Source organism: Rattus norvegicus, chromosome X (assembly GCF_021556685.1).
Source record: "Rattus norvegicus strain SHRSP/BbbUtx chromosome X, alternate assembly SHRSP_T2T, whole genome shotgun sequence".
NCBI lineage: Eukaryota > Metazoa > Chordata > Mammalia > Rodentia > Muridae > Rattus > Rattus norvegicus.
The window spans coordinates 57,620,972-57,693,060 of record NC_141554.1 but is presented as its reverse complement, the minus strand read 5'-3'; positions in this window follow the sequence as shown (position 1 = coordinate 57,693,060).

Sequence of the window (72,089 nt, the reverse complement as noted above, 5' to 3'; positions counted from 1 at the left end):
AATATTGGTTAAAATTGGAGGCAAGATTTATCATGAATAATATCTAGTACTATATATAGATGTACATGTACATAAATATATATACACACACATACCATATGTACATGTATACACACACACAAAGAAACACACACTATGATTCAGATATACATGTAAAACTCAAGGGACAATGCCAGGAAGAGTATCTAAAACTTCATGTGTACCATTTTTGATACTGTGTGACTTTCAGTGGTTCTCCACATGAGCCTGATGTTTCCTTAAAACATTAGAAAATACCTGTGAAGATTTCCCTATGGCTGAACTGGAATTTACTTGCTTTGTAGAATTTTTCAAGCTGAGCAGATGAGGAGGCTCTACCACTTTGGGGAGCCGGTCCCCTTGGAGAGACTGCTATACTTCTGAGTGCAGTCTGCTTCAACCCTCTGTGTATGTGCACATATGCGTGCATTGCACATACACATGATTAAGAACACTTCTGATTTTCTGAAGCATTTTAAACTTTTTATAATACTACTTTTTGTACACTATGTGTATGGTGCTTTGTTACTTGGGTTCTACTCAGAAGTGCAACCTGTGTCCTGCAGTATTTTCCATGTTTCCTTCAGTATTTCTAATGTTTCCCAATTTTAGTGGGTTTTAAGTTAATATATTTGCTGTGATTATAATTGATTTTTGTGCAGGGTGAGAGATGGGGATCTAATTTCATTCTCTGCAGGAGCATACTTAGTTTTTCCCACATCATTTGATCAAAAGGCTATTTTTGTCCGTGTTTTTGATGCCTTTTTTCAACCATGCTGTGTTCATAACTGTTTCGCTTCTCTCTGGGTCATCTATCAAATTCCTTTGGCAATGCCAGAAACATAAGCTACAAAAAGAAAGCATCTTCAAGAAATAATGCTGGAAAAACTGCAAGTCCATATGCAGAAGACTGAAATTAGACACACATCCTTGCACAGAAACTAATTCCAACTGGACCAATGATTGAAATGTGAAACCTGAAACACAAAACCCACTAGAAGAAAACAGGTAATACACATGACATACATGATACACATGTAGGAAAATGCCAGCAACTGACAAATTGACTTCATAAAACTGAAAGTCTTCCACACAACTAAAGTAACATCAACCCAATAAAGAAGAAATCTATAAAATGGGAGAGTCTTTTTTTCTTTTGCCAGCTGTATATCTGACATAGGAGTAATATCCAGAGTATAAAAAGAACTCAAAAAACAAAGAATAAATAAATGACCCATTTGAAAAAGTGGGTCAAGGAGCTGAATAGAGAGTTCGCAAAAGAATGGGGTCCCCAATGGAGGAGTTAGAGAAAGAACTGAAGGAGCTGAAGGGATTTGCAATATGGTAATAACAACAATACCAACCAACCAGACCCCTCCAGACCTCCCAGGGACTAAACCACCAACAAAAGGGTATACATGGAGGGATCCATGCCTCCAGCTGCATATGTAGCAGAGGATGACCTTGTCAGGCATCGGTGGGAGGAGACGTCCTTGGTCCTGTGAAGGCTCGATGCCCTAGTGTAAGGAAATGCCAGGGCAGGGAGGCAGGAGGGAATGGGTGTGTGGGTGGGGGAACACCCTCATAGAAGCAAGAGAAGGATGATGGGATAAGGGTTTCCAGAGGGGAAACTGGAAAAAGTTATAACATTTGAAATGCAAATAAGTAAAATATCCAATACAAAAGAAAAATGGCTAAGAAATATCTTTATAAATATTATATTTTGCTGTGCTGGCTAGATTTATATCTACTTGACAAAAACTATCATCATCTGAGATAAGGAAACCTCAATTGAGAAAATGCCTCCACAATATCAGACTGTGGAAAATTTTATTAATTAGTGGGCCTAGCCCCATTGTGGGTGATATAATCTCTAGGTTAGTAGTAGGGGCTTCTGTAAGAAAGCTGACTGAGCAAGCCAGTAAGCACACCTCTCCACAGTCTCTGCCTCAGCTCCTGTCTCCAGGTTCCTGCCCTGTTTGAGTTCCTGTCTTGGCTTCCTTCCATTAACAGTGAAGTGGATGTTTAAGCAAATAAACCTTTCCTCTGTAGTTAACTTTTTGGTTGTGGTATTTTGCTGCAGCATACGAGCTAAGACACTTACAATTAGGGAAATGCAAGTGAAATCAACTTTGAGAGTTGATATTATCCCAGTCATAATGACAAGGTCAACCAAACAACCTACAACAAATGATGGAGGGGATGTGGAGAAGGGAGAACCATCATTTACTGTTGATGGGGTTGCAAACTGGTCCATACAGTATGAAAATCAGTGTGGAGAATTCACATAAACTTAAAGTTAAATCTATCATGTGACCTAGCTGTTCTACTTCTTAGCATGTGCCCAAAGGACTGGAAAACCTACTATAGATACTGGCTCTGTTCACAATAGTTAGGGAATAGAAGCAACCTATATGTATTTCAACTGATGAATGGATAATGAAAAATGGTACATATACACCATGGAATGAAATCATGAACATTGAAGGTAAACAGATGGAACTAGAACAGATTGTACTGAGTAGGATAGCCAAGACACAGGAATACAGACATTGCACGTTCTCTGTTATAAGAAGCTCCTCACTACAAAATTATCAGGTAAATATATATTTCAGAGTAACTACAGAAAGCCAGGAAAGTAAAAGTGGTCATTGCAAAGGTAAAGGGTTGAGGATCAATAAAGAAGGGAATATGAGGGTACCGTGATCTGATTGGGAAAATAGGAAAAACTGGGGCTCTAATTAGGCAATAGGAGGGAGATACATATAGGAGGATAAGAATAACACGAAGGATGTCTGAATAAAGAATCACACTATTACCCATTTACTTAAAAATAGGTATAGTACATATAAGTCTGTGTACACATATTCGTACATAGTTTAAACAAAATTTTCTCATCTAAGGTGGCAGTATTCTTTCCAAGAGCCAATTACCACTTAACAAAAAACCCCAACAACAGGCATGAGAAACACTTTTTTTGTGTTATTGGTCTGGGTTAGAAGCAGAGACCCCAACCCCCCACACAAACATGCTTTTGCTAGTCTCGGCTCCCTCCCAGAGGAGGACATTAAGTCTTTATTTCTGAAGACATGGTACGCATCAGACCCAGGGGTCAGAGGCTCCTAAGCTGGAATGCCTTCTCTAGAGGAGCAGCTTTTGTGGCACCAGAAGGCACTATGCAAATGTCTAGTTATAATGCCCATGTACCACAATGACCAATATGGCAATATAATCATAAGAGTGCAGTAGTGGGACATATATCTTCATGGCAGACAACAGCTCTTTAGTTGAACATAAGACCTGCTCAACAAGGGGGAAATAATACCTAGTACTGGGAACCAAGTGAACTACCAAGGGTTAATAAAGTTATGGATCTTGGAGGATAACTACCACTTTACTAAACCAGCATAATCCCTAACTACATTCTTAAAACATATCCTTATACCCACAGACATATATAATGTTCCCTTATCAACAAAACTGCTCTTTGTAACAGTTGGAGACCACAGCGGAAAGCCACAACCACTCAAAATTGCAGAATTGTAGTGCCCACTCTCAATGGACACAACTATGAAACAACTCCTGCATCTAAGTTCAGGGAAGAGTGTGGAAGAGGGTGCAGAAGGATTGTATGAGCCAGAGGATCAGAAAGTTTGCTGGGAAACTGTGTCTCTTAGTAATGTCAATAGTTATGCCATAAGGTGTCACCAACATAACTGTCTAAACATGAGCTGAACAAGGACAAGAATAGACATTCCAAAACGGATGAGGGAAAGCCCACAAATGTTTAAACCTATATGAAGAACTACAAGCAATGGAGGAATGGTGAAAGTTCAAGAAACAGTATTTCCTGGGGAAGATTATCCAACCCCAAATGGCCAGCGCTGAAAAGATGCACACAAGTAACATTATAGAAACAAACAGAATGTATTTAGGAAGGGAAATGATGTAGTTATATTACTCTCAAAAATAAAAGAAAAATTAAAAACTGACACTATTGTTCTGTAAGTCTGTTTTGGTGCCAGTACTAAGCTTTGTTTATCACTGTGGTTCCATAGTCTAGTTTAATACCTCCAGTTGAACTCTCTCTGCTTAGGATTACTTTGGCTATCTGTCCTTTTCTGTTTCTATATTGTATCCATACTTTTAGTTCTGTGAACAATGTCATTGGGATTTTGAGGGAAACTATACAACAAAATTGAACAGAGAGCCTTCAAAATAGAAGAGAACCCCATTGTTATCTATGCTTCAGACAAGGGTTTATTTCGTGGTTATATAAAGAACTGGATAAAACCCCCCACAAACTCACAATCAAAAATGGGCAAATGGTCTGAATATAAAATTCTCAAAAGAAGAAATAAATATGGCCAATAAGTATATTTTAAATGAACACAGCACTGCTGCAATTGCCTTCGTGGCGAGAGAGTGTTGTGGGGGGTGGTGTGGGTATAAGAAGTACCAGTTAGAGGGGTTGGGGATTTAGCTCAGTGGTGGCGCGCTTGCCTAGCAAGTGCAAGGCCCTGGGTTCGGTCCCCAGCTCTGAAAAAACAAAAAGAAGTACCAGTTAGAGAGAAGGTGGTTGATGAAAGAGAAGGGGGTAGCAGGTGGACCACAATGGGTTGTATACAGCCATGATATTGTCAACTTTTTTAACTTAAAAGTTTAAGGCATGCTCAATATCTTTAGCCATGAGAAAAATGCAAATTCAAGCTTCTTTGAAAGTCCATTTTAACTTCAGTCAGAATGTTCACCCCATCAAGAGGACAAATGATGACAGAAGCTGGTGAGGATGTGGTGAAAGGGAAATTTTTATCCACTCTTGATGAGAATATAAAAGTAGCGCAGGTACTATAGAAATCAGTATAGAGACTTCTCATAAGACTGAAAATTAGGACTACCTTATGACCCAGCTATGCCACTCCAAGGCATATGCACGAAGGACTATACATCCTCCTACAGAGACACTTGCTGTCTTCGGTTCATTGCTTCTCTATTCACAAGACTTAGGAACTGAATTCAGCTATGGTGTCCATGAACAGATGATGACTTTTCTTTCACAGCTACCTGCTTAGCACCTCTCCACACTATAGAAGTATCAAGAAGGGAGGAAGCTTCCTGATCAATACAAACTTGATTTCTCTCTGTACCATGACAAAAGTATATGCTATCTTTGGCAATAGAAGCTTACATCAATTCTGGTGGTTAATGGAGAGAAATGGCACTAGCTCTCAGACCTTATGAGAGAAGTTCTTTGTGCATTGGATGATGATTAATGCAGGAATTCACAATACATGAATAAATGTCTGTGGAGTAGTGGTCAATCTCAAATGAGGCATCTAGATCAACTTCCTCCAAAAGGTTCAAGAAGCCATTGAGCAAAAGGAAGAAGAAAACTTGTAAAAGTAAGAGGTTAAAGAAGACCAGAGCAATCCCAGGGTGCCTTCTGGACATAACAGAAACTTTCAGCTCATTAACTCACAGTAGCTTGGTTTCTTCATTGAGACACAAAATCATGCCAGTCAATATTCTAGCATGGAGGGGAGGGACACATGATCTGCCACTGATAACTGAGAAGCGACTGACAGTTCATGGCTTCTGGGGAAGGGAAAGTCAATTTTCTTTAAGAATTTAGTGTAGCTCCTGGAAGGTTCACTGCTCTTGTGGGTGCCGCCAAAACCCATCGATATACATGCCAAAAATGATTGTACTCAGTGGGTTATAAAAGATAGAGGATAAAAAGTTTGGAGGAGTTGGGGAGTGAATAAGGTTCGAAACATTGTATGCATGTCTCAAGAATTAATAGGAATATTATATTAAAAATAATAGAAAGAACATTTCATAGGCCTAAGTGCCATGGAAAAATGTATGTATTTTGGATAATAGTCCCTGTAACTATTGTTGAGCTGTGTCATGACTGATACTGGTCCAAACATCAGAAGTTAAGGAGTCAGTCAACCTTCTCCACTTGAAAGTCTGTTCCTCTCCTCCAGCTAAATTCTGCCTCCTGTCAAGCTTACCTCCTTTTCGTCACTTTGCTCTATGCTTCCTGAGGCTTCTCTGTTAAGTAAGTGCTTTTTGAATGTAGTATCACATTGAGGTCAGGAATCCTAGAGGAGAATCTCCTGCCACCACATTTAACTGAGAATATATTCAGAAATTCAAGTTTCCTTTTCATCTAGTTCCTACATTCCATTTGAAACCTTTTCTGCTTCTTCTTCTCTCTCCCTCCTGATCTTAGAAGCACACAAACAGCTCATAGCTTCCTATATACCATGTGAGTCTGACTTTTTTGACAGCAGTAGCTATTTCATACACAGGACTAAATGTACACAACTGTGTAGTGGGCCAAAAACTTTGTTTTGGAAGAATTAACTGTGTTTTAACTGTGTGTTTGGATATCTGCACACATTTTCTTCCAATTCATATTAATTTTCAAGTTCTGTTGCATTCATCGTTGTATAGTGGCCATGACAAATCATGACATTTATAATTCTAATACAAATTCCTAGGAATTTGTATTATGTATATCTTATGAGACTTATAACACCTCAGATTGACATCAAAATCATCCTTGCTAGTTTTTATGGTCAGGTAATATCATAAGTGCATTTTAGTTCTTCCTACAGTATTGAATTACTATTTTGATTTACTTCACCTTCTGTTCAGTGTTCTGTCCACTCAGAAAACATTTTTGTCCACCTTCATCCTTCTCAAAGGTAACTATGGGAGTGAAGATAACAGTGAGAGAAAGGATGCCATCCTCAGAGCCTTCCTGTGGCCAGAAGTTATGTCTCTGAGGAGAAAAGAAAGGGTTCTGTCTAGAGTGCAGGACAGAGTTACCTGAGGCTTTGTGTCATGGTACACCTCTTAAGTCTTGTGATGTTTGCCTCAGCTCATAGGTTTGCAACCAACTTAGAGAGCCAGAGCCTCAGGTGACCTACAGTTTCAACCTGTAAGAGCTTTAAAGACTACTTGGTTAACCTCAAAACCTTACTTTAGATTCCTTTCTTAGTGTCTTCATAGCAAGTGGTCATTTGAATGCATTTCTCCACCTCGAAGATCTGTGACTCTACTTACTTGAGAACCTTAGGAGGAAATTTAATCATTCCCTTAACTATAGAGGATCAGCATGTACTTGAATGTCCCTTATAAACCACAGAGTAGGATTCCAATTTAGGCAAGAATTTTGTTTATCTGTCATAAAACTATAATCTCCTAGAGAATAACAACAATAGATAAGTATATTGTATCTTTAATAAGTTTTATGTGGTAAAAAAGGAAACACTTTACCAATTACTAAATGGAATTTTGCAAAACTATGTATGGGGGAGGAGTCACTGTGTCATGTAAAAAGGAGTACATTGAAGCTTTATAGAAGTCACAGAAGTCACAGAGGTTGCTAAGAGTCTTTCACAGCATGATTTCTATTATAATTTGTATTCTTTAAGAATTTCATATATATATATATACAATTTCATATATATTATATATATATATGATCCTATCAACCCTCTATTTCCTCCATCCAAATTTTATTGTAACCTCCTAACAAATCATCCTCTGAACATCATGCTTTTTTCCTTTTTAATAACATACTAATTTCAATGGGTGCTGCCTATATGTGCATGTGTGGCCTCATCCACTGGAAGACGGAAAACATGCCCGTGGTACATCCTCATAAAATAGTTATTCTTCTTTTCTGAACAACTATTCACTGCCCATATCTCCTCAGGAAGGGATGAGGCCTGGAGAACACTTCCCCTTTACACTGGAATTCTGGCAGGTTTGATGGACAAGTAAGCACAGCTCCTGTGCGTTCATGAGTTCAATAGCCATGACATGTCCAGAAGACACTTCTAGTTGAAAGCTATCTTCTGAATATTATCCCTATCACAGAAGCAAGGGTTTGGATCAAGGTTGACATTGTCTTTGTCATTTGTTTGGGACTAAAAATATTTCTTATGCATGTTTTGATAAAGAAACAGGCTATGTGATCAATATTTTGGAAGAACCTTTAAAATCATAAGACACTCAGCATAAAACATTCCCCTCTTTTAGTTTTATTAAGATCACAATCAAGGTAGAGCCTAGAACCAGGAGGTTCCCGCATTGCAACTAGAATCCAGCAGCCTCAGTTAACCATCTCAGATCTTAAATGTGCTTTTCAAACATTAGGTATTTTTTCCATCTTTATTAAATTGGGTATTTCTTATTTACATTTCAAATGTTATTCCCTTTCCCGGATTATAGGCCACCATCCCACTAACCCCTCAGGCTCCCCTTCTATATGCGTGTTCCCCTCCCCATCCTCCCCCCCCCATTTACTGCCCTTCCCCCAGGAATCCCGATCACTGGGGGTCCAGACTTGGCAGGACCAAGGGCTTCCCCTTCCACTGGTGCCCTTACTAGGCTATTCATTGCTACCTATGAGGGTGGAGCCCAGGGTCAGTCCATGTATAGTCTTAGGTAGTGGCTTAGTCCCTGGAAGCTCTGGTTGGCTAGCATTGTTGTTCATTGGGGTCTCAAGCCCCTTCAGCTCTTTCAGTCCTTTCTCTGATTCCTTCAACAGGGGTCCCCTTCTCAGTTCACTGGTTTGCTGCTGGCATTCGCCTATGTATTTGCCATATTGTGGCTGTGTCTCTCAGGAGAGATCTACATCCGGTTCCTATCAGCCTGCACTAATTTGCTTCATCCATCTTATCTAATTTGGTGGTTGTATATGTATGGGACACATGTGGGGAAGGCTCTGAATGGGTGTTCCTTTAGTCTCTATTCTACACTTTGCCTCCCTTATCCCCTCTTAAGGGTATTCTTGTTATCCTTTTTTTTTCTGTCTTCATTTTTTTTTATTAACTTGAGTATTTCTTATATACATTTCTTTTTTTTTTTATTAACTTGAGTATTTCTTATATACATTTCGAGTGTTATTCCCTTTCCCGGTTTCCGGGCAAACATCCCCCTCCCCCCTCCCCTTCCTTATGGGTGTTCCCCTCCCAACCCTTCCCCCATTGCCGCCTCCCCCCATAGTCTAGTTCACTGGGGGTTCAGTCTTAGCAGGACCCAGGGCTTCCCCTTCCACTGGTGCTCTTACTAGGATATTCATTGCTACCTATGGGGTCAGAGTCCAGGGTCAGTACATGTATAGTCTTTAGGTAGTGGCTTAGTCCCTGGAAGCTCTGGTTGCTTGACATTGTTGTACTTTTGGGGTCTTGAGCCCCTTCAAGCTCTTCCAGTTCTTTCTCTGATTCCTTCAACGGGGGACCTATTCTCAGTTCAGTGGTTTGCTGTTGGCATTCGCCTCTGTATTTGCTGTATTCTGGCTGTGTCTCTCAGGAGCGATCTACATCCGGCTCCTGTCGGTCTGCACTTCTTTGCTTCATCCATCTTGTCTAATTGGGTGGCTGTATATGTATGGGCCACATGTGGGGCAGGCTCTGAATGGGTGTTCCTTCAGTCTCTGTTTTAATCTTTGCCTCTCCCTTCCCTGCCAAGGGTATTCTTTTTCCTCATTTAAAGAAGGAGTGAAGCATTCACATTTTGATCATCCGTCTTGAGTTTCGTTTGTTCTAGGGATCTAGGGTAATTCAAGCATTTGGGCTAATAGCCACTTATCAATGAGTGCATACCATGTATGTTTTTCTGTGATTGGGTTACCTCACTCAGGATGATATTTTCCAGTTCCAACCATTTGCCTACGAATTTCATAAACTCGTTGTTTTTGATAGCTGAGTAATATTCCATTGTGTAGATGTACCACATTTTCTGTATCCATTCCTCTGTTGAAGGGCATCTGGGTTCTTTCCAGTTTCTGGCTATTATAAATACGGCTGCGATGAACATAGTGGAGCACGTGTCTCTTTTATATGTTGAGGCATCTTTTGGGTATATGCCCAAGAGAAGTATAGTTGGATCCTCAGGCAGTTCAATGTCCAATTTTCTGAGGAACCTCCAGACTGATTTCCAGAATGGTTTTACCAGTCTGCAATCCCACCAACAATGGAGGAGTGTTCCTCTTTCTCCACATCCTCGCCAGCATCTGCTGTCACCTGAGTTTTTGATCTTAGCCATTCTCACTGGTGTGAGGTGAAATCTCAGGGTTGTTTTGATTTGCATTTCCCTTATGACTAAAGATGTTGAACATTTCTTTAGGTGTTTCTCAGCCATTCGGCATTCCTCAGCTGTGAATTCTTTGTTTAGCTCTGAACCCCATTTTTTAATAGGGTTATTTGTTTCCCTGCGGCCTAACTTCTTGAGTTCTTTGTATATTTTGGATATAAGGCCTCTATCTGTTGTAGGATTGGTAAAGATCTTTTCCCAATCTGTTGGTTGCTGTTTTGTCCTAACCACAGTGTCCTTTGCCTTACAGAAGCTTTGCAGTTTTATGAGATCCCATTTGTCAATTCTTGATCTTAGAGCATAAGCCATTGGTGTTTTGTTCAGGAAATTTTCTCCAGTGCCCATGTGTTCGAGACGCTTCCCCACTTTTTCTTCTATTAGTTTGAGTGTATCTGGTTTAATGTGGAGGCCCTCGATCCACTTGGACTTAAGCTTTGTACATGGTGATAAGCATGGATCGGTCTGCATTCTTCTACATGCTGACCTCCAGTTGCACCAGCACCATTTCCTGAAAATGCTATCATTTTTTCCATTGGATGGTTTTGGCTCCTTTATCAAAAATCAAATGCCCATAGGTGTGTGGGTTCATTTCTGGGTCTTCAATTCAATTCCATTGGTCTATCTGTCTGTCTCTGTACCAATACCATGCAGTTTTTATCACTATTGCTCTGTAATACTGCTCGAGTTCAGGGATAGTGATTCCCCCTGAAGTCCTTTTATTGTTGAGGATAGCTTTAGCTATCCTGGGTTTTTTGTTATTCCAGATGAATTTGCAAATTGTTCTGTCTAACTCTCTGAAGAATTGGATTGGTATTTTGATGGGGATTGCATTGAATTTGTAGATCGCTTTTGGTAAAATGGCCATTTTTACTATATTAATCCTGCCAATCCATGAGCATGGGAGATCTTCCCATCTTGTGAGATCTTCAATTTCTTTCTTCAGAAACTTGAAGTTCTTATCATACAGATCTTTCACTTGCTTGGTTAAAGTCACACCAAGGTATTTTATATTATTTGGGACTATTATGAAGGGTGTCGTTTTCCTAATTTCTTTCTCGGCTTGTTTCTCTTTTGTGTAGAGGAAGGCTACTGATTTATTTGAGTTAATTTTGTACCCAGCCACTTTGTTGAAGGTGTTTATCAGGTTTAGTAGTTCTCTGGTCGAAGTTTTGGGATCACTTAAATATACTATCACATCATCTGTAAATAGTGATATTTTGACTTCTTCCTTTCCAATCTGTATCCCTTTGATCTCCTTTTCTTGTCTGATTTCTCTGGCTGGGACTTCAAGAACAATATTGAACAAGTAGGGAGTGAGTGGGCAGCCTTGTCTAGTCACAGATTTTAGTGGGATTGCTTCAAGTTTGTCTCCATTTAATTTAATATTAGCTACTGGTTTGCTGTATATTGCTTTTACTATGCTTAGGTAGGTGCGTAGAATTCCTGTTCTTTCCAGGACTTTTATCATGAAGGGGGGTTGAATTTTGTCAAATGCTTCCTCAGCATCTAATGAAATGACCATGTGGTTTTTAATCTTTCAGTTTGTTTATATAGTGGAGTACGTTGGTGGCTTTCCATATATTAAACCATCCCTGCATCCCTGAGATGAAGCCTACTTGATCATGATGGATGATTGTTTTGATGTGCTCTTGGATTCGGTTTGCCAGAATTTTATTGAGTATTTTTGTGTCAATATTCATAAGGGAAATTGGTCTGAAGTTCTCTTTCTTTGTTGGGTCTTCGTGTGGTTTAGGTATAAAAGTAATTGTGGCTTCATAGAAGGAATTCGGTAGCGCTTCATCTGTTTCAATTTTGTGGAATAGTTTGGATAGTGTTGTTGTGAGGTCTTCTCTGAAAGTCTGATAGAATTCTGCACTGAACCCATCTTGACCTGGGCTCTTTTTGGTTGGAGACCTTTAATGACTGCTTCTATTTCGTTAGGAGTTATGGGGTTGTTTAAATGGTTTATCTGTTCCTCATTTAACTTCGGTACCTAGTATCTGTCTAGGAAATTGTCCATTTCCTCCAGATTTTCAAGCTTTGTTTAATATAGGCTTTTGTAGTAGGATCTGTTGATTTTTTGAATTTCCTCTGAATCTGTAGTTATGTCTCCCTTTTCATTTCTGATTTTGTTAATTTGGACACACTCTCTGTGTCCTCTGGTTAGTCTGGCTAAGGGTTTATATATCTAGTTGTTTTTCTCAAAGAACCAGCTTTTGGTTCTGTTGATTCTTGTATACTCCTTATTGTTTCTACTTGGTTGATTTCAGCTATGAGTTTGATTATTTCCTGCCGTCTACTCCTCCTCGGTGTGTTTACTTCTTTTTGTTCTAGAGCTTTTAGGTGTCAAGCTGCTGACATATGCTCTCTCCTGTTTCTTTCTGCAGGCACTCAGAGCAATGAGTTTTCCTCTTATCACAGCTTTCATTGTGTCCCATAAGTTTGGGTATGTTGTCGCTTCATTTTCACTAAATTTTAGGAAATCTTTAATTTCTTTCTTTATTTCTTCCTTGACCAGGTTATCATTCAGTGTGGCATTGTTCAACTTCCATGTATATGTGAGCATACTTTCCTCATTGTCATTGAAGACCAGCCTTAGCCCGTGGTTGTCTGATAGGATACATGGGATTATTTCTATCTTTCTGTATCTGTTGAGGCCTGTTTTGTGCCCAATTATATGGTCAATTTTGGAGAAAGTACCTTGAGGTAGTGAGAAGAAGGTATATCCTTTTGTCGTAGGATAGAATGTTCTGTAAATATCTGTTATGGCCATTTGCTTCATAACTTCTCTTAGTCTTTCTATGTCTCTGTTCAATTTCAGTTTCCATGATCTGTCCATTGATGAGAGTGGGATCTTGAAATCTCCTACTATTATTGTGTGAGGTGAAATGTGTGCTTTGAGTTTTATAAAGGTTTTTTTTTTTATGTATGTAGGTGCCCTTGTATTTAGAGCATAGATATTTAGGATTCAGTGTTCATCTTGGTGGATTTTTCCTTTGATGAATATGAAGTGTCTTTTCTCATTTTTTTGATGACTTTTGGTCGAAAATAGATTTTATTTGATATTAGAATGGCTACTCCAGCTTGCTTCTGCAGACCATTTGCTTGGAAAGTTTTTTTCCAGCCTTTTAGTCTGAGGTAGTGTCTGCTTTGTCTCTGAGGTGTGTTTCCTGTAGGCAACAAAATGCTGGGTCCTCATTACGTATTCAGTTTGTTAATTTGTATCTTTTTATTGGGGAATTGAGTCCATTGATTTTGAGAGATATTAAGAAATAGTGATTGTTGCTTCCTGTTATATTCATATTTGGATGTGAGATTATGTTTGTGTGCTTGTCTTCTCTTTGTTTTGTTGCAAAAAGATTAGTTTCTTGTTTTTCTAGGGTCTAGCTTGTCTCCTTTTGTTGGGCTTTACCATTTATTATCCTTTGTAGGACTGGATTTGTAGAAAGATATTGTGTAAATTTGGTTTTGTCATGGAATATCTTGGTTTCTCCATCTATGTTAATTGAGAGTTTTGCTGGATATAGTAACCTGGGTTGGCATTTGTGTTTTCTTAGGGTCTGTATGACATCTGTCTAGGATCTTCTGGCTTTCATAGTCTCTGGTGAGAAGTCTGTTGTAATTCTGTTAGGTCTGCCTTTATATGTTACTTGACCATTTCCCCTTACTGCTTTTAATATTCTTTCTTTGTTTTGTGCATTTGGTGTTTTGACTATTATGCGATGGGAGGAGTTTATTTTCTGGTCCAATCTATTTGGAGTTTTGTAGGCTTCTTGTATGTTTATGGGCATCTCTTTCTTTAGGCTAGGGAAGTTTTCTTCTATGATTTTGTTGAAGATAATTACTGGTCCTTTGAGTTGGGAATCTTACTCTCTTCTATACCTATTATCCTTAGGTTTGACATTCTCATTGTGTCCTGGATTTCCTGTATATTTTGGGCAAGTAGTTTTTTCCATTTTACATTATCTTTGACAGTTGTGTTGATGATTTCTATGGAATCTTCTGCTCCTGAGATTCTCTCTTCTATCTCTTGTATTCTGTTGGTGATGCTTGTATCTATGGCTCCTTGTCTCTTCCTTTGGTTTTCTATATCCAGGGTTGTCTCCCTTTGTGCTTTCTTTATTTTTTCTGTTTCAATTTTCAATTCCTTCACCTGTTTGATTATGTTTTCCTTTAATTCTTTCAGGGATTTTTGTTTTTCCTCTCTAAGGGCTTCTACTTGTTTACTTTTGTTTTCCTGCATTTCTCTATGGCAGTTTTTTTTCTGTCATTCTTAAAGTCCTCCAACATCATGATCAAATGTGATTTTAAATCTAGATCTTGCTTTTCTGGTGTGTTTGGATATTCAGTGTTTGCTTTGGTGGGAGAATTGGGCTGTGATGATGCCATGTAGTCTTGGTTTCTGTTGCTTGGGTTCCTGAGCTTGCCTTTTGCCATCAGGTTGTCTCTGGTGTCACTGTGTTCTGCTATTTCTGACAGTAGCTTGACTGTCCTATAGGCCTGTGTGTCAGGAGTGTAGACCTGCTTTCTTGCTTTATTTCAGTCAGTTATGGGAACAGAGTGTTCTGCTTTCAGACATGTAGTCGTTCCTGTCCACTGGCTTTCAACTGTTCCTGTGGGCGTGTTTTCTGAGTCTACCAGGCAGGTCACTTGGAGTAATAAAGTTGGTCTTACCTCTCTGGTTTTGGGCCTGAAGTGTCTCCTTGGGGCTGTGTTTCAGCTCTCCGTGAGGGCACCAACCAGAAGGGCCTGCCCCTACTTCTGGGTCCCTGTGCACAGGGGACCCTGATGGCACTAGGTGTTTTGCTCTAGAGTCAGAAATTTGAGAAGAGAGTAGTATCCTCTGGTTTCCCAGGCATATCTGCCCCTCTCGAACATTGGGTGTCTTATCTAATAGATTCAATATCAGGAAACTAATCCTGGGATGTTTTCTGAATAGATACATGGTTCCACTCTGCACCATGAATATGACTTTGGTTGGGGGGGGCTTCCCCAAAATTTCTTACACAATTTAAAGAGGTAGACTGTTTATTTTGGTGATGTCTCATTACATCTTCAAAAATTACATGTTTCCTCTTCATTCTAACTATTTCCATTCCTGTTTGAAATAAATTAAATACAAGTCATTTCTCTGACATTTTCATTTCCCAGAAACAAGAATATCTACCCACTTCTTCATTTCTCTTGCAACCAAAAACTTAATCACCCTATTTTCTATTCCTTCCTATCCCTTCTTCCCACCCTTCTTTTATTTTTTAGTTTATTTTGGATAAGGTCTTATACAAGGCTGGCCTTAAGTTGCTTTGTAGCTGTAAATGCCTTGAGGTTTTGATCCTCCTGCATCCACCTTTATGGTGCTGGGATTACAGGTGTGTGCCACCATTCCCAGTTTATATAGTGTTAGGGATGGATCTCAAGGCTTTGTAAATTTTAAGGACTCTTCCAACTAAATCTCCTCTCCCTATATTTCTTTCTGTTCCCTAATTTTTAATTTCCTCCTATGCTTTACTTGTAAAAAGGACTAAAGGAAATTTATTGGGGCATGAAAAAAGGGGGAGAGAGTAAATACTACAGAGCTTTCCTAGAAGACCATGGTGCTACAAAGTTTTAGGGTCCTATGGTTAGTCAAAAAGCCCCCCTCCGTGCAGTGCTTGTCACTTTTCCAAAATTTATGCACAAGTATTTCAAAAACCAAGATAGGATATATTCAAGTATACACAAATAATTCACTAATATATTTGTATGTATGTATATATACATACATACATGTGGCATATACGTATATATATATTGTGTGTGTGTGTGTGTGTGTGTGTGTGTGTGTATGGAGAGAGAATAAGAGTATAATAAAGCATATTGGAATAAAATGTTAATCGCCAGAGGGGATTCTAGATAAAAAGATAAAATATCAGCTGTTCTATGTATTTTTTATATTCCTGAAATTCTTCATGCTTCAAACTACCTCTAAATAAAATGTTGAGGCTAATCTTTTTAGATGGAATTTTTAATGTGTAACAATACAACACACACAGCTTTGTCTTCTAGGAAGTGGGATTTTTAAAGGAAATGTGACTCACCTGAGCTGATTTTTAAAAGGCAGAAGGAAAGAAAGAAGAGCAAAAATCTTTTTTCAGGCACACCCCATCTCTCTGGACCACTTGTGTTTCCTCTCTTATTCATTTAGTTGTCTGCTTCACAGGAAATGTACTCCTTTCTGCTCGCCCTGTTCAGTCTCTGGGTAAGTATGGTCTACACAAAGCTTTCCCTGTCTCACGGTGTTCTCTATGTTTTTTTTTTCAGGTGCTTGTTTTATCAATCTACCAACATGGCAAACAATGACTCTAGCTAAAATAGAGAAAAGGCTCCATGATAGATAGTTGAAAGTATCTTCTTTTTCAGATGTTCATTTTTTTTCTGGCTTTGCCTTCTGGATGCTGGACTAAGGATAAATGAATGGCAAAAAAAGCAAGGTCTGTGTCATGCAGGCAGACAGGATGTGATGGTGTAAGGCAAGGTTTGTGATATTGCGGAAACAGCCACCATTTCCCCACTTCCCTCTTCAATGTGGCATTGCAAGTTCTCACATTCAGATAGGGCCTTCATTTCTGCACGTGATGAATCTAGGCCAGTCTTCTGATACAGGCAACAGAACCCAAGTAGATATTTGAAGTCCGTACACCAGAACTTCCTGTCATGCTGCATGTGGAACACTGAAACCAACCTCTGAATGTACTTGCAGTTTTCTGGCTGATAAGAAAGACATCTTTGCAAATGTCACCCTTGTTTATCCAACTATAATAGGACCAATTGCAATTCATATAAGTAGGGCCATCTTAGCCCACCCATGCCCTTACAAGCCATTAGCTTATCAAAGAGAGCAAGCTTAGTAGAGATCAGAGGAACATTGCAGACTAGATGATTTTCCCAGTTATATCAGGGAAAGTGGAAACAATCGATACTTGTTACTCTAAGCCATATCTTGCTTTAGGAAGCAAGAGACAACTGAAGCAGAACTCTAGAGTCAGGCAACGGTACTAAGTGGGAATGGGATCTCTAGAGCATTGCTGTAACATCACAATGCACAAGAGCATCCTTGTTTGCCTTACTGAGTGGCTTCTTTTACTTTCTCCTGTGGTTCCATTAATGGCCATTAACGGTAATTTAAAGAAGACAGTGATGTGTCATGGAATATTACAATGAATTTATTTCTAAAAATTTACTTAGTCTAAGCTAGTATTTTTCCTCTATGGCAATAAAATTATAGCCCTGAAATGAGCATATATATATATATATATATATATATATATATATATATATATATATGCTATTCACAATTGAAATATATGTGTGTGTACATGTAGCTTGCTTGTTTTCATGACATATTCAATCTAGATTGTAATACCTTCATCAAGAAGTAGTCAGATGTAGATGAGTAGCAGGATTGTTGAGAAAACACCTCGTGCTGTATAGTTCATAATATCAACGGCCCCATCTATCTCTAGAGAGGGCAGGAGGCAGCAGTGAGAGAGGATTTTGTCGTTTGGTGAATAAAGGTTTATTACTTTTTTCTACCTTCCATCAATCAGCTCAGTGTTAGGAGAACTAAAAAGGAAAAAGCAAACCTAATCTTTGTGTCTGCTCATAAAATCGAACAGGCTGAACTTCCCTCAGCTGTGACCTTGAAACTAAGTTTTTCAAAGTTGGAAGGAACTAGAATTTGATTAGAAGTCAGAACTGGAAGAAGGCATCTGTAGCTTTGAACCTTAGTGTCAACATTTGTCCAGCTATTACAGTTGAAATCTTCAAACATTTATAGACACCTGTTCTGTGCTAGGAGCAAAGAACGTGATGCAGGGGATAGAATCAAGCACAAAATGAAGTGCCTACTCTTTATAGAACAACAGGAGAAGAAAATTAGCAATATATATTGATGTTATCCCATAGAAGATAATAGGTGTTAGAGCCAGAGGAAAAGTAAATTTAAATTCAGGAAGGTGAAGGTTAGATTTCATTTTGGGAACAGTACAACTTGGCAAAAACCCCTTCACTTTGAAGAGGACTTTTCTTAATTAAAAGTGCGGAGAGTAAGCTTCCTGAGGCAGAAGTAGTTATCCTAGAGACAAAATCAGAAATCATATTTTTAGGAACTTCCAGACTGCTTAGTTTTGAATGACTTGGTGAAAGAGTAATAATTGCATATTTCATTAAACAATGGTCTTTTAAGATATGGAAAGGTAATTCTGGACAAAGAGGCAGGAAGAAGCTAACTGAAGGACTCATTAATCAGAGCAGAAACAATTAGACTCCAATGGAGACAGAAGGCAGTGAGTCTGAGGTATAGAGAATGCAAGGTCCAGCCATCACTGCTGGAAATCTCAGTTAAGAATAAAGAGGATCTGAGTAAAGTGAGGTGAAAGGGGAAATGGGAAAGAGGCTCTTTAGGAAGGGGAGGGAGGTAAACATAGGAAAACAGTAAAAAAGGATAAAATAACAATAAAGATGTCTGAAAAACTACAGATAACCATACTATTAACTTCTTACCTTAAAAACAACCTGCAATATGCACAATTCTCTGTATGAATATACATTATAGCTTTGATGAACTTTTCTTTTTTTTTTTTTTTTTGGTTCTTTTTTTTTTTCGGAGCTGGGGACCGAACCCAGGGCCTTGTGCTTCCTAGGTAAACGCTCTACCACTGAGCTAAATCCCCAGCCCCTGATGAACTTTTCTTATCTGAGCTCATGTTGCCCCTCCAAGAGCCAAAGATTACCTTTTAAAAACCCAATACAAGGCAAAAGAAGCCTTCTTTTGAGTTGTTATTCAGAGTTGTGCAAGAGGCTCCCCGAGTTGGAGGCAACCTGAATGTCCTGCTCCCTGAGGACTACCTTTCATGGCACAAGAAGGCACCATGCAAGCTTCCAGAGGAGAGAGTTGATGAAGAGTCCTACCTAGGTCTGATGCCTATGAAACAAATCAATGTCCAGCATGACATGGTAACACTAAGGGTGTGGTAGTGGCGCACATACCCTGACAGTAACCAATACTTGTCTAATTGGACTGAAGACATGCTAAACAAGAGTGAAAGCATGCTGGTACTGGAACTCTAGGAAACTACTCAGTGCTAGTGAAGTCAGAGTTATTGGAGGAGAATCTATAACCACTAATTTATAATCCCTAACAACAATCTATGAACATATTCCTTATACCCACAGATAAGTGGAGTCTTCATCCTTCACTAAGGAAGCATTTCTTTGCAAGAGATAGAGAGCATTACAGAAAATTACAATTGATAAAAATATATACTTGTGAAGCCTAGTCTCAGTCAATACATCTACAAACATTACTGTACCCAAGGCTTAGGAAACACTGCAGAAGTGGGACAGAAAGATTATGAGAGCTAGAGGATCAGAGAGTTTTCTGTGAGGCTGTGTCTCCTAGTAATGTCAATAGTTATATGCATAAAGTCTTACTAACGTATGACTGCCCAAAAGTGAGCTGAAGGACAATGGACATGTCAAACTGGCTTGGAGAAAACCCACAAAACCTCAACCCTACACAAAGAACTACAGGCACCTGAGGAAAGCTGAAAATGAGAGTAGTCTTCCCCAGGGAAAAGCACACCAATTAGTTGTTCAGTGCCAAGTGTGTCAGCCCTAAAAACATACATAGAAGTAATACTGTATGGACCGAGTAGGTTATATTTAGGATAATATAAATGTGTGTATAATAAACACACACACACAATGAAAAATGAGACCATAAATTAAATTTAAAGAAGAATAGGAAGAGTTCTATGGGAGGGTCTGAGGGGAGGAAAGAGAATAGAGAAATGAATATATTATAATCTCAATTATTTTCTTAAATTAGGACCTGAATATGTGCTGCACATTGTATGGGAAAGTAATGTTTTTGTTAATGTCGCAGATGCTAGCAGTTCAAGATCACTTAATCTGCTATTATTACATGATGCTTTCTGAGTCTTTTTGCTGGGCTGCAAGTTCATCATAGACATTTTTCTTGCCAACTACCAACACGTCTCTGTCAATCACATATTCCAGTTCACTTAAGCAAAAGTCCTTGAAAGGGTTTTTCTCTCTTATACTCTTGTTCCCAGATCCCAGGTCAGCTGTCTTCTCTAGAACTATCATTGCACTGAGTGGAACTAGTCAGGATTTTTTCTCTATGATCAAAATTCCTGAAAGGACAACTTAAAGGGGAAGAATTGTTTTAGTTCACTGTTTCAGAGTTTCTATCCATCATGGACAACATTTTTGTTTTCTTTCTAAGCCTATGATGGGACAGAGAATCATGGAAGCAAAAGAATATGAAGAAAGTGGCTACTTACTGCATATGGCCAGGGAGTAGATGAATAAAACAAGGAGCCAAGTAAGATATAGTGTGCAAGGACAAATCCATAGTCCCCCAGCTAGGGCCAGCCTCATACAATGAGAAGAATCTCCCAAATTGTGACACCATTTTATTTAATCTAAATGTCAGTTTTCCAACAACCTTTTAACATAGTTCACCTCTTTTTTAGAAAAATTTTATTTTAAAATACTTTTTTCAAACCTCACAAAAGTTGAAAGAACAAAACTATATCTCACAGCAAGTTTTTGCTAGTAGTCTTTTCAATTCTCCACATTTTAATGGTTACATACTTCATTGCCATACAGAGTTTATTACTTTAATATTCTCTCTCTCTCTCTCTCTCTCTCTCTCTCTCTCTCTCTCTCTCTGTGTTTCCTCTTTCCTTTACTTTCTTTTTTTTTTATTCAATGCAATCCCCATCAAAATTCCTACTCAATTCTTTTTCTTTATTAACTTGAGTATTTCTTATATACATTTCGAGTGTTATTCCCTTTCCCGGTATCCGGGCAAACATCCCCCTCCCCCCTCCCCTTCCTTATGGGTGTTCCCCTCCCAACCCTCCCCCCATTGCCGCCCTCCCCCCATAGTCTAGTTCACTGGGGGTTCAGTCTTAGCAGGACCCAGGGCTTCCCCTTCCACTGGTGCTCTTACTAGGATATTCATTGCTACCTATGAGGTCAGAGTCCTGGGGTCAGTCCATGTATAGTCTTTAGGTAGTGGCTTAGTCCCTGGAAGCTCTGGTTGCTTAGCATTGTTGTACATATGGGGTCTCGAGCCCCTTCAAGATCTTCCAGTTCTTTCTCTGATTCCTTCAACGGGGGTCCTATTCTCAGTTCAGTGGTTTGCTGCTGGCATTCGCCTCTGTATTTGCTGTATTCTGGCTGTGTCTCTCAGGAGCGATCTACATCCGGCTCCTGTCGGTCTGCACTTCTTTGCTTCATCCATCTTGTCTAATTGGGTGGCTGTATATGTATGGGCCACATGTGGGGCAGGCTCTGAATGGGTGTTCCTTCAGTCTCTGTTTTAATCTTTGCCTCTCTCTTCCCTGCCAAGGGTATTTTTGTTCCCCCTTTAAAGAAGGACTGAAGCATTCACATTTTGATCATCCGTCTTGAGTTTCATTTGTTCTAGGTATCTAGGGTAATTCAAGCATTTGGGCTAATAGCCACTTATCAATGAGTGCATACCATGTATGTCTTTCTGTGATTGGGTTAGCTCACTCAGGATGATATTTTCCAGTTCCAACCATTTGCCTACGAATTTCATAAAGTCGTTGTTTTTGATAGCTGAGTAATATTCCATTGTGTAGATGTACCACATTTTCTGTATCCATTCCTCTGTTGAAGGGCATCTGGGTTTTTTCCAGCTTCTGGCTATTATAAATAAGGCTGCAATGAACATAGTGGAGCACGTGTCTTTTTTATATGTTGGGGCATCTTTTGGGTATATGCCCAAGAGAAGTAGCTGGATCCTCAGGCAGTTCAATGTCCAATTTTCTCAGGAACCTCCAGACTGATTTCCAGAATGGTTGTACCAGTTTGCAATCCCACCAACAATGGAGGAGTGTTCCTCTTTCTCCACATCCTCGCCAGCATCTGCTGTCCCCTGAGTTTTTGATCTTAGCCATTCTCACTGGTGTGAGGTGAAATCTCAGGGTTGTTTTGATTTGCATTTCCCTTATGACTAAAGATGTTGAACATTTCTTTAGGTGTTTCACAGCCATTTGGCATTCCTCAGCTGTGAATTCTTTGTTTAGCTCTGAACCCCATTTTTTAATAGGGTTATTTGTTTCCCTGCGGTCTAACTTCTTGAGTTCTTTGTGTATTTTGGATATAAGGCCTCTATCTGTTGTAGGATTGGTAAAGATTTTTTCCCAATCTGTTGGTTGCCGTTTTGTCCTAACCACAGTGTACTTTTCCTTACAGAAGCTTTGCAGTTTTATGAGATCCCATTTGTCGATTCTTGATCTTAGAGCGTAAGCCATTAGTGTTTTGTTTAGGAAATTTTTTCCAGTGCCCATGTGTTCCAGATGCTTCCCTAGTTTTTCTTCTATTAGTTTGAGTGTGTCTGGTTTGATGTGGAGGTCCTTGATCCACTTGGACTTAAACTTTGTACAGGGTGATAAGCATGGATCGATCTTCATTCTTCTACATGTTGACCTCCAGTTGAACCAGCACCATTTGCTGAAAATGCTATCTTTTTTCCATTGGATGGTTTTGGCTCCTTTGTCAAAAACAAGTGACCATAGGTGTGTGGGTTCATTTCTGGGTCTTCAATTCTGTTCCATTGGTCTATCTGTCTGTCTCTGTACCAATACCATGCAGTTTTTATCACTATTGCTCTGTAATACTGCTTGAGTTCAGGGATAGTGATTCCCCCTGAAGTCCTTTTATTGTTGAGGATAGCTTTAGCTATCCTGGGTTTTTTGTTATTCCAGATGAATTTGCAAATTGTTCTGTCTAACTCTTTGAAGAATTGGATTGGTATTTTGATGGGGATTGCATTGAATCTGTAGATCGCTTTTGGTAAAATGGCCATTTTTACTATATTAATCCTGCCAATCCATGAGCATGGGAGATCTTTCCATCTTCTGAGGTCTTCTTCAATTTCTTTCTTCAGTGTCTTGAAGTTCTTATTGTACAGATCTTTTACTTGCTTGGTTAAAGTCACACCGAGGTACTTTATATTATTTGGGTCTATTATGAAGGGTGTCGTTTCCCTAATTTCTTTCTCGGCTTGTTTCTCTTTTGTATAGAGGAAGGCAACTGATTTATTTGAGTTAATTTTATACCCAGCCACTTTGCTGAAGTTGTTTATCAGCTTTAGTAGTTCTCTGGTGGAACGTTTGGGATCACTTAAATATACTATCATATCATCTGCAAATAGTGATATTTTGACTTCTTCTTTTCCGATCTGTATCCCCTTGACCTCCTTTTGTTGTCTGATTGCTCTGGCTAGAACTTCAAGAACTATATTGAATAAGTAGGGAGAGAGTGGGCAGCCTTGTCTAGTCCCTGATTTTAGTGGGATTGCTTCAAGTTTCTCTCCATTTAGTTTAATGTTAGCAACTGGTTTGCTGTATATGGCTTTTACTATGTTCAGGTATGGGCCTTGAATTCCTATTCTTTCCAGGACTTTTATCATGAAGGGGTGTTGAATTTTGTCAAATGCTTTCTCAGCGTCTAATGAAATGATCATGTGGTTTTGTTCTTTCAGTTTGTTTATATAATGGATCACGTTGATGGTTTTCCATATATTAAACCATCCCTGCATGCCTGGGATGAAGCCTACTTGATCATGTTGGATGATTGTTTTGATGTGCTCTTGAATTCGGTTTGCCAGAATTTTATTGAGTATTTTTGCGTCGATATTCATAAGGGAAATTGGTCTGAAGTTCTCTTTCTTTGTTGTGTCTTTGTGTCGTTTAGGTATAAGAGTAATTGTGGCTTCGTAGAAGGAATTCGGTAGTGCTCCATCTGTTTCAATTTTGTGGAATAGTTTGGATAATATTGGTATGAGGTCTTCTATGAAGGTCTGATAGAATTCTGCACTAAACCCGTCTGGACCTGGGCTCTTTTTGGTTGGGAGACCTTTAATGGCTGCTTCTATTTCCTTAGGAGTTATGGGGTTGTTTAACTGGTTTATCTGTTCCTGATTTAACTTTGGTACCTGGTATCTGTCTAGGAAATTGTCCATTTCCTGCAGATTTTCAAGTTTTGTTGAATATAGGCTTTTATAGTAAGATCTGATGATTTTTTGAATTTCCTCTGAATCTGTTGTTATGTCTCCCTTTTCATTTCTGATTTTGTTAATTTGGACACACTCTCTGTGTCCTCTCGTTAGTCTGGCTAAGGGTTTATCTATCTTGTTGATTTTCTCAAAGAACCAACTTTTGGTTCTGTTGATTCTTTCTATGGTCCTTTTTGTTTCTACTTGGTTGATTTCAGCTCTGAGTTTGATTATTTCCTGCCTTCTACTCCTCCTGGGTGTATTTGCTTCTGTTTGTTCTAGAGCTTTTAGGTGTGCTGTCAAGCTGCTGGCATATGCTCTTTCCTGTTTCTTTCTGCAGGCACACAGCGCTATGAGTTTTCCTCTTAGCACAGCTTTCATTGTGTCCCATAAGTTTGGGTATGTTGTACCTTCCTTTTCATTAAATTCTAAAAGGTTTTTAATTTCTTTCTTTATTTCTTCCTTGACCAGGTTATCATTGAGTAGAGCATTGTTCAATTTCCACGTATATATGGGCATTCTTCCCTTATTGTTATTGAAGACCAGTTTTAGGCCGTGGTGGTCCGATAGCACGCATGGGATTATTTCTATCTTTCTGTACCTGTTGAGGCCCGTTTTTTGACGAATTATATGGTCAATTTTGGAGAAAATACCATGAGGAGCTGAGAAGAAGGTATATCCTTTTGCTTTAGTATAGAATGTTCTATAAATATCTGTTAAGTCCATTTGGTTCATGACTTCTCTTAGTCTGTCTACATCTTTGTTTAACTTGTGTTTCCATGATCTGTCCATTGATGAGAGTGGGGTGTTGAAATCTCCTACTATTGTTGTGTGAGGTGCAATGTGTGTTTTGTGCTTTAGTAAGGTTTCTTTTACGTATGTAGGTGCCCTTGTATTTGGGGCATAGATATTTAGGATTGAGAGTTCATCTTGGTGGATTTTTCCTTTCATGAATATGAAGTGTCCTTCCTTATCTTTTTTGATGACTTTTAGTTGAAAATTGATTTTATTTGATATTAGAAATGCTACTCCAGCTTGCTTCTTCTGACCATTTGCTTGGAAAGTTGTTTTCCAGCCTTTCACTCTGCGGTAGTGTCTGTCTTTGTCTCTGAGGTGTGTTTCCTGTAGGCAGCAGAATGCAGGGTCCTCGTTGCATATCCAGTTTGTTAATCTATGTCTTTTTATTGGCGAGTTGAGGCCAGTGATGTTGAGAGATATTAAGGAATAGTGATTATTGCTTCCTGTTATATTCATATTTGGATGTGAGGTTATGTTTGTGTGCTTTTCTTCTCTTTGTTTTGTTGCCAAGACGATTAGTTTCTTGCTTCTACTAGGGTAGCTTGCCTCCTTATGTTGGGCTTTACCATTTATTATCCTTTGTAGTGCTGGATTTGTAGAAAGATATTGTTTAAATTTGGTTTTGTCATGGAATATCTTGGTTTCTCCATCTATGTTAATTGAGAGTTTTGCAGGATACAGTAACCTGGGCTGGCATTTGTGTTCTCTTAGGGTCTGTATGACATCAGTCCAGGATCTTCTGGCCTTCATAGTTTCTGGCGAGAAGTCTGGTGTGATTCTGATAGGTCTGCCTTTATATGTTACTTGACCTTTTTCCCTTACTGCTTTTAATATTCTTTCTTTATTTTGTGTGTTTGGTGTTTTGACTATTATGTGACGGGAGGTGTTTCTTTTCTGGTCCAATCTATTTGGAGTTCTGTAGGCTTTTTGTATGCCTATGGGTATCTCCTTTTTTTGGGGGGGGGTTTAGGGAAGTTTTCTTCTATGATTTTGTTGAAGATATTTACTGGTCCTTTGAGCTGGGAGTATTCACTCTCTTCTATACCTATTATCCTTAGGTTTGATCTTCTCATTGAGTCCTGGATTTCCTGTATGTTTTGGACCAGTAGCTTTTTCCGCTTTACATTATCTTTGACAGTTGAGTCAATGATTTCTATGGAATCTTCTGCTCCTGAGATTCTCTCTTCCATCTCTTGTATTCTGTTGGTGAAACTTGTATCTACAGCTCTTTGTCTCTTCTTTTGGTTTTCTATATCCAGGGTTGTTTCCATGTGTTTTTTCTTGATTGCTTCTATTTCCATTTTTAATTCCTTCAACTGTTGATTGTGTTTTCCTGGAATTCTTTCAGGGATTTTTGTGACTCCTCTCTATGGGCTTCTACTTGTTTATTTATGATTTCCTGGAATTCTTTCAGGGATTTTTGTGACTCCTCTCTATGGGCTTCTACTTGTTTAATTATGTTTTCCTGGAATTCTTTCAGGCATTTTTGCGATTCCTCTCTGTAGGCTTCTACTTGTTCTCTAAGGGAGTTCTTCACGTCTTTCTTGAAGTCCTCCAGCATCATGATCAAAAACGATTTTGAAACTAGATCTTGCTTTTCTGGTGTGTTTGGATATTCCATGTTTGTTTTGATGGGAGAATTGGGCTCCGATGGTGCCATGTAGCCTTGGTTTCTGTTGCTTGGGTTCCTGCGCTTGCCTCTCGCCATCAGATTATCTCTAGTGTTACTTTGTTCTGCTATTTCTGACAGTGGCTAGACTGTCCTATAAGCCTGTGTGTCAGGAGTGCTGTAGACCTGTTCTCCTGTTTTCTTTCAGCCAGTTATGGGGACAGAGTGTTCTGCTTTCGGGCGTGTAGTTTTTCCTCTCTACAGGTCTTCAGCTGTTCCTGTGGGCCTGTGTCTTGAGTTCACCAGGCAGGTCACTTGCAGCAGAAAAGTTGAACTTACCTGTGGTCCCGAGGCTCAAGTTTGCTCGCAGGGTGCTGCCCACGAGCTCTCTGCAGCGGCAGCAACCAGGAAGATCTGTGCCCCTGTTTCCGGGAGCTACAGTGCACCAGGTTTCCAGATGGCGTTTGGTGTTTTCCTCTGGCGTCTGAGATGTGTGTGCAGAGAGCAGTCTCTTCTGGTTTCCCAGGCGTGTCTGCCTCTCTGAAGGTTTAGCTCTCCCTCCCACGGGATTTGGGTGCAGAGAACTGTTTATCCGGTCTGTTCCTTCAGGTTCCGGTGGTGTCTCAGGCGCAGGGGTCCTGCCGCTCCTGGGCCCTCCCCCACGGGAACCCAGAGGCCTTATACAGTTTCCTCTTGGGCCAGGGATGTGGGCAGGGGTGGGCGGTGTTGGTGGTCTCTTCCGCTCTGCAGCCTCAGGAGGGCCCACCTGACCAGGCGGTGAGGTCTCTCTCCCACGGGGTCTGGGAACAGAGAGCTGCTGCGGGCCGGGATCCGCGGGTCCGGGACTCCTGGTAAACACAGGAAGTGCCCGGTCCTAGAGGAATTCTGCCTCTGTGTGTCCCGAGTTCACCAGGCAGGTCTCTTGCAGCAGAAAAGTTGGTCTTACCTGTGGTCCCGAGGCTCAAGTTTGCTCGCGGGGTGCTGCCCACGAGCTCTCTGTGGCGGCAGCAACCAGGAAGATCTGCGCCGCCGTTTCCGGGAGCTTCAGTGCACCAGGGTTCCAGATGGCGTTTGGTGTTTTCCTCTGGCGTCCGAGATGTGTGTGCAGAGTGCAGTCTCTTCTGGTTTCCCAGGCGTGTCTGCCTCTCTGAAGGTTTAGCTCTCCCTCCCACGTGATTTGGGTGCAGAGAGCCATATTCATGCTCTTAATATTTTTTATTCCTTCACAATTTCATATAACTATAACCATTACAATATAATGCAATTTATCTCCTCTTGGGCTGGATGTGGGCTTTCCTTTACTTTCAATATACATATTAAGCCAAAGAAAATGGTCCCAGTAAAGATTCAGAGACCTTGTTTTTCTATTGTCCTAGATCTAGTCTAGGACACACACGTGCACGTGCACGCGGGCATGCGCGCGCGGGCGCGCGCGCGCACACACATACACACACACACACACACACACCCACACACACACACACACACAGAGAGAGAGAGTGAGAGAGAGTTTTCTTTAATATGTGTCTAATTAATGCTTCATTATAATTAGATTCAGCTTAAACATTTTGACAGGAATATTGGACAAGTAATACTAATTCCTTGGCACATAGTAAGAAAGAAAACCAGGTGTCCTATTCTTTCGGTCGTTAACTTTGTTTATTTAAGATAACCCATGAAAATTTTATCTACCGTGATATTATTTTTCCTCTACTTCTATCAGTCAATGTGACTGCTCAAAATTCTACCAGATTTCCTCATATTTCAAAAAATATATATAATTATCTTCTCATGGCATGTAAGACAGGATATTATCTAGGCCCACCCTACTCCCATGATATCTTTATCTCCTACTGTTTCACCCTCATTACTCCTCTACAAAGCAAACAAATAAGCAATTTTGATATTTTTCCGATATACTAAATTCACTTCTTCCCATGGGACTCTGCATTTGCTATAACTTGTACCTGAACCATCCCATTTATGTTAAAGAGTAGAAAAGGAACTTTATACAGTTTTATTCCTGACTACATTTAGGACTCTGTGCAAATGTCACATCCCTTGAGAAACATTCCCAGAAAATCTTATCTAAATGTCCATCACTTATTCCTGTCATTTCCAAAGCCCTTTGCCTGCCAGATTTTTTTCAGACATCTATCATCATCTTATTACCATCCCCCGAATGTCTACATTAATTATTTTCATGTTCACCTCATATTCCCAGTAGCTTAAACAGTACCTGGCACATGACATTTAATAAATATTTGTTGAATAATTGAACAAGTGAACAAATGAATTATAAATTTTTGACTTCTAATCTTCTTTGGACCCTTACATTGCTGAGAAATCATTTTTGTCGATACCCATTCATCTTCCTAATGGCTACTTCAGGCATTTACTGTTCTTTTAAACTCTGTCTCTGTTAGCTCCTTAGATAGTCACAAAGAACATTTGTTGGACTTTATTAGCTCCAGAAACTTTAGACTACTCTGTTTTTGTGCCCATTTCACTAAAGGACAAGGCAGAAATGAGGCTTCCAGCTGCCTGTAAAGCTACGGGTTTGGCGACACCAGTGCTGGCCTGTATTACATTTTTAGAAAAGAATAGTGTCTGCTTCTGTGTGGATTCAGTCTAGGAGACTATAGCTGAGGAGAGATGTCGTCCTTCCATAGAGACTATCAGAGAAATTCCCAAGAAAGTGCCTTAAGTGATGTAGTGAAATAGTTCCTTAGATTACTAAGAAAATAATATTCTTTGGGTGATTCTAATATACTGTCAACATTTTTCTTCACACCCCCCTTTCTTTGAAATACTCTCTCTAATAGATTCAGTCACTACTGACATTTATATGGGTGTTCCTCACCCATTGCAACTGGTATCGTCATGTTCTCTGGAATCTTGCTTTACTCCAACTTGCTCTTTCCTCTGAATACAGACAGGTTGAGACTGCTACCATCTGAAGGAAACCTCCTGTCATTGCCATATTCTGTATCAGTGACAAAGTACCTGACAGACACAACTGAATGAAGGAAGGGTTCATGGGCTTCCAGCTAAGAAGGGTATGCATTTCTTTTTAAAAGAATGAATAAAGATTTATTTCATACAGTATATTCTGAGCATAGTTCCTACTCCCTCATCTCCTCTCAGGTCCTGCCCACTTCATTACCCATCCAATTCCATGACTTCTTTATCTCATTCTCTTTAGAAAACAAGCAGAAAAACACACAAACCAACCATAAAAAAATTGAGGTAGAAAAAAAGAAAGAAAATAACAAAGAAAAAACAAAGGAAGCGTGTGTGTGTGTGTGTGTGTGTGTGTGTGTGTGTGTGTGTGTGTGTATGCACGCAGGCGCACGTGTATGCACACATGTACACATGTAGGTAGAAAAATCCATAGAAACATAAAATTTGAAGCCATAATATATAAGCAAAAGACCAAAAAAAGTGGGAGAAAGCCCCAGACAAAATATAACGAGACAAAAAAATTTGAAAGTATGCACTTCTGTAAGGAGTAAAGGTCATCACACTAGGGAAGCCATGGGAGCAGAGGCGGGAAGCAGGTAGACACATAGCTTCACAGAGAGTGGACGGGAAATGAGGCTAGGCAACAAAGTTCTAAATAATTCGCTCTAATGTCCTACATCCTCCCAAGAAAATCTGCCTCCTAAAGACTCCACAATCTTCCAAAACAGTGTCACCAACTAGGGACCAAGTGCTCAAACCCATGCGTCTATGAGGACATTTCATAGTCAGATCACCACACCATCCCTCCTAAGGCTAAAAAATGAGAGGCCTTATTTATTTTTGGCAAGGTTTTGAGGGTAGGCATCAATTCATGGACATTTCTATTATCCTTCTAATTCTAGAACTTGGCATTGGTAGCCTTTTAATCTTCTCCCTCAGCTCCTGTTTGGAAGAGTGACCTTTGCTATCAATTCATTCCTCATTATTTGTCACTTGCTTGGTTTTTTTCTCTCCCCTCTTCCAGATCTTCAAATAGTGAAAATTCCCATGGTTCTGCTTTTACACATTTCCCATTTATTTTTATTTACATAAAATGCATTTGTTCATATTTTTTTTACATTTTTTGCAATTGTAAAATCTGCTAAATGTTTTCTGTATGGCTGTGGTCTTCATATATCCTGTAGCTCAACCAAACAGAAGAGGAAATTAGAAAAGGAATATGATTATAAAAATAGAATAAAGACAAATACAAACCCATGAGAAAGGACAAGAACCTGTATCATTCTCTCACAGTGTAAAATTTGATGACACTGATTTCATTTAACTGTCCCAGAACTTTTAGAGAATGGCAATGCTCCATCAGCTCTGCTTTGAGTTTGCTGTCTGAATCTTGCACAAAATGTTTATTGTGATGAACCCTAATTAGAAATATTTAGGGAAAGGCATTTTGGGAAATAACAGTTTAGGCAAGTTATATATTTCAAAGCCACGTTATTGTTCAAAATTGCATTTGCTATCTTCATATGAAGACCTTACTCCATAGGAAAGCAAACTTTTTATAACTCAACTTAAAAATATAGCATTATTATCCATCCAGTTGTTTCACTTGGAACCTTTAGACCATCCCTATTTTTTTACGTTAAGTGGCCCTTTCTCCCCATTACAATTCTTGACACATCCATTAAGTTACCAAGTCTTTCTAATTCCAATGCAACATTTTTTTTCACATTTATCTTCAACATGAAGCCTTATTCCTAACTACATTATTTCTGGTGTATATACTAGAAACACTGATCACATTTTTCTCTATTCCATTTGAAATTAGGATGAATTTACATCTGTTGTTTACTCAATAACTTTTAATGGATCTTTTCATTTATAGAATGCATCAAATCTCCCAAACATACAGATTGGGTTATTCTTAATTCTCCACTCTCCCTAGCAACTTCTGTACCCTTTGTTATTTGACTTTGCAATTTCAACCATAATTGGAATACACCATAATTTCCCACTGTATGTGACTTACATCAGTCGGCAAACAATAGAATGTTGGTTATTGTGATGTAAGATTTTAAATACATTTAGATGAATTGGATCCTCCTCTTTGGATTTAGGCATTGCCAGGAGAAATGCATGACTGTAAATGATTGCTACAAATTGATAGAATCAATCATGTGCCATCTGGAATTAAGCCCAGCTGAATCCAAACAGGCTTACCAAAAATCAACTTGAATAAGCTAAACCTTAGATAACCCACTTAGGAATTAGAAAATATGTGCGTTTTGTTAGAAGCTACTAAAATTTTAGAGGCTGCTACATAGCATTATTTTAGCAATAATTGAATAATACACAATGCCCACCAATGGTTTGCAATCGAAACACAGTCAGACTTTTGTGCTAGTCTCAAACTATTTCTTCTCATGTACCTTAGTACTCATTGTCAGATATTGAACATGACCTCCTTCCATGCCAGCCTAACTCATGTAAGCAAGCAGGTCTGAGATTAGCAAACCTGAGATGCATACGTGTCAATGTCCAGAGCAGCCAGTGTTGTTTTCACATATCCACTCTGCTCTGTTCTTCAGCTAGAAAGTTGCTTGGGACCTTCCCAGAACACCTATAATAGGAACCCTGTACTTCTTTGATTTTGGAGCTGAAGGCTCTGAGTCCATTTTACGCATGGTCTTATATAAGCAATCAGCATTTCTTTGCTGATAGGTTTGAGACACTGTTTACTTTTCCCAGTGATCCTACTGGAGTAAGTAGCCCTATCCTTTTCATTGCTTTACAGGAGGAAAAGCTGAGGCACTGATAGGTAAAGTAGCCTGAAAGGCCAGGCAGTGAATCACAGATGTGGGATTCAAATCCAAGCAATTTGACCTTATAACAACCATTAATCACAGTCCTCACTTCTTAGTCAGTGATGTTGGATCATTTTATACCTGTGCCCCTAAACATACCTTGATTAAAACTCTGCACATTTGGTGAAGGTTATTGATTTATACTAGTCGCCCCCCCCCACATCACCAAGAGTTTTAAGGAGTCAAGGACTCATTTTCAGGTGTCCTTATATATCCAATATCTTGTAAGGTGGTGTGTCTGTAGCCAGTTCGTACTAAATGTTTGTGAATGCAATTCACTATTGAACTGCTTTGTCATCAGTCAAATTTTCATCACAAATTGCTAGAGAACTGGTCCAAATTGCCTTGCTCTGAAACATGAAAATGACACAATATATTTGGAGAATGATTTATAGAAAATCATGTATTTCATACAGTTGGAAAGGGTACAATGATAAGAAAAAATTTTCAAATTTTCCCTCAGGCACTTGCTTTTTAAACATCAATCAAACAATGAACCAATCATGACTTAGTGCTCTGTATCCATCAAAACCAGGCTTAGCACTTGTACTAGAGGTAGCCCACAAATCACTTTGTGCTGTGGTGACTGTCATTTATGGATTTTTTTTCCTGATCTAGTTTTGTCTTTTCTATCTTTGAACTAGTGCGATCAATGAGTATGGAAATAAGTTAAGATAAAATAAACATTTTATTCAACAGTTTTTCTGAAAGGTTCAATGGCTTTAAGTTTACTGATTCCTAAAGAAGAATTCCCATTCTCTTTTTAAAAATGGTGAAATAAAGGGGGATTTTGTGAATAAAAAGTATCAGAACAGTTAGCATAGCCCTTTAAATCTGGGATTACTTCCATTGATTAGATTGGTTTTTAATTGTTGGAGGTGATGGGCATGGCAGACTTGAACTAGATAGGAGTTTGTTCTGTGAACTACAAACCACTTTGTTTTGAAGAACAAAGTTCAGAATTGAGAGAATTGAATCAGCAAAGTGAAGTAAACGTGTCTGAAGCTTTCAAAGTACAGTAGGGAGAAATAAGGTTTTCCCCCTTTAGAGAGATTATACCCAATGATTGGCAAGTGCTAAGATTTTGGAGATGAAGTGCAAGGTGCCTGGCTGAAACACAAGCAAAATAAAAACAAAAGCCAGAGACAATATTTGTTTTGAGTTGCCGTACCCCTAAGAATGAGTAGAGGGCTTAGCAAACAATAATTGGGGTCTCAGGCATTTCAAAGTCTAGTTTGTTAGTAGACTATTTTCTTTCACTAAATGTGATGTATATTTTTTCTTTCAGTTGTGGATCATTTTAGGAAGTTTCGTTGCTCCAATCAAATTTAAAGAAAAAATACATCCAACGAAATTAAAAATTTAGCATATATTCATCAAGGGAAAATACTTGAGATACATTTTCTTCCTTACTATTGACTTCTTACAAGTTCTGTATGAATATATGCAATGAATAAAAGAGACTTTTGAATGCCCAGTGATTTGTTTGGCCAAATCTTACCCAAATTTTAGAGAGTTTAAGCAGATGTACATTTTCTTTATCAAATGCATTTGCTGTATCAACAGAATGGCTTGTGTCCCAGATGTGAGGAATGCAATTTAAGAAGAGTAGATTTCAAGGTTAGAGAAGGAATATAATGAACATAATTGAGGAATAAAAGCACAGAGCTCGGTCTTTTGTTAGTTTGAGTAATTTAGAAGATCAATTACATGTGAAGAGGAAATTAGAGGACAGTGTTTTGGTGGAACTTGGGTAGACTGACAGCAGAGTGTTAAGCGAGAGCAGTCAGAGTCCTGTGGAGGCTGCCAGGTCCTTCTCTGCTTACTGTTAAACTGTAAGCAATGGACAAAGGAAGAACTGGTATTGAACCTCTGCCTGCATTCACATGTATGTCAGTTACCATTCCATTAAAACACATGCTCTCATCCAGTCCACTGCAAGACAACTTGTTTTCTGGATGTGCATTTATATATGTATGGTACCCTTGACTTAAGAAATGAGACATTTTCACCCCAAACCTGTTACTTCTATCATCTTTCTTTTTGGATTAGAAGGCAACATCTGTCCTGATTTCAGATTTGGGCAATGGCTTATGGAGACTATTGCTATAGTTTTGGGGGGATGGGTGGGTGAGTTAGGGTTGCTTTCTACCTGTTTTGAGTTTCTTTTCTGAGACAGCATCTTCTTACGTAGCCTTTGCTGGTTTGAAGCTCTCACTTCTCATGTTTGAATTTGTAATTCTTTATTGTGATTATAGATATGAATCTTTTTTAAAAATCTTTTTTTGTTTTTTTTTTATTTTATTTTTTTTATTAATTTGAGTATTTATTTATATTTCGAGTGTTATTCCCTTTCCCGGTTTCCGGGCAAACATCCCCCTAATCCCTCCCCCTCCCCTTCTTTATGGGTGTTCCCCTCCCCATCCTCCCCCCATTGCCGCCCTCCCCCCAACAATCACGTTCACTGGGGGTTCAGTCGTAGCAGGAGGACCAAGGGCTTCCCCTTCCACTGGTGCTCTTACTAGGATATTCATTGCTACCTATGAGGTCAGAGTCCAGGGTCAGTCCATGTATAGTCTTTAGGTAGTGGCTTAGTCCCTGGAAGCTCTTGGTTGCTTGGCATTGTTGTTCATAAGGGGTCTCCAGCTCCTTCAAGCTCTTCCAGTTCTTTCTCTGATTCCTTCAACGGGGGTCCCGTTCTCAGTTCAGTGGTTTGCTGCTGGCATTCGCCTCTGTATTTGCTGTATTCTGGCTGTGTCTCTCAGGAGCGATCTACATCCGGTTCCTGTCGGCCTGCACTTCTTTGCTTCATCCATCTTGTCTAATTGGGCCACATGTTGGGCAGGCTCTGAATGGGTGTTCCTTCTGTGTCTGGTTTTTTTTTTTTTTTTTTTTTGGTTCTTTTTTTCGGAGCTGGGGATCGAACCCAGGGCCTTGCACTTCCTAGGTAAGCGCTCTACCACTGAGCTAAATCTCCAGCCCCCTTCTGTGTCTGTTTTAATCTTTAAGGCAAAACCTTTTTTTCATGCAACATATTTCAATTATATTCTTTTTCCCTTGTCTAGTTCCTCCAGGATCCTCATTCCCTCTCTATCTCTACCCAAGTTTATACCCTTTTTCATGAAGTTTTCTCTTTCTTTCTCTCTCTCTCTCTCTCTCTCTCTCTCTCTCTCTCTCTCTCTCTCTCTCTCTGTCTCATCCATCAAAATTACCCAGAAGAGAGATAATAACAAAATCAAAACTGTCAAACTAAAAAAAAATGACAAAAATACCAAAACAAAACAAAAAATTCCACAAAACAACCCATCAAGTCCATTTTGTGTTGGGCAATTACTCCTGGCTATGGTGCTTGCTCTAGAGTGTTATTGATATACGCAGTGACACTCCATAGGAGAAAATGGATTTTCCCTTTCTTAGCAGGTAACAGTTGTAAATAGCTTCTTGTTAGGGGTGAGAATTTGTGTTCACTCCTCTCTTTCAGTGTTCTGATTTTGTCTGCTTTTTAACTGTGCAGTTCTTGTATGTATTGGCACAGTCTCTGTGAGTTCACATGTACATCAGGCCTGCTGTACCTCAAAGTGGCAGGCCAATAGCACAAGGGATAAAGTGCCTTACCATGGATCAAACAGTTCATGAATCCTCTTTTGATCACAGTCTTCCTAAGGAAACAAGTCATCCATGGGAACCAAGCAAATTGCCCACTGGGGACTTTCATCCAGTGAAAGATTTTATCCACTGACAGCCAAGTTCCCTAAACTTTAGACTTCATAGACCTCACAGGTATTGGGCTCAATCTACAGTACTAGACATGGGTTAATAACATTCTAGTAACAGATGTGAGATAATTCCTTATGAGTTGTTGGTCAGGGAAGATCCAGAGCTATTCCTTAAACAGTACAATCTGTTACCACTGCTCTTGGTTAACTATCATAACTAAAAGATAGAGAAATCAAACTGAAGCTGATCTGGAAGCTTTCTTCATACTGGCAAGCTTTCATAGTGATGGAAGGTGCTAGATAGGCTGGTACAAGGAAAAGGTCATGAGCAGTCTTATCTGGGTGAATCCTGTGATCTATAATACAGACTTACTATATGATATGAATGCATGAATGCTCCAAGGTATGGTAGAAGAGAAGGTTCTTGCTGTAGATATAAGGGTGAGCACAGGCAGAGGTACATGGAAGAGTTCAGATCAGGGAAGGAAAGTAGTAGACTGAACATGGTCAGCAGAATGGACCAGACCATAAGATGAGGGGAAGAGTGAGAGAGGAAAGGAAGATAAGATAGAGAGAAAAAGAATGGGAGCCAAGAGAGGGGTGGCAGGCAAGGGGACCAAGAGAGTGCCAGAGAGGAAGACAAAAGACAAAGAGAATGCAACTGAAACAGGAGGGTTATATAGGAATGGGAAACAGGAGCGGGGAGAAAAGCCCATGAGCTAGAGAAGTTTAGGGTATGGGTTAGGGTGAGAAAACTTGATGAGAGCCAGGATGCCAGCATGAAACAGGTACTTGCAATACTGGGAGAACCTGGAAGCCAGCATATACTTTGGTATGCTACTAGGGACTACAGTTAGCTCTGAGTTTCTTTTGGACCTGATACCTGTCAGGCAAGATGTACCTACAGGTACAGAAGCAGAATGGCTACTATAGGGTTAAGCTATTGTTTTCTTAATAGATGTCAAATCTACTCTATAGAAGGAATTTGTACCTGGCACTGAAAACCTAGTCAATGTCTATGGCTGGTCAAATGTCATGGGCCCTGAAGAGGAACCTACTACTGTCATTTTGCTAAATAGATATGGTGTTAAATTATCATATAAGTATTTATGCTTATACCTATAGATAAGTGCTACTCTCAGCCTTGGTCAGAGAATCTTCTGTTTGCAGTGAATAAAGGTTAATGTAGAGATTCATATCTGATCAATGTGCTGTGAAGTGATTGCTGAATGCTTATCTCTAAATGGGACATCTACATCACTGCATCCAAGTCTCGGAGAACATTATTGAGGAGAGGTAGAAAGAACACAGTAGCTTGAGGATGGGAAGAATGTGTTGAAATGCTGTTTTATGAACATGACTCTCATATTCATACTCACACAGGGGTAGTGGCTACCTGAACAAGACCAGTGTAAGACTGGGCCCATTAACATGCCAATATTAATGTGGGAGGAGTTCATTCGGGTCCATCCCTCTGAGGAGCTATAGGCTAGTGGTTGCTATTGGAAGAGGAGTCATTTCTCACAGTGATATAACCACTGTTACATTGACCTCAGCCAAGTAAATAAGTCTTCACTCATGCTTATGCAGGAAATGCTAATTAAATGCAGTGGATCAAAAAAAGAAATATGAAAGTAGGAGGGAACTTAGAAGAAGAAAGGATTTTTGGGGAGAGGAAAGACAATAAGATAGGGTAATGGGGGACATAGATCATAATAGTACATATTATATGATAAATTGGATTATATTGTAATGGTTATAGTTATATGAAATTGTGAAGGAATAAAAAATATTAAGAGCATGAATATGGCTCTCTGCACCCAAATCACGTGGGAGGGAGAGCTAAACCTTCAGAGAGGCAGACACGCCTGGGAAACCAGAAGAGACTGCACTCTGCACACACATCTCGGACGCCAGAGGAAAACACCAAACGCCATCTGGAACCCTGGTGCACTGAAGCTCCCGGAAACGGCGGCGCAGATCTTCCTGGTTGCTGCCGCCACAGAGAGCTCGTGGGCAGCACCCCGCGAGCAAACTTGAGCCTCGGGACCACAGGTAAGACCAACTTTTCTGCTGCAAGAGACCTGCCTGGTGAACTCGGGACACACAGAGGCAGAATTCCTCTAGGACCGGGCACTTCCTGTGTTTACCAGGAGTCCCGGACCCGCGGATCCCGGCCCGCAGCAGCTCTCTGTTCCCAGACCCCGTGGGAGAGAGACCTCACCGCCTGGTCAGGTGGGCCCTCCTGAGGCTGCAGAGCGGAAGAGACCACCAACACCGCCCACCCCTGCCCACATCCCTGGCCCAAGAGGAAACTGTATAAGGCCTCTGGGTTCCCGTGGGGGAGGGCCCAGGAGCGGCAGGACCCCTGCGCCTGAGACACCACCGGAACCTGAAGGAACAGACCGGATAAACAGTTCTCTGCACCCAAATCCCGTGGGAGGGAGAGCTAAACCTTCAGAGAGGCAGACACGCCTGGGAAACCAGAAGAGACTGCTCTCTGCACACACATCTCAGACGCCAGAGGAAAACACCAAACGCCATCTGGAAACCTGGTGCACTGTAGCTCCCGGAAACAGGGGCACAGATCTTCCTGGTTGCTGCCGCTGCAGAGAGCTCGTGGGCAGCACCCTGCGAGCAAACTTGAGCCTCGGGACCACAGGTAAGTTCAACTTTTCTGCTGCAAGTGACCTGCCTGGTGAACTCAAGACACAGGCCCACAGGAACAGCTGAAGACCTGTAGAGAGGAAAAACTACACGCCCGAAAGCAGAACACTCTGTCCCCATAACTGGCTGAAAGAAAACAGGAGAACAGGTCTACAGCACTCCTGACACACAGGCTTATAGGACAGTCTAGCCACTGTCAGAAATAGCAGAACAAAGTAACACTAGAGATAATCTGATGGCGAGAGGCAAGCGCAGGAACCCAAGCAACAGAAACCAAGGCTACATGGCACCATCGGAGCCCAATTCTCCCATCAAAACAAACATGGAATATCCAAACACACCAGAAAAGCAAGATCTAGTTTCAAAATCGTTTTTGATCATGATGCTGGAGGACTTCAAGAAAGACGTGAAGAACTCCCTTAGAGAACAAGTAGAAGCCTACAGAGAGGAATCGCAAAAATGCCTGAAAGAATTCCAGGAAAACATAATTAAACAAGTAGAAGCCCATAGAGAGGAGTCACAAAAATCCCTGAAAGAATTCCAGGAAATCATAAATAAACAAGTAGAAGCCCATAGAGAGGAGTCACAAAAATCCCTGAAAGAATTCCAGGAAAACACAATCAACAGTTGAAGGAATTAAAAATGGAAATAGAAGCAATCAAGAAAAAACACATGGAAACAACCCTGGATATAGAAAACCAAAAGAAGAGACAAAGAGCTGTAGATACAAGTTTCACCAACAGAATACAAGAGATGGAAGAGAGAATCTCAGGAGCAGAAGATTCCATAGAAATCATTGACTCAACTGTCAAAGATAATGTAAAGCGGAAAAAGCTACTGGTCCAAAACATACAGGAAATCCAGGACTCAATGAGAAGATCAAACCTAAGGATAATAGGTATAGAAGAGAGTGAATACTCCCAGCTCAAAGGACCAGTAAATATCTTCAACAAAATCATAGAAGAAAACTTCCCTAAACCCCCCCCCAAAAAAAGGAGATACCCATAGGCATACAAAAAGCCTACAGAACTCCAAATAGATTGGACCAGAAAAGAAACACCTCCCGTCACATAATAGTCAAAACACCAAACACACAAAATAAAGAAAGAATATTAAAAGCAGTAAGGGAAAAAGGTCAAGTAACATATAAAGGCAGACCTATCAGAATCACACCAGACTTCTCGCCAGAAACTATGAAGGCCAGAAGATCCTGGACTGATGTCATACAGACCCTAAGAGAACACAAATGCCAGCCCAGGTTACTGTATCCTGCAAAACTCTCAATTAACATAGATGGAGAAACCAAGATATTCCATGACAAAACCAAATTTAAACAATATCTTTCTACAAATCCAGCACTACAAAGGATAATAAATGGTAAAGCCCAACATAAGGAGGCAAGCTACCCTAGTAGAAGCAAGAAACTAATCGTCTTGGCAACAAAACAAAGAGAAGAAAAGCACACAAACATAACCTCACATCCAAATATGAATATAACAGGAAGCAATAATCACTATTCCTTAATATCTCTCAACATCACTGGCCTCAACTCGCCAATAAAAAGACATAGATTAACAAACTGGATATGCAACGAGGACCCTGCATTCTGCTGCCTACAGGAAACACACCTCAGAGACAAAGACAGACACTACCGCAGAGTGAAAGGCTGGAAAACAACTTTCCAAGCAAATGGTCAGAAGAAGCAAGCTGGAGTAGCATTTCTAATATCAAATAAAATCAATTTTCAACTAAAAGTCATCAAAAAAGATAAGGAAGGACACTTCATATTCATGAAAGGAAAAATCCACCAAGATGAACTCTCAATCCTAAATATCTATGCCCCAAATACAAGGGCACCTACATACGTAAAAGAAACCTTACTAAAGCACAAAACACACATTGCACCTCACACAACAATAGTAGGAGATTTCAACACCCCACTCTCATCAATGGACAGATCATGGAAACACAAGTTAAACAAAGATGTAGACAGACTAAGAGAAGTCATGAACCAAATGGACTTAACAGATATTTATAGAACATTCTATACTAAAGCAAAAGGATATACCTTCTTCTCAGCTCCTCATGGTATTTTCTCCAAAATTGACCATATAATTCGTCAAAAAACGGGCCTCAACAGGTACAGAAAGATAGAAATAATCCCATGCGTGCTATCGGACCACCACGGCCTAAAACTGGTCTTCAATAACAATAAGGGAAGAATGCCCATATATACGTGGAAATTGAACAATGCTCTACTCAATGATAACCTGGTCAAGGAAGAAATAAAGAAAGAAATTAAAAACCTTTTAGAATTTAATGAAAAGGAAGGTACAACATACCCAAACTTATGGGACACAATGAAAGCTGTGCTAAGAGGAAAACTCATAGCGCTGTGTGCCTGCAGAAAGAAACAGGAAAGAGCATATGCCAGCAGCTTGACAGCACACCTAAAAGCTCTAGAACAAACAGAAGCAAATACACCCAGGAGGAGTAGAAGGCAGGAAATAATCAAACTCAGAGCTGAAATCAACCAAGTAGAAACAAAAAGGACCATAGAAAGAATCAACAGAACCAAAAGTTGGTTCTTTGAGAAAATCAACAAGATAGATAAACCCTTAGCCAGACTAACGAGAGGACACAGAGAGTGTGTCCAAATTAACAAAATCAGAAATGAAAAGGGAGACATAACAACAGATTCAGAGGAAATTCAAAAAATCATCAGATCTTACTATAAAAGCCTATATTCAACAAAACTTGAAAATCTGCAGGAAATGGACAATTTCCTAGACAGATACCAGGTACCAAAGTTAAATCAGGAACAGATAAACCAGTTAAACAACCCCATAACTCCTAAGGAAATAGAAGCAGCCATTAAAGGTCTCCCAACCAAAAAGAGCCCAGGTCCAGACGGGTTTAGTGCAGAATTCTATCAGACCTTCATAGAAGACCTCATACCAATATTATCCAAACTATTCCACAAAATTGAAACAGATGGAGCACTACCGAATTCCTTCTACGAAGCCACAATTACTCTTATACCTAAACGACACAAAGACACAACAAAGAAAGAGAACTTCAGACCAATTTCCCTTATGAATATCGACGCAAAAATACTCAATAAAATTCTGGCAAACCGAATTCAAGAGCACATCAAAACAATCATCCAACATGATCAAGTAGGCTTCATCCCAGGCATGCAGGGATGGTTTAATATATGGAAAACCATCAACGTGATCCATTATATAAACAAACTGAAAGAACAAAACCACATGATCATTTCATTAGACGCTGAGAAAGCATTTGACAAAATTCAACACCCCTTCATGATAAAAGTCCTGGAAAGAATAGGAATTCAAGGCCCATACCTGAACATAGTAAAAGCCATATACAGCAAACCAGTTGCTAACATTAAACTAAATGGAGAGAAACTTGAAGCAATCCCACTAAAATCAGGGACTAGACAAGGCTGCCCACTCTCTCCCTACTTATTCAATATAGTTCTTGAAGTTCTAGCCAGAGCAATCAGACAACAAAAGGAGGTCAAGGGGATACAGATCGGAAAAGAAGAAGTCAAAATATCACTATTTGCAGATGATATGATAGTATATTTAAGTGATCCCAAACGTTCCACCAGAGAACTACTAAAGCTGATAAACAACTTCAGCAAAGTGGCTGGGTATAAAATTAACTCAAATAAATCAGTTGCCTTCCTCTATACAAAAGAGAAACAAGCCGAGAAAGAAATTAGGGAAACGACACCCTTCATAATAGACCCAAATAATATAAAGTACCTCGGTGTGACTTTAACCAAGCAAGTAAAAGATCTGTACAATAAGAACTTCAAGACACTGAAGAAAGAAATTGAAGAAGACCTCAGAAGATGGAAAGATCTCCCATGCTCATGGATTGGCAGGATTAATATAGTAAAAATGGCCATTTTACCAAAAGCGATCTACAGATTCAATGCAATCCCCATCAAAATACCAATCCAATTCTTCAAAGAGTTAGACAGAACAATTTGCAAATTCATCTGGAATAACAAAAAACCCAGGATAGCTAAAGCTATCCTCAACAATAAAAGGACTTCAGGGGGAATCACTATCCCTGAACTCAAGCAGTATTACAGAGCAATAGTGATAAAAACTGCATGGTATTGGTACAGAGACAGACAGATAGACCAATGGAACAGAATTGAAGACCCAGAAATGAACCCACACACCTATGGTCACTTGTTTTTGACAAAGGAGCCAAAACCATCCAATGGAAAAAAGATAGCATTTTCAGCAAATGGTGCTGGTTCAACTGGAGGTCAACATGTAGAAGAATGAAGATCGATCCATGCTTATCACCCTGTACAAAGTTTAAGTCCAAGTGGATCAAGGACCTCCACATCAAACCAGACACACTCAAACTAATAGAAGAAAAACTAGGGAAGCATCTGGAACACATGGGCACTGGAAAAAATTTCCTAAACAAAACACTAATGGCTTACGCTCTAAGATCAAGAATCGACAAATGGGATCTCATAAAACTGCAAAGCTTCTGTAAGGAAAAGTACACTGTGGTTAGGACAAAACGGCAACCAACAGATTGGGAAAAAATCTTTACCAATCCTACAACAGATAGAGGCCTTATATCCAAAATACACAAAGAACTCAAGAAGTTAGACCGCAGGGAAACAAATAACCCTATTAAAAAATGGGGTTCAGAGCTAAACAAAGAATTCACAGCTGAGGAATGCCAAATGGCTGTGAAACACCTAAAGAAATGTTCAACATCTTTAGTCATAAGGGAAATGCAAATCAAAACAACCCTGAGATTTCACCTCACACCAGTGAGAATGGCTAAGATCAAAAACTCAGGGGACAGCAGATGCTGGCGAGGATGTGGAGAAAGAGGAACACTCCTCCATTGTTGGTGGGATTGCAAACTGGTACAACCATTCTGGAAATCAGTCTGGAGGTTCCTGAGAAAATTGGACATTGAACTGCCTGAGGATCCAGCTACTTCTCTTGGGCATATACCCAAAAGATGCCCCAACATATAAAAAAGACACGTGCTCCACTATGTTCATTGCAGCCTTATTTATAATAGCCAGAAGCTGGAAAAAACCCAGATGCCCTTCAACAGAGGAATGGATACAGAAAATGTGGTACATCTACACAATGGAATATTACTCAGCTATCAAAAACAACGACTTTATGAAATTCGTAGGCAAATGGTTGGAACTGGAAAATATCATCCTGAGTGAGCTAACCCAATCACAGAAAGACATACATGGTATGCACTCATTGATAAGTGGCTATTAGCCCAAATGCTTGAATTACCCTAGATACCTAGAACAAATGAAACTCAAGACGGATGATCAAAATGTGAATGCTTCAGTCCTTCTTTAAAGGGGGAACAAAAATACCCTTGGCAGGGAAGAGAGAGGCAAAGATTAAAACAGAGACTGAAGGAACACCCATTCAGAGCCTGCCCCACATGTGGCCCATACATATACAGCCACCCAATTAGACAAGATGGATGAAGCAAAGAAGTGCAGACCGACAGGAGCCGGATGTAGATCGCTCCTGAGAGACACAGCCAGAATACAGCAAATACAGAGGCGAATGCCAGCAGCAAACCACTGAACTGAGAATAGGACCCCCGTTGAAGGAATCAGAGAAAGAACTGGAAGATCTTGAAGGGGCTCGAGACCCCATATGTACAACAATGCTAAGCAACCAGAGCTTCCAGGGACTAAGCCACTACCTAAAGACTATACATGGACTGACCCCAGGACTCTGACCTCATAGGTAGCAATGAATATCCTAGTAAGAGCACCAGTGGAAGGGGAAGCCCTGGGTCCTGCTAAGACTGAACCCCCAGTGAACTAGACTATGGGGGGAGGGCGGCAATGGGGGGAGGGTTGGGAGGGGAACACCCATAAGGAAGGGGAGGGGGGAGGGGGATGTTTGCCCGGATACCGGGAAAGGGAATAACACTCGAAATGTATATAAGAAATACTCAAGTTAATAAAGAAAAAGAATTGAGTAGGAATTTTGATGGGGATTGCATTGAATAAAAAAAAAAGAAAGTAAAGGAAAGAGGAAACACAGAGAGAGAGAGAGAGAGAGAGAGAGAGAGAGAGAGAGAGAGAGAATATTAAAGTAATAAACTCTGTATGGCAATGAAGTATGTAACCATTAAAATGTGGAGAATTGAAAAGACTACTAGCAAAAACTTGCTGTGAGATATAGTTTTGTTCTTTCAACTTTTGTGAGGTTTGAAAAAAGTATTTTAAAATAAAATTTTTCTAAAAAAGAGGTGAACTATGTTAAAAGGTTGTTGGAAAACTGACATTTAGATTAAATAAAATGGTGTCACAATTTGGGAGATTCTTCTCATTGTATGAGGCTGGCCCTAGCTGGGGGACTATGGATTTGTCCTTGCACACTATATCTTACTTGGCTCCTTGTTTTATTCATCTACTCCCTGGCCATATGCAGTAAGTAGCCACTTTCTTCATATTCTTTTGCTTCCATGATTCTCTGTCCCATCATAGGCTTAGAAAGAAAACAAAAATGTTGTCCATGATGGATAGAAACTCTGAAACAGTGAACTAAAACAATTCTTCCCCTTTAAGTTGTCCTTTCAGGAATTTTGATCATAGAGAAAAAATCCTGACTAGTTCCACTCAGTGCAATGATAGTTCTAGAGAAGACAGCTGACCTGGGATCTGGGAACAAGAGTATAAGAGAGAAAAACCCTTTCAAGGACTTTTGCTTAAGTGAACTGGAATATGTGATTGACAGAGACGTGTTGGTAGTTGGCAAGAAAAATGTCTATGATGAACTTGCAGCCCAGCAAAAAGACTCAGAAAGCATCATGTAATAATAGCAGATTAAGTGATCTTGAACTGCTAGCATCTGCGACATTAACAAAAACATTACTTTCCCATACAATGTGCAGCACATATTCAGGTCCTAATTTAAGAAAATAATTGAGATTATAATATATTCATTTCTCTATTCTCTTTCCTCCCCTCAGACCCTCCCATAGAACTCTTCCTATTCTTCTTTAAATTTAATTTATGGTCTCATTTTTCATTGTGTGTGTGTGTTTATTATACACACATTTATATTATCCTAAATATAACCTACTCGGTCCATACAGTATTACTTCTATGTATGTTTTTAGGGCTGACACACTTGGCACTGAACAACTAATTGGTGTGCTTTTCCCTGGGGAAGACTACTCTCATTTTCAGCTTTCCTCAGGTGCCTGTAGTTCTTTGTGTAGGGTTGAGGTTTTGTGGGTTTTCTCCAAGCCAGTTTGACATGTCCATTGTCCTTCAGCTCACTTTTGGGCAGTCATACGTTAGTAAGACTTTATGCATATAACTATTGACATTACTAGGAGACACAGCCTCACAGAAAACTCTCTGATCCTCTAGCTCTCATAATCTTTCTGTCCCACTTCTGCAGTGTTTCCTAAGCCTTGGGTACAGTAATGTTTGTAGATGTATTGACTGAGACTAGGCTTCACAAGTATATATTTTTATCAATTGTAATTTTCTGTAATGCTCTCTATCTCTTGCAAAGAAATGCTTCCTTAGTGAAGGATGAAGACTCCACTTATCTGTGGGTATAAGGAATATGTTCATAGATTGTTGTTAGGGATTATAAATTAGTGGTTATAGATTCTCCTCCAATAACTCTGACTTCACTAGCACTGAGTAGTTTCCTAGAGTTCCAGTACCAGCATGCTTTCACTCTTGTTTAGCATGTCTTCAGTCCAATTAGACAAGTATTGGTTACTGTCAGGGTATGTGCGCCACTACCACACCCTTAGTGTTACCATGTCATGCTGGACATTGATTTGTTTCATAGGCATCAGACCTAGGTAGGACTCTTCATCAACTCTCTCCTCTGGAAGCTTGCATGGTGCCTTCTTGTGCCATGAAAGGTAGTCCTCAGGGAGCAGGACATTCAGGTTGCCTCCAACTCGGGGAGCCTCTTGCACAACTCTGAATAACAACTCAAAAGAAGGCTTCTTTTGCCTTGTATTGGGTTTTTAAAAGGTAATCTTTGGCTCTTGGAGGGGCAACATGAGCTCAGATAAGAAAAGTTCATCAGGGGCTGGGGATTTAGCTCAGTGGTAGAGCGTTTACCTAGGAAGCACAAGGCCCTGGGTTCGGTCCCCAGCTCCGAAAAAAAAAAAGAACCAAAAAAAAAAAAAAAAAGAAAAGTTCATCAAAGCTATAATGTATATTCATACAGAGAATTGTGCATATTGCAGGTTGTTTTTAAGGTAAGAAGTTAATAGTATGGTTATCTGTAGTTTTTCAGACATCTTTATTGTTATTTTATCCTTTTTTACTGTTTTCCTATGTTTACCTCCCTCCCCTTCCTAAAGAGCCTCTTTCCCATTTCCCCTTTCACCTCACTTTACTCAGATCCTCTTTATTCTTAACTGAGATTTCCAGCAGTGATGGCTGGACCTTGCATTCTCTATACCTCAGACTCACTGCCTTCTGTCTCCATTGGAGTCTAATTGTTTCTGCTCTGATTAATGAGTCCTTCAGTTAGCTTCTTCCTGCCTCTTTGTCCAGAATTACCTTTCCATATCTTAAAAGACCATTGTTTAATGAAATATGCAATTATTACTCTTTCACCAAGTCATTCAAAACTAAGCAGTCTGGAAGTTCCTAAAAATATGATTTCTGATTTTGTCTCTAGGATAACTACTTCTGCCTCAGGAAGCTTACTCTCCGCACTTTTAATTAAGAAAAGTCCTCTTCAAAGTGAAGGGGTTTTTGCCAAGTTGTACTGTTCCCAAAATGAAATCTAACCTTCACCTTCCTGAATTTAAATTTACTTTTCCTCTGGCTCTAACACCTATTATCTTCTATGGGATAACATCAATATATATTGCTAATTTTCTTCTCCTGTTGTTCTATAAAGAGTAGGCACTTCATTTTGTGCTTGATTCTATCCCCTGCATCACGTTCTTTGCTCCTAGCACAGAACAGGTGTCTATAAATGTTTGAAGATTTCAACTGTAATAGCTGGACAAATGTTGACACTAAGGTTCAAAGCTACAGATGCCTTCTTCCAGTTCTGACTTCTAATCAAATTCTAGTTCCTTCCAACTTTGAAAAACTTAGTTTCAAGGTCACAGCTGAGGGAAGTTCAGCCTGTTCGATTTTATGAGCAGACACAAAGATTAGGTTTGCTTTTTCCTTTTTAGTTCTCCTAACACTGAGCTGATTGATGGAAGGTAGAAAAAAGTAATAAACCTTTATTCACCAAACGACAAAATCCTCTCTCACTGCTGCCTCCTGCCCTCTCTAGAGATAGATGGGGCCGTTGATATTATGAACTATACAGCACGAGGTGTTTTCTCAACAATCCTGCTACTCATCTACATCTGACTACTTCTTGATGAAGGTATTACAATCTAGATTGAATATGTCATGAAAACAAGCAAGCTACATGTACACACACATATATTTCAATTGTGAATAGCATATATATATATATATATATATATATATATATATATGCTCATTTCAGGGCTATAATTTTATTGCCATAGAGGAAAAATACTAGCTTAGACTAAGTAAATTTTTAGAAATAAATTCATTGTAATATTCCATGACACATCACTGTCTTCTTTAAATTACCGTTAATGGCCATTAATGGAACCACAGGAGAAAGTAAAAGAAGCCACTCAGTAAGGCAAACAAGGATGCTCTTGTGCATTGTGATGTTACAGCAATGCTCTAGAGATCCCATTCCCACTTAGTACCGTTGCCTGACTCTAGAGTTCTGCTTCAGTTGTCTCTTGCTTCCTAAAGCAAGATATGGCTTAGAGTAACAAGTATCGATTGTTTCCACTTTCCCTGATATAACTGGGAAAATCATCTAGTCTGCAATGTTCCTCTGATCTCTACTAAGCTTGCTCTCTTTGATAAGCTAATGGCTTGTAAGGGCATGGGTGGGCTAAGATGGCCCTACTTATATGAATTGCAATTGGTCCTATTATAGTTGGATAAACAAGGGTGACATTTGCAAAGATGTCTTTCTTATCAGCCAGAAAACTGCAAGTACATTCAGAGGTTGGTTTCAGTGTTCCACATGCAGCATGACAGGAAGTTCTGGTGTACGGACTTCAAATATCTACTTGGGTTCTGTTGCCTGTATCAGAAGACTGGCCTAGATTCATCACGTGCAGAAATGAAGGCCCTATCTGAATGTGAGAACTTGCAATGCCACATTGAAGAGGGAAGTGGGGAAATGGTGGCTGTTTCCGCAATATCACAAACCTTGCCTTACACCATCACATCCTGTCTGCCTGCATGACACAGACCTTGCTTTTTTTGCCATTCATTTATCCTTAGTCCAGCATCCAGAAGGCAAAGCCAGAAAAAAAATGAACATCTGAAAAAGAAGATACTTTCAACTATCTATCATGGAGCCTTTTCTCTATTTTAGCTAGAGTCATTGTTTGCCATGTTGGTAGATTGATAAAACAAGCACCTGAAAAAAAAAACATAGAGAACACCGTGAGACAGGGAAAGCTTTGTGTAGACCATACTTACCCAGAGACTGAACAGGGCGAGCAGAAAGGAGTACATTTCCTGTGAAGCAGACAACTAAATGAATAAGAGAGGAAACACAAGTGGTCCAGAGAGATGGGGTGTGCCTGAAAAAAGATTTTTGCTCTTCTTTCTTTCCTTCTGCCTTTTAAAAATCAGCTCAGGTGAGTCACATTTCCTTTAAAAATCCCACTTCCTAGAAGACAAAGCTGTGTGTGTTGTATTGTTACACATTAAAAATTCCATCTAAAAAGATTAGCCTCAACATTTTATTTAGAGGTAGTTTGAAGCATGAAGAATTTCAGGAATATAAAAAATACATAGAACAGCTGATATTTTATCTTTTTATCTAGAATCCCCTCTGGCGATTAACATTTTATTCCAATATGCTTTATTATACTCTTATTCTCTCTCCATACACACACACACACACACACACACACACACACACAATATATATATACGTATATGCCACATGTATGTATGTATATATACATACATACAAATATATTAGTGAATTATTTGTGTATACTTGAATATATCCTATCTTGGTTTTTGAAATACTTGTGCATAAATTTTGGAAAAGTGACAAGCACTGCACGGAGGGGGGCTTTTTGACTAACCATAGGACCCTAAAACTTTGTAGCACCATGGTCTTCTAGGAAAGCTCTGTAGTATTTACTCTCTCCCCCTTTTTTCATGCCCCAATAAATTTCCTTTAGTCCTTTTTACAAGTAAAGCATAGGAGGAAATTAAAAATTAGGGAACAGAAAGAAATATAGGGAGAGGAGATTTAGTTGGAAGAGTCCTTAAAATTTACAAAGCCTTGAGATCCATCCCTAACACTATATAAACTGGGAATGGTGGCACACACCTGTAATCCCAGCACCATAAAGGTGGATGCAGGAGGATCAAAACCTCAAGGCATTTACAGCTACAAAGCAACTTAAGGCCAGCCTTGTATAAGACCTTATCCAAAATAAACTAAAAAATAAAAGAAGGGTGGGAAGAAGGGATAGGAAGGAATAGAAAATAGGGTGATTAAGTTTTTGGTTGCAAGAGAAATGAAGAAGTGGGTAGATATTCTTGTTTCTGGGAAATGAAAATGTCAGAGAAATGACTTGTATTTAATTTATTTCAAACAGGAATGGAAATAGTTAGAATGAAGAGGAAACATGTAATTTTTGAAGATGTAATGAGACATCACCAAAATAAACAGTCTACCTCTTTAAATTGTGTAAGAAATTTTGGGGAAGCCCCCCCCAACCAAAGTCATATTCATGGTGCAGAGTGGAACCATGTATCTATTCAGAAAACATCCCAGGATTAGTTTCCTGATATTGAATCTATTAGATAAGACACCCAATGTTCGAGAGGGGCAGATATGCCTGGGAAACCAGAGGATACTACTCTCTTCTCAAATTTCTGACTCTAGAGCAAAACACCTAGTGCCATCAGGGTCCCCTGTGCACAGGGACCCAGAAGTAGGGGCAGGCCCTTCTGGTTGGTGCCCTCACGGAGAGCTGAAACACAGCCCCAAGGAGACACTTCAGGCCCAAAACCAGAGAGGTAAGACCAACTTTATTACTCCAAGTGACCTGCCTGGTAGACTCAGAAAACACGCCCACAGGAACAGTTGAAAGCCAGTGGACAGGAACGACTACATGTCTGAAAGCAGAACACTCTGTTCCCATAACTGACTGAAATAAAGCAAGAAAGCAGGTCTACACTCCTGACACACAGGCCTATAGGACAGTCAAGCTACTGTCAGAAATAGCAGAACACAGTGACACCAGAGACAACCTGATGGCAAAAGGCAAGCTCAGGAACCCAAGCAACAGAAACCAAGACTACATGGCATCATCACAGCCCAATTCTCCCACCAAAGCAAACACTGAATATCCAAACACACCAGAAAAGCAAGATCTAGATTTAAAATCACATTTGATCATGATGTTGGAGGACTTTAAGAATGACAGAAAAAAAACTGCCATAGAGAAATGCAGGAAAACAAAAGTAAACAAGTAGAAGCCCTTAGAGAGGAAAAACAAAAATCCCTGAAAGAATTAAAGGAAAACATAATCAAACAGGTGAAGGAATTGAAAATTGAAACAGAAAAAATAAAGAAAGCACAAAGGGAGACAACCCTGGATATAGAAAACCAAAGGAAGAGACAAGGAGCCATAGATACAAGCATCACCAACAGAATACAAGAGATAGAAGAGAGAATCTCAGGAGCAGAAGATTCCATAGAAATCATCAACACAACTGTCAAAGATAATGTAAAATGGAAAAAACTACTTGCCCAAAATATACAGGAAATCCAGGACACAATGAGAATGTCAAACCTAAGGATAATAGGTATAGAAGAGAGTAAGATTCCCAACTCAAAGGACCAGTAATTATCTTCAACAAAATCATAGAAGAAAACTTCCCTAGCCTAAAGAAAGAGATGCCCATAAACATACAAGAAGCCTACAAAACTCCAAATAGATTGGACCAGAAAATAAACTCCTCCCATCGCATAATAGTCAAAACACCAAATGCACAAAACAAAGAAAGAATATTAAAAGCAGTAAGGGGAAATGGTCAAGTAACATATAAAGGCAGACCTAACAGAATTACAACAGACTTCTCACCAGAGACTATGAAAGCCAGAAGATCCTAGACAGATGTCATACAGACCCTAAGAAAACACAAATGCCAACCCAGGTTACTATATCCAGCAAAACTCTCAATTAACATAGATGGAGAAACCAAGATATTCCATGACAAAACCAAATTTACACAATATCTTTCTACAAATCCAGTCCTACAAAGGATAATAAATGGTAAAGCCCAACAAAAGGAGACAAGCTAGACCCTAGAAAAACAAGAAACTAATCTTTTTGCAACAAAACAAAGAGAAGACAAGCACACAAACATAATCTCACATCCAAATATGAATATAACAGGAAGCAACAATCACTATTTCTTAATATCTCTCAAAATCAATGGACTCAATTCCCCAATAAAAAGATACAAATTAACAAACTGAATACGTAATGAGGACCCAGCATTTTGTTGCCTACAGGAAACACACCTCAGAGACAAAGCAGACACTACCTCAGACTAAAAGGCTGGAAAAAAACTTTCCAAGCAAATGGTCTGCAGAAGCAAGCTGGAGTAGCCATTCTAATATCAAATAAAATCTATTTTCGACCAAAAGTCATCAAAAAAATGAGAAAAGACACTTCATATTCATCAAAGGAAAAATCCACCAAGATGAACACTGAATCCTAAATATCTATGCTCTAAATACAAGGGCACCTACATACATAAAAAAAAAAACCTTTATAAAACTCAAAGCACACATTTCACCTCACACAATAATAGTAGGAGATTTCAAGATCCCACTCTCATCAATGGACAGATCATGGAAACTGAAATTGAACAGAGACATAGAAAGACTAAGAGAAGTTATGAAGCAAATGGCCATAACAGATATTTACAGAACATTCTATCCTACGACAAAAGGATATACCTTCTTCTCACTACCTCAAGGTACTTTCTCCAAAATTGACCATATAATTGGGCACAAAACAGGCCTCAACAGATACAGAAAGATAGAAATAATCCCATGTATCCTATCAGACAACCACGGGCTAAGGCTGGTCTTCAATGACAATGAGGAAAGTATGCTCACATATACATGGAAGTTGAACAATGCCACACTGAATGATAACCTGGTCAAGGAAGAAATAAAGAAAGAAATTAAAGATTTCCTAAAATTTAGTGAAAATGAAGCGACAACATACCCAAACTTATGGGACACAATGAAAGCTGTGATAAGAGGAAAACTCATTGCTCTGAGTGCCTGCAGAAAGAAACAGGAGAGAGCATATGTCAGCAGCTTGACACCTAAAAGCTCTAGAACAAAAAGAAGTAAACACACCGAGGAGGAGTAGACGGCAGGAAATAATCAAACTCATAGCTGAAATCAACCAAGTAGAAACAATAAGGAGTATACAAGAATCAACAGAACCAAAAGCTGGTTCTTTGAGAAAAACAACTAGATATATAAACCCTTAGCCAGACTAACCAGAGGACACAGAGAGTGTGTCCAAATTAACAAAATCAGAAATGAAAAGGGAGACATAACTACAGATTCAGAGGAAATTCAAAAAATCAACAGATCCTACTACAAAAGCCTATATTAAACAAAGCTTGAAAATCTGGAGGAAATGGACAATTTCCTAGACAGATACTAGGTACCGAAGTTAAATGAGGAACAGATAAACCATTTAAACAACCCCATAACTCCTAACGAAATAGAAGCAGTCATTAAAGGTCTCCAACCAAAAAGAGCCCAGGTCAAGATGGGTTCAGTGCAGAATTCTATCAGACTTTCAGAGAAGACCTCACAACAACACTATCCAAACTATTCCACAAAATTGAAACAGATGAAGCGCTACCGAATTCCTTCTATGAAGCCACAATTACTTTTATACCTAAACCACACGAAGACCCAACAAAGAAAGAGAACTTCAGACCAATTTCCCTTATGAATATTGACACAAAAATACTCAATAAAATTCTGGCAAACCGAATCCAAGAGCACATCAAAACAATCATCCATCATGATCAAGTAGGCTTCATCTCAGGGATGCAGGGATGGTTTAATATATGGAAAGCCACCAACGTACTCCACTATATAAACAAACTGAAAGATTAAAAACCACATGGTCATTTCATTAGATGCTGAGGAAGCATTTGACAAAATTCAACCCCCCTTCATGATAAAAGTCCTGGAAAGAACAGGAATTCTACGCACCTACCTAAGCATAGTAAAAGCAATATACAGCAAACCAGTAGCTAATATTAAATTAAATGGAGACAAACTTGAAGCAATCCCACTAAAATCTGTGACTAGACAAGGCTGCCCACTCACTCCCTACTTGTTCAATATTGTTCTTGAAGTCCCAGCCAGAGAAATCAGACAAGAAAAGGAGATCAAAGGGATACAGATTGGAAAGGAAGAAGTCAAAATATCACTATTTACAGATGATGTGATAGTATATTTAAGTGATCCCAAAACTTCGACCAGAGAACTACTAAACCTGATAAACACCTTCAACAAAGTGGCTGGGTACAAAATTAACTCAAATAAATCAGTAGCCTTCCTCTACACAAAAGAGAAACAAGCCGAGAAAGAAATTAGGAAAACGACACCCTTCATAATAGTCCCAAATAATATAAAATACCTTGGTGTGACTTTAACCAAGCAAGTGAAAGATCTGTATGATAAGAACTTCAAGTTTCTGAAGAAAGAAATTGAAGATCTCACAAGATGGGAAGATCTCCCATGCTCATGGATTGGCAGGATTAATATAGTAAAAATGGCCATTTTACCAAAAGCGATCTACAAATTCAATGCAATCCCCATCAAAATACCAATCCAATTCTTCAGAGAGTTAGACAGAACAATTTGCAAATTCATCTGGAATAACAAAAAACCCAGGATAGCTAAAGCTATCCTCAACAATAAAAGGACTTCAGGGGGAATCACTATCCCTGAACTCGAGCAGTATTACAGAGCAATAGTGATAAAAACTGCATGGTATTGGTACAGAGACAGACAGATAGACCAATGGAATTGAATTGAAGACCCAGAAATGAACCCACACACCTATGGGCATTTGATTTTTGATAAAGGAGCCAAAACCATCCAATGGAAAAAATGATAGCATTTTCAGGAAATGGTGCTGGTGCAACTGGAGGTCAGCATGTAGAAGAATGCAGACCGATCCATGCTTATCACCATGTACAAAGCTTAAGTCCAAGTGGATCGAGGGCCTCCACATTAAACCAGATACACTCAAACTAATAGAAGAAAAAGTGGGGAAGCGTCTCGAACACATGGGCACTGGAGAAAATTTCCTGAACAAAACACCAATGGCTTATGCTCTAAGATCAAGAATTGACAAATGGGATCTCATAAAACTGCAAAGCTTCTGTAAGGCAAAGGACACTGTGGTTAGGACAAAACAGCAACCAACAGATTGGGAAAAGATCTTTACCAATCCTACAACAGATAGAGGCCTTATATCCAAAATATACAAAGAACTCAAGAAGTTAGGCCGCAGGGAAACAAATAACCCTATTAAAAAATGGGGTTCAGAGCTAAACAAAGAATTCACAGCTGAGGAATGCCGAATGGCTGAGAAACACCTAAAGAAATGTTCAACATCTTTAGTCATAAGGGAAATGCAAATCAAAACAACCCTGAGATTTCACCTCACACCAGTGAGAATGGCTAAGATCAAAAACTCAGGTGACAGCAGATGCTGGCGAGGATGTGGAGAAAGAGGAACACTCCTCCATTGTTGGTGGGATTGCAGACTGGTAAAACCATTCTGGAAATCAGTCTGGAGGTTCCTCAGAAAATTGGACATTGAACTGCCTGAGGATCCAACTATACTTCTCTTGGGCATATACCCAAAAGATGCCTCAACATATAAAAGAGACACGTGCTCCACTATGTTCATCGCAGCCGTATTTATAATAGCCAGAAACTGGAAAGAACCCAGATGCCCTTCAACAGAGGAATGGATACAGAAAATGTGGTACATCTACACAATGGAATATTACTCAGCTATCAAAAACAACGAGTTTATGAAATTCGTAGGCAAATGGTTGGAACTGGAAAATATCATCCTGAGTGAGGTAACCCAATCACAGAAAAACATACATGGTATGCACTCATTGATAAGTGGCTATTAGCCCAAATGCTTGAATTACCCTAGATCCCTAGAACAAACGAAACTCAAGACGGATGATCAAAATGTGAATGCTTCACTCCTTCTTTAAATGAGGAAAAAGAATACCCTTGGCAGGGAAGGGAGAGGCAAAGATTAAAACAGAGACTGAAGGAACACCCATTCAGAGCCTGCCCCACATGTGGCCCATACATATACAGCCACCCAATTAGACAAGATGGATGAAGCAAAGAAGTGCAGACCGACAGGAGCCGGATGTAGATCGCTCCTGAGAGACACAGCCAGAATACAGCAAATACAGAGGCGAATGCCAACAGCAAACCACTGAACTGAGAATAGGTCCCCCGTTGAAGGAATCAGAGAAAGAACTGGAAGAGCTTGAAGGGGCTCAAGACCCCAAAAGTACAACAATGTCAAGCAACCAGAGCTTCCAGGGACTAAGCCACTACCTAAAGACTATACATGTACTGACCCTGGACTCTGACCCCATAGGTAGCAATGAATATCCTAGTAAGAGCACCAGTGGAAGGGGAAGCCCTGGGTCCTGCTAAGACTGAACCCCCAGTGAACTAGACTATGGGGGGAGGCGGCAATGGGGGAAGGGTTGGGAGGGGAACACCCATAAGGAAGGGGAGGGGGGAGGGGGATGTTTGCCCGGAAACCGGGAAAGGGAATAACACTCGAAATGTATATAAGAAATACTCAAGTTAATAAAAAAAAAAAGAAATGTATATAAGAAATACTCAAGTTAATAAAAAAAAATGAAGACAGAAAAAAAAAGGATAACAAGAATACCCTTAAGAGGGGATAAGGGAGGCAAAGTGTAGAATAGAGACTAAAGGAACACCCATTCAGAGCCTTCCCCACATGTGTCCCATACATATACAACCACCAAATTAGATAAGATGGATGAAGCAAATTAGTGCAGGCTGATAGGAACCGGATGTAGATCTCTCCTGAGAGACACAGCCACAATATGGCAAATACATAGGCGAATGCCAGCAGCAAACCAGTGAACTGAGAAGGGGACCCCTGTTGAAGGAATCAGAGAAAGGACTGAAAGAGCTGAAGGGGCTTGAGACCCCAATGAACAACAATGCTAGCCAACCAGAGCTTCCAGGGACTAAGCCACTACCTAAGACTATACATGGACTGACCCTGGGCTCCACCCTCATAGGTAGCAATGAATAGCCTAGTAAGGGCACCAGTGGAAGGGGAAGCCCTTGGTCCTGCCAAGTCTGGACCCCCAGTGATCGGGATTCCTGGGGGAAGGGCAGTAAATGGGGGGGGGAGGATGGGGAGGGGAACACGCATATAGAAGGGGAGCCTGAGGGGTTAGTGGGATGGTGGCCTGTAATCCGGGAAAGGGAATAACATTTGAAATGTAAATAAGAAATACCCAATTTAATAAAGATGGAAAAAATACCTAATGTTTGAAAAGCACATTTAAGATCTGAGATGGTTAACTGAGGCTGCTGGATTCTAGTTGCAATGCGGGAACCTCCTGGTTCTAGGCTCTACCTTGATTGTGATCTTAATAAAACTAAAAGAGGGGAATGTTTTATGCTGAGTGTCTTATGATTTTAAAGGTTCTTCCAAAATATTGATCACATAGCCTGTTTCTTTATCAAAACATGCATAAGAAATATTTTTAGTCCCAAACAAATGACAAAGACAATGTCAACCTTGATCCAAACCCTTGCTTCTGTGATAGGGATAATATTCAGAAGATAGCTTTCAACTAGAAGTGTCTTCTGGACATGTCATGGCTATTGAACTCATGAACGCACAGGAGCTGTGCTTACTTGTCCATCAAACCTGCCAGAATTCCAGTGTAAAGGGGAAGTGTTCTCCAGGCCTCATCCCTTCCTGAGGAGATATGGGCAGTGAATAGTTGTTCAGAAAAGAAGAATAACTATTTTATGAGGATGTACCACGGGCATGTTTTCCGTCTTCCAGTGGATGAGGCCACACATGCACATATAGGCAGCACCCATTGAAATTAGTATGTTATTAAAAAGGAAAAAAGCATGATGTTCAGAGGATGATTTGTTAGGAGGTTACAATAAAATTTGGATGGAGGAAATAGAGGGTTGATAGGATCATATATATATATAATATATATGAAATTGTATATATATATATATGAAATTCTTAAAGAATACAAATTATAATAGAAATCATGCTGTGAAAGACTCTTAGCAACCTCTGTGACTTCTGTGACTTCTATAAAGCTTCAATGTACTCCTTTTTACATGACACAGTGACTCCTCCCCCATACATAGTTTTGCAAAATTCCATTTAGTAATTGGTAAAGTGTTTCCTTTTTTACCACATAAAACTTATTAAAGATACAATATACTTATCTATTGTTGTTATTCTCTAGGAGATTATAGTTTTATGACAGATAAACAAAATTCTTGCCTAAATTGGAATCCTACTCTGTGGTTTATAAGGGACATTCAAGTACATGCTGATCCTCTATAGTTAAGGGAATGATTAAATTTCCTCCTAAGGTTCTCAAGTAAGTAGAGTCACAGATCTTCGAGGTGGAGAAATGCATTCAAATGACCACTTGCTATGAAGACACTAAGAAAGGAATCTAAAGTAAGGTTTTGAGGTTAACCAAGTAGTCTTTAAAGCTCTTACAGGTTGAAACTGTAGGTCACCTGAGGCTCTGGCTCTCTAAGTTGGTTGCAAACCTATGAGCTGAGGCAAACATCACAAGACTTAAGAGGTGTACCATGACACAAAGCCTCAGGTAACTCTGTCCTGCACTCTAGACAGAACCCTTTCTTTTCTCCTCAGAGACATAACTTCTGGCCACAGGAAGGCTCTGAGGATGGCATCCTTTCTCTCACTGTTATCTTCACTCCCATAGTTACCTTTGAGAAGGATGAAGGTGGACAAAAATGTTTTCTGAGTGGACAGAACACTGAACAGAAGGTGAAGTAAATCAAAATAGTAATTCAATACTGTAGGAAGAACTAAAATGCACTTATGATATTACCTGACCATAAAAACTAGCAAGGATGATTTTGATGTCAATCTGAGGTGTTATAAGTCTCATAAGATATACATAATACAAATTCCTAGGAATTTGTATTAGAATTATAAATGTCATGATTTGTCATGGCCACTATACAACGATGAATGCAACAGAACTTGAAAATTAATATGAATTGGAAGAAAATGTGTGCAGATATCCAAACACACAGTTAAAACACAGTTAATTCTTCCAAAACAAAGTTTTTGGCCCACTACACAGTTGTGTACATTTAGTCCTGTGTATGAAATAGCTACTGCTGTCAAAAAAGTCAGACTCACATGGTATATAGGAAGCTATGAGCTGTTTGTGTGCTTCTAAGATCAGGAGGGAGAGAGAAGAAGAAGCAGAAAAGGTTTCAAATGGAATGTAGGAACTAGATGAAAAGGAAACTTGAATTTCTGAATATATTCTCAGTTAAATGTGGTGGCAGGAGATTCTCCTCTAGGATTCCTGACCTCAATGTGATACTACATTCAAAAAGCACTTACTTAACAGAGAAGCCTCAGGAAGCATAGAGCAAAGTGACGAAAAGGAGGTAAGCTTGACAGGAGGCAGAATTTAGCTGGAGGAGAGGAACAGACTTTCAAGTGGAGAAGGTTGACTGACTCCTTAACTTCTGATGTTTGGACCAGTATCAGTCATGACACAGCTCAACAATAGTTACAGGGACTATTATCCAAAATACATACATTTTTCCATGGCACTTAGGCCTATGAAATGTTCTTTCTATTATTTTTAATATAATATTCCTATTAATTCTTGAGACATGCATACAATGTTTCGAACCTTATTCACTCCCCAACTCCTCCAAACTTTTTATCCTCTATCTTTTATAACCCACTGAGTACAATCATTTTTGGCATGTATATCGATGGGTTTTGGCGGCACCCACAAGAGCAGTGAACCTTCCAGGAGCTACACTAAATTCTTAAAGAAAATTGACTTTCCCTTCCCCAGAAGCCATGAACTGTCAGTCGCTTCTCAGTTATCAGTGGCAGATCATGTGTCCCTCCCCTCCATGCTAGAATATTGACTGGCATGATTTTGTGTCTCAATGAAGAAACCAAGCTACTGTGAGTTAATGAGCTGAAAGTTTCTGTTATGTCCAGAAGGCACCCTGGGATTGCTCTGGTCTTCTTTAACCTCTTACTTTTACAAGTTTTCTTCTTCCTTTTGCTCAATGGCTTCTTGAACCTTTTGGAGGAAGTTGATCTAGATGCCTCATTTGAGATTGACCACTACTCCACAGACATTTATTCATGTATTGTGAATTCCTGCATTAATCATCATCCAATGCACAAAGAACTTCTCTCATAAGGTCTGAGAGCTAGTGCCATTTCTCTCCATTAACCACCAGAATTGATGTAAGCTTCTATTGCCAAAGATAGCATATACTTTTGTCATGGTACAGAGAGAAATCAAGTTTGTATTGATCAGGAAGCTTCCTCCCTTCTTGATACTTCTATAGTGTGGAGAGGTGCTAAGCAGGTAGCTGTGAAAGAAAAGTCATCATCTGTTCATGGACACCATAGCTGAATTCAGTTCCTAAGTCTTGTGAATAGAGAAGCAATGAACCGAAGACAGCAAGTGTCTCTGTAGGAGGATGTATAGTCCTTCGTGCATATGCCTTGGAGTGGCATAGCTGGGTCATAAGGTAGTCCTAATTTTCAGTCTTATGAGAAGTCTCTATACTGATTTCTATAGTACCTGCGCTACTTTTATATTCTCATCAAGAGTGGATAAAAATTTCCCTTTCACCACATCCTCACCAGCTTCTGTCATCATTTGTCCTCTTGATGGGGTGAACATTCTGACTGAAGTTAAAATGGACTTTCAAAGAAGCTTGAATTTGCATTTTTCTCATGGCTAAAGATATTGAGCATGCCTTAAACTTTTAAGTTAAAAAAGTTGACAATATCATGGCTGTATACAACCCATTGTGGTCCACCTGCTACCCCCTTCTCTTTCATCAACCACCTTCTCTCTAACTGGTACTTCTTTTTGTTTTTTCAGAGCTGGGGACCGAACCCAGGGCCTTGCACTTGCTAGGCAAGCGCGCCACCACTGAGCTAAATCCCCAACCCCTCTAACTGGTACTTCTTATACCCACACCACCCCCCACAACACTCTCTCGCCACGAAGGCAATTGCAGCAGTGCTGTGTTCATTTAAAATATACTTATTGGCCATATTTATTTCTTCTTTTGAGAATTTTATATTCAGACCATTTGCCCATTTTTGATTGTGAGTTTGTGGGGGGTTTTATCCAGTTCTTTATATAACCACGAAATAAACCCTTGTCTGAAGCATAGATAACAATGGGGTTCTCTTCTATTTTGAAGGCTCTCTGTTCAATTTTGTTGTATAGTTTCCCTCAAAATCCCAATGACATTGTTCACAGAACTAAAAGTATGGATACAATATAGAAACAGAAAAGGACAGATAGCCAAAGTAATCCTAAGCAGAGAGAGTTCAACTGGAGGTATTAAACTAGACTATGGAACCACAGTGATAAACAAAGCTTAGTACTGGCACCAAAACAGACTTACAGAACAATAGTGTCAGTTTTTAATTTTTCTTTTATTTTTGAGAGTAATATAACTACATCATTTCCCTTCCTAAATACATTCTGTTTGTTTCTATAATGTTACTTGTGTGCATCTTTTCAGCGCTGGCCATTTGGGGTTGGATAATCTTCCCCAGGAAATACTGTTTCTTGAACTTTCACCATTCCTCCATTGCTTGTAGTTCTTCATATAGGTTTAAACATTTGTGGGCTTTCCCTCATCCGTTTTGGAATGTCTATTCTTGTCCTTGTTCAGCTCATGTTTAGACAGTTATGTTGGTGACACCTTATGGCATAACTATTGACATTACTAAGAGACACAGTTTCCCAGCAAACTTTCTGATCCTCTGGCTCATACAATCCTTCTGCACCCTCTTCCACACTCTTCCCTGAACTTAGATGCAGGAGTTGTTTCATAGTTGTGTCCATTGAGAGTGGGCACTACAATTCTGCAATTTTGAGTGGTTGTGGCTTTCCGCTGTGGTCTCCAACTGTTACAAAGAGCAGTTTTGTTGATAAGGGAACATTATATATGTCTGTGGGTATAAGGATATGTTTTAAGAATGTAGTTAGGGATTATGCTGGTTTAGTAAAGTGGTAGTTATCCTCCAAGATCCATAACTTTATTAACCCTTGGTAGTTCACTTGGTTCCCAGTACTAGGTATTATTTCCCCCTTGTTGAGCAGGTCTTATGTTCAACTAAAGAGCTGTTGTCTGCCATGAAGATATATGTCCCACTACTGCACTCTTATGATTATATTGCCATATTGGTCATTGTGGTACATGGGCATTATAACTAGACATTTGCATAGTGCCTTCTGGTGCCACAAAAGCTGCTCCTCTAGAGAAGGCATTCCAGCTTAGGAGCCTCTGACCCCTGGGTCTGATGCGTACCATGTCTTCAGAAATAAAGACTTAATGTCCTCCTCTGGGAGGGAGCCGAGACTAGCAAAAGCATGTTTGTGTGGGGGGTTGGGGTCTCTGCTTCTAACCCAGACCAATAACACAAAAAAAGTGTTTCTCATGCCTGTTGTTGGGGTTTTTTGTTAAGTGGTAATTGGCTCTTGGAAAGAATACTGCCACCTTAGATGAGAAAATTTTGTTTAAACTATGTACGAATATGTGTACACAGACTTATATGTACTATACCTATTTTTAAGTAAATGGGTAATAGTGTGATTCTTTATTCAGACATCCTTCGTGTTATTCTTATCCTCCTATATGTATCTCCCTCCTATTGCCTAATTAGAGCCCCAGTTTTTCCTATTTTCCCAATCAGATCACGGTACCCTCATATTCCCTTCTTTATTGATCCTCAACCCTTTACCTTTGCAATGACCACTTTTACTTTCCTGGCTTTCTGTAGTTACTCTGAAATATATATTTACCTGATAATTTTGTAGTGAGGAGCTTCTTATAACAGAGAACGTGCAATGTCTGTATTCCTGTGTCTTGGCTATCCTACTCAGTACAATCTGTTCTAGTTCCATCTGTTTACCTTCAATGTTCATGATTTCATTCCATGGTGTATATGTACCATTTTTCATTATCCATTCATCAGTTGAAATACATATAGGTTGCTTCTATTCCCTAACTATTGTGAACAGAGCCAGTATCTATAGTAGGTTTTCCAGTCCTTTGGGCACATGCTAAGAAGTAGAACAGCTAGGTCACATGATAGATTTAACTTTAAGTTTATGTGAATTCTCCACACTGATTTTCATACTGTATGGACCAGTTTGCAACCCCATCAACAGTAAATGATGGTTCTCCCTTCTCCACATCCCCTCCATCATTTGTTGTAGGTTGTTTGGTTGACCTTGTCATTATGACTGGGATAATATCAACTCTCAAAGTTGATTTCACTTGCATTTCCCTAATTGTAAGTGTCTTAGCTCGTATGCTGCAGCAAAATACCACAACCAAAAAGTTAACTACAGAGGAAAGGTTTATTTGCTTAAACATCCACTTCACTGTTAATGGAAGGAAGCCAAGACAGGAACTCAAACAGGGCAGGAACCTGGAGACAGGAGCTGAGGCAGAGACTGTGGAGAGGTGTGCTTACTGGCTTGCTCAGTCAGCTTTCTTACAGAAGCCCCTACTACTAACCTAGAGATTATATCACCCACAATGGGGCTAGGCCCACTAATTAATAAAATTTTCCACAGTCTGATATTGTGGAGGCATTTTCTCAATTGAGGTTTCCTTATCTCAGATGATGATAGTTTTTGTCAAGTAGATATAAATCTAGCCAGCACAGCAAAATATAATATTTATAAAGATATTTCTTAGCCATTTTTCTTTTGTATTGGATATTTTACTTATTTGCATTTCAAATGTTATAACTTTTTCCAGTTTCCCCTCTGGAAACCCTTATCCCATCATCCTTCTCTTGCTTCTATGAGGGTGTTCCCCCACCCACACACCCATTCCCTCCTGCCTCCCTGCCCTGGCATTTCCTTACACTAGGGCATCGAGCCTTCACAGGACCAAGGACGTCTCCTCCCACCGATGCCTGACAAGGTCATCCTCTGCTACATATGCAGCTGGAGGCATGGATCCCTCCATGTATACCCTTTTGTTGGTGGTTTAGTCCCTGGGAGGTCTGGAGGGGTCTGGTTGGTTGGTATTGTTGTTATTACCATATTGCAAATCCCTTCAGCTCCTTCAGTTCTTTCTCTAACTCCTCCATTGGGGACCCCATTCTTTTGCGAACTCTCTATTCAGCTCCTTGACCCACTTTTTCAAATGGGTCATTTATTTATTCTTTGTTTTTTGAGTTCTTTTTATACTCTGGATATTACTCCTATGTCAGATATACAGCTGGCAAAAGAAAAAAAGACTCTCCCATTTTATAGATTTCTTCTTTATTGGGTTGATGTTACTTTAGTTGTGTGGAAGACTTTCAGTTTTATGAAGTCAATTTGTCAGTTGCTGGCATTTTCCTACATGTGTATCATGTATGTCATGTGTATTACCTGTTTTCTTCTAGTGGGTTTTGTGTTTCAGGTTTCACATTTCAATCATTGGTCCAGTTGGAATTAGTTTCTGTGCAAGGATGTGTGTCTAATTTCAGTCTTCTGCATATGGACTTGCAGTTTTTCCAGCATTATTTCTTGAAGATGCTTTCTTTTTGTAGCTTATGTTTCTGGCATTGCCAAAGGAATTTGATAGATGACCCAGAGAGAAGCGAAACAGTTATGAACACAGCATGGTTGAAAAAAGGCATCAAAAACACGGACAAAAATAGCCTTTTGATCAAATGATGTGGGAAAAACTAAGTATGCTCCTGCAGAGAATGAAATTAGATCCCCATCTCTCACCCTGCACAAAAATCAATTATAATCACAGCAAATATATTAACTTAAAACCCACTAAAATTGGGAAACATTAGAAATACTGAAGGAAACATGGAAAATACTGCAGGACACAGGTTGCACTTCTGAGTAGAACCCAAGTAACAAAGCACCATACACATAGTGTACAAAAAGTAGTATTATAAAAAGTTTAAAATGCTTCAGAAAATCAGAAGTGTTCTTAATCATGTGTATGTGCAATGCACGCATATGTGCACATACACAGAGGGTTGAAGCAGACTGCACTCAGAAGTATAGCAGTCTCTCCAAGGGGACCGGCTCCCCAAAGTGGTAGAGCCTCCTCATCTGCTCAGCTTGAAAAATTCTACAAAGCAAGTAAATTCCAGTTCAGCCATAGGGAAATCTTCACAGGTATTTTCTAATGTTTTAAGGAAACATCAGGCTCATGTGGAGAACCACTGAAAGTCACACAGTATCAAAAATGGTACACATGAAGTTTTAGATACTCTTCCTGGCATTGTCCCTTGAGTTTTACATGTATATCTGAATCATAGTGTGTGTTTCTTTGTGTGTGTGTATACATGTACATATGGTATGTGTGTGTATATATATTTATGTACATGTACATCTATATATAGTACTAGATATTATTCATGATAAATCTTGCCTCCAATTTTAACCAATATTGAGACAGATTCTCTCCTCCATAACTGTCATTAATAGAGTGCTGAGTTTGTTGCATAGGCAGAACAACTTTGACGCAAAGAAACACAGATTGAGAGAACAAATTAAAGTCAAATTACTACCTTGCAAGTGAGTAAACTGAGGCATGGAATTGTTACAAAACTTGTTTGAGTGTGAATCAAACAAGCTGGAATTGCTGGATATCCCATTCTGCCTCTTCATGAAGTAAAACTTTCCTGTTAAGAGTTTGCTAAGAGATGTGTGAATGATTGTCTTAGCTGATGATTGCGGGAAATTTTAGCACCATTCAGTTTCCATGTCAGGAAATGTGACCCCCTTGGGAGGCAGGCAGCAAGAGAAGAAACCAGTCAATTAGCTAGAAGAAATTAGATAGACGATGAAGGCATTTAGAAAACCAGCTAATTTTACCTGCTGCCAACTTTCAGATAAGAAGCAAGCACACAATCACCTGAAACAGAGGTACTGCTTAATATTTTTCTAAGTGTTTAAATGTTGCCACATACTAATGATTGCCTCTTCAAATAGTTGTAAAAATAAAATGAAATATATTACTGTGATTGAAAATAAATTTCTTATTTGATTCTGACAACTGCATCAATTTTTCCTCCAGTTTCTATTATAATTAATTAAAGGATAATGGTTCTGTTATCAAAAATGTTTTAATGGTTACATTATTAAAGTACTAAGAGAAAATTATTTCCAACAAAATGCTTTTTATTTAACTAATTAAATTATTTTATTTTTACACTTGAGAAAAAAAGAGGTGGAAATAATTTTAAGCTTTCTGACATGAGCAATTCAGAGGACAAAGTCATTTAATTATAAAACCTTAATCATTGAGAGAAGTTATTTGCAAATAAGGCTGCGGTCATCTCCCTTCTCTCTCATGCCCCGTCCTTGATTATTTCCAACCTATTTTGACTCAGCCCTTCACCATTTGACCTGTTCTGGTTGTGAGAGAGTGGCATATGTGACACAAGCAAGGATTGTAAGAGTACTTGTACTCTAGGGCTTGCCTTTCTAGTTCTTAGGACTCCTATAATCATGCCAATGAGACAGATCCCAGTTATTGTCCACCTCATCTGACATAGTTGACAGCTAAAACTGTGAAAAGTGCCATCTGGGATGAACTGGTCTCATTCAGCCTCATCCAGACCAAAGCTGCACACCAAATCAAATAAAATGATAGATGGTTAGTTTTTTAAAGGTATGTAAGCCATTATGCTTACAGTTATTTTCCTATATAGCAAACAATTAAAGAAAAAGAGACCATGAACATGAGAAAGAGAAAAGGTGTACATGGAGGGGTTGTAGAGGGGAAAGGGAAGAAGGAAATGATATGATTGTATTTTAATTTCAAAAAATTATTAAAAGTTTAAAAAGTTACGAAGCTCAAGAATTGCAGTCATAGAATAAAAGAAAAGACCACGAGATGGTTAAGACTCTTCCTTTTACCAAATACCAACGAAAATTACTGAACCAGTTGCACGGACTCTTTGTTTTCATTTATTTTCCTCAGAATGTCCTTATCTGTCTGTAGTTGGATTTGCTGTAATGATGAAAACGCCATGACCAAAAGCGACTCTGGAAAGAAAGGACTTATTTTACTTACATTTCCAGGCAATGGTCCATCACTGAGGGAGATCATGTAATGAAATCCAGTACGGTAGAAAACTAGAGTCAGGAGCTGATGCAAAGGCCGTGGAGGGGTGCTGCTTACTGCCTTTGTCCCCCTGGCTTGCTCAGCCTGCTCTCTTATGAAACTTAGAACCACCAACCCAGGGTTGACATCACCCACAAATGGATTGGGCCCTCCACTATCAATCACAAAATAGGAAAATGCCCCCACAGACTTGCCTACAGCCCATCTTATGGGGGCATTTTCTCAATTGAGGCTCCCTTCTCTCAAATGACTGTAGCTTGCATCAAGCTGAGATCAAAACTAGCCATCACAAGGTTTGCCCGACTTTGCTAATATAACACAAAACACCAATTTTTTTGTTTTGTTTGCCTGTATGTTGGAAATACTCTATTCAATAATCTTTGATTAAATAAATTATAAATGGCTGATCATAGAATTAATATAGGTATATGCTGACACTTATTTTCTTACACAATTCTCTTATTTCATATTTCAGTGTATCAAAAATATGTGAAGTGCACTATGCTTTAAACTATTAGTAGAAACACTACTACATTTGGAACACTCTGTCGTCATCTGTTGACTGCTTAATAAATGCTGCTGTGGAATTTGGTTCCCTGGTCACAAAGAAATGAAATCCTGTAGAGATAAAAAAAATAATATGAAAGTCTCCTACATTTTCTCTTATAAACAGCAGCTCGGTGCCAGCATTTTAGGAAATAGTGGTGAGAGGTGCAGGACTTACAGTTGTGCCGGATGCTTTCCTTTGAACCTCTAATGCACTCTCTACTGGTTGGTATTCTGTACTATAACTCCCTCCACCCCCAGAAACTAACAAGTCTCTTACCTGGCTTAAGATTCAGTTCAATCAGTAAAAGCATTAGCAGAAGATTGGAGGACACAAGGGGAACAAGAACGAGGCATTTAAATCTTCCCTTGCTGAACTTGTTGCCTCTCACACCGTCTTCCAAAGGCAAACATCCAGTTTTAAAAATTGAGAGCCATGCTAGCAAACTACTAAATGAGATCCTAAGAAACAGATAGTTGCATTTGGGCAGGCACCGAGAAAATACATAACATTGAGACGCTCTTAAAGGAGGAGGGAGACTCCGCAGTTTTTCCTCCAAGCAAATGATGATTCCAATCACAGCCATGGTTTTGGTGCTGGTACTTTTTCAGAACCAAATAAATAGAACATGTGATACCTACTTTGTAGCTTACTGTCCTCAATGCATAAAAACCTTGCAGTGATTAAATCTGCCATGGTAGCATCCCCAAATGAAAGCTGCCACAATGCCAGATAAACAAGTACAAGGTCTAGGAAACAAAAGAAAGTTTACCTGAAATAGCTATAAGCCATGATCAAATCATTTTGTCGGAAGTTCAGGCAGCATTTATGAGAGCAGATTTTAAGATTTTAACAAAGAAGTCAGGTGGCAGCATCTCAATTCACATCCACCCAGGCTATTGACACATCCTGGGTTTATTTCTCCAGCCTGAGACTATACAATGAAACCACACACACACACACACACACACACACACACACACACACACACACACATACTGGAAAAAATTCACTCTGTTGTCTTGATTTATGAAGTTAGGGTGCAAATAATAGTGAGGGTCAAATGGCAGCCTAGGTCACATCACCATAAATGAAATAGAAGTAATGTTATATGAAGTATTATACAAATCAAATTTCACCCATAAAATTTGAAAATATAAGTATAGCTATTCCTATTCTTATTTCACTTGAGAGTTTAGCCAGTACAAGATAGATCTTGGTAAACGACTGTAGAGCCTCACAGACTTAATAATATAATACATAGAGACACAGCTGTGATTGTGGAAGTGTTAATTTTATATGAGCAAATAAAAAGACTCTCTGACATCTGGTTTATAGCCACTGCCCTAACAAAAACTGGTAAGTCATTCCTATCAGCAATGATGATCAGAAGCCATTTGCCTTCCCATCAGGATCAACAGTTTAGCTAAGCATAGAGGGATATGCTCACATGCTCTTTTCAATGATAGATTTTGGAGAGTACTCGATCATTTTTATTTCCTGTAGAATATTCTGATACAGTATGATTATGACATTAAGGTAATTTGGCCCAGTGAATAGACACAGTCAATAAGTAGTAAGTAAGCAGTCACGATGTAAACATGGCAGAGGGTGAGTGATAATACCCCCAAAAATTCCAAAGTGGCTACATCATTTACATTCCTTTGTGTGTGGAGTCTGGAGTATGATGGGTTATATCACCTCTAAATGAGATCAACTAGTTCTCCTTACAGACTATCATAATGCTTTTGTATTTCATGTCACATATATTTAGTTCTCCTTTTTGAACACATTAGGTTGGACCTGGGATAAGATAAAACTCGAGCTGTAGTGCTTATCTCTCAACAGACTAATATCAGGAGTGTGTGAGAGCAAACAATAGAAAAGCACCAAACCTCCAATAGATCTCAGCAGCCCAATCTTCCACCAAAGATTCTGTTTTTGAAAAGCTCTTGCCTGCTTCTAGATACTAGGAGAAAACTGAAAGCCTGACCAAGCTAACTGCCAATATGAGCCAGGTGTTATTTACTCTATATTTCCATAAAATTCTATTTCACTGGAGAATACATATTTAAATTCGAAATGGTCTATGCAATACTGGGTTGGACAAGTATAGAAATGGCATAAGTAAACTGCACAAACTGGCTCCTTGTCAGATCTGACTCACACATGGACCTGCATAGCATGCTAACCCTAGATAGTAGTCAAATGTTATTACAATTTACAGTCCTATACATAAATGGGCTTGAAACACATTCGTAGAGTGTAAACTGCCAAGAGAGCACAAATCCAAGCCGTAAACAGAGTTGTCCACTTCCTTTAGCAAGAGAGATAGTTTATGGTATGGTTCTACCGTAGTTCAAGCTGATTAACTATTAAGTTGGTTAGCTACTGAGAGGCTTAGAAAAAGTAAGGCTGAAAACTGAGTGGCAACGAGGAAAGGGCATAGGGGTAAGAGCCCATGAACTTCTCAGGATAGAAAGGAAGGTTGAAGATATTTATAAGCCCATAAATGTCTTGCAGAGGTTCCACTTCATAAGTAGGCCAGGCCAGTGACTAAGTGTACAAGGTTAACTCTTCTGTGCATGCTTGTCAGTCACTTTCTCCTTATGGAATAGTAATGGCTATAGATTTCTTTTTTTTATTAACTTGAGTATTTCTTATATACATTTCGAGTGTTATTCCCTTTCCCGGTTTCCGGGCAAACATCCCCCTCCCCCCTCCCCTTCTTTATGGGCGTTCCCCTCCCCAACCCTCCCCCCATTGTCCCCCTCCCCCCACCAGTCTAGTTCACTGGGGGTTCAGTCTTGGCAGGACCCAGGGCTTCCCCTTCCACTGGTGCTCTTACTAGGATATTCATTGCTACCTATGAGGTCAGAGTCCAGGGTCAGTCCATGTATAGTCTTTAGGTAGTGGCTTAGTCCCTGGAAGCTCTGGTTGCTTGGCATTGTTGAACCTATGGGGTCTCGAGCCCCTTCAAGCTCTTCCAGTTGGAGAGATGGCTCAGTGGTTAATGGCTATAGATTTCAACTGAACCAGTTCACCTTCAGGTTCTTCACCATCTTGCTTAGCCTCTATATACCCTGCTGTAATAAGAATAAAAAGTAGGTGACCAACTTGTTGGCTATCCAATTTTCCCACTAACATATATTTTTCACTTCACACCCCTATCCCAGCCCCTCTCTCCTCCCATTCCTCCTCTTCATGTGGCCCCTCCCCAGTTACTCCTTTCTGTTCATCTTAGGGAAGGGGAAATTCCCTGGGTACCAAATCACCCTGGCACCTCAAGTCACTGCAGGACTAGGTACCTCCTCTCTCACTGAGGCCAGACAAGGCAGCCCAGTTAAAGGAACAGGATCCTCAAACAGGCAACAGACTCAGGGTAAGACCCCACTCTAATCATTGGGGGACCCACTTGAAGACAAAGCTGCACATCTGTTGCATATGGGGGGTTGGAGGTTAAACCCAGCCCTTGAATGCTCTTTGATCTAATATTTGGTTGTGGGCGTCTGCATCTGTTTTGGTCAGCTGTGGGTGGAGCCCCTCAGAGGACAGTTATGCTAGGCTCCTGTCTGCAAGCATAACAGAGTATCATTAATAGTGTCAGGGATTGGTGCTTGCCCTTGGGATAGGTCTCAAGTTGGGATGGTGATTGATTGGTCTCAGTCTCTGCTCCATCTATGTCACTACACTTCTTGTAGGCAGAACAAATTTTGGGCCAAAGTATTTGTGGGCGAGTTGGTATCCTTAGCCTCCACTTGGAGTTCTGCCTGGTTACAGAAGGTGGCCACTTAAGGACCCATATCCACCACTGTTAGAAGTATCAGATAGAGGCACCCTTGTGGATTTCCTGGAGCCTCCCCATCCCAGATCTCTGGCACATCCTAGAAATTCACTTCCCTGAATTCTCCTTGATCATTCCTCCCTGCCCCATTCCCCTCTGCATTCCCTCTCTCACACAGTTCTCTCCCTCCATCCACTTCCAATGACAATTTTATTTCTTCTTCTGAGTGGCATTCAAGCATCCTCCCTTGGGACCTCCTAGTTAT